A 65,777-nucleotide genomic window follows, 5' to 3' on the forward strand; every position below is an offset into this window, starting at 1 on the left:
CCGGTAGTTAAAGATGTTTAGAAAAAAAAAGTAAAAATGTATGTTCTATTTTAACTTAATTTTATCTTCAAAGTAAAATTAAGTTTTCAGTATAAAAAATATAATATGTTTACACTTTTTTTTCCTAAACATGTTCGATTACCGGTTACTGACTAAGATACTTTGAATTTTCATACAAATATACATATTTTCGTACATAAATATCGATATTAGTTTTACTGTCTCAGTATATACCGATAGAGATGGCCGTTCATAATCGCAGCCCGGCAGTGCGATTCTCAACGCTATCTAGAGGGTGAAGACAGCGTTGCTAGGTAACGTTAAAAGCGTTATTAGTATCTTAGTTACGCGCTAGCGACACTTTCTCTACCCCCTAAAGATCGTTCAGAATTGCATTGCAGGTGTGTACAGAAGCCGAAATAAATATGTGTTTTTTTAAATAAACATTCTTCTTCCAGGTCGGTCCCTCAATGCTGAGGATCGTGATCACCATGTACACTTCAAATCAGTCTGTTCCACTCCAGTCTGTCCTCAGCCCGATGTACTGACTCATCAAATTCTAGCCCCGTAGCCACCTTTGTTTGGTCAGTCCATCCATATGGCATTCTACCCCGGCTTCTAGTACCTTCAACTCGGCCAGACATTATTGCCTTTTCTAGATTGTCTGGCTCACGTCTAGCAATATGTCCAAAGAAAAACAGTGTGCTTCTCAAACACACCACTGATAGACGAGTTGTAATATGGAGCTCTTCCAGTATCGATGCATTCGTCCTTCTGGCTGTCCAAGGCACTCGCATCAGCTTTCTCCAACACCACATCTCGAATGCATCGATCCTCTTCCTCTCGTAGGCACGCATTATCCACGTTTCAGCCCCATATAGGAAAACGGAGAATACCAGGGCTTCCACCAACCGCTTTTTTGTGTTTATTAATATGCCTCGATCTCACCAAATCTTCTCCAAACGGTTCATTGCTTCTTTGGCCATTTGAATCCTGCGACCAATCTCAGGTCTGCAACTGCCGTTGTTGGAGATAAGCGAGCCGAGGTACACAAAGTCATCTAACAGTTCAAGGTCTTGCATCTGTCTTGTCCTTAGGAGACTGCCAGCTCTGTCTACAATCATTAAAACATATTATTACTTGAAAATGGCTAATGTCCCGTTTTGAAGGAAAAATAAATGGTCACACTGTCAATAAAATATACTTAATACCGATTCCTTTAAGTCTGCCACGACCAGACAGCATGCATCCAAATTATCTAAAACCATTAAATTCCACCAAAGGAAATTTACTAGACATGAGGTAATCTGTTATTTACTTTACAAACAAGACGATACAACACCGGCGTAAAGCGTAAAGTTATTAAATTAATAAACTTTGGCTTTTCACAATCTTTGGTCTGCAAAATATTTATATCACTCGTCACATGTCGAAGTCAGTGAGACGAAAGAATGACGCATTGAGAACGTTGTATAAATATGGAATTCGTTTAGTTACCGGCATCATTCATTGTTGAATAGCCGGGAAGATTAGTTATTATACTAACAAAACGACCTGTAGAGTGCTATCATTGCTAAGAAAGCATTCCGATTGTAACCAGTGCCAAATTAATTGTTGAGTTTAAATCGAAATATCCTTATCAAATCAAGATGGACAAAATGATAGTCGGGACCGCCACTCGTTACATTGCTGGAAGAAACGCGGTCCAAACTGTATATTGGAGGAAATCGATTGATGCACAAGGAAATGAAGGAAAGGGTTTCGTTAAATACAATAAAATTTGCCATTTCGGAAAAAAGGACGCTTCCAAACCCCCAAACAGTGAAACGTTTGAAAAAATCCGCAACCGCTATTCATAGTGTCAAAATAAACAATGTGATTAATTTAAGGACAAAATGTGATTTAGTCAATAATTTCAATAGCACTAACAACTTTAAAAATGTGCGATTTAGTACTTAGATTGTAGCTGGTTCAGTAGTGCTAGAAAATCTGAGATATTTTTTAATCTGTCGATAATATTTATTTAGTGAAATGTTATTTGAATTTGAGGAAGAAAATACGTTTTTGGATCGAAATATAAGAACTGAAAATTGAAACACAGTACTTGTCATTTATTTACCTACCTACTACACTTTGCAGGATTAGATATATTTTTTCATAATTTAAGTAAGTCGTTATTTAGTGTTTGTGAACCTCATTAAAACCAAAACCACTCAACATGAAATAAAATAAGGATTTGATTTTATTTAAGTCATAAGTTCAATATGAGGACTTCAGCCTTACGGGAAATTGAGTACATAAAAGGTTTTCTAGAGCGCGGTAAAAATTAGAGCATTAAATTATACGGCAAGGTTTCTTGAAAATGTACGAAAAAAAATCTTAATAACGAACTACTTTGAACGACGTCGCTAGTTCATATAAATCAACCAAGGATAAGGGGGTTGTGGAAGATTTCCGGTTTACTTATCGTCAACGGACCAATCGGCAAAACTATTTATTTATTTATTTATTTGACACTTTATATACATATACAATAAATATACATATAAGGGCGGGCATATTGCCTTAAGGCAATTTCTTCCTACCTACCCAAACCGTTCAGTTTGAGAAAATTATAAATACATGGACATATTGAATCTTACAATTTTATAAAAAAATTAAAAGCAAAGATTAACAAAAATAAATATATATATATTAAAAAAATAACACTTTACTATGAAGAGAGGAGAGGGGATGGGAAGGAAAGAAGAAGGATAAAGGAACAATTTAAATATTTAGATAGTGACATTTCACTCTTGACTTAAATGTAAATAATGAAGGGGCGTCTCTAACATTAGTGGGTAGATTATTCCACAATCGAGCGGCTACTACTGTGAAAGAGGAGGCAAAAAAATTAGAGCAATGACAGAAACTAACCGAGAAGAAGCGGAAGAGAACTTGAGACATCACACGCGGATTAATTTCAGAAAAACAATACTTTAAAAAACCATAGCGCGGGTAATACGATACATAAAAAAAAATTGGATTGGTATAATAGTCTATAAACAAATATTTTTTAAAAACACTGAATTTCCTCGTCACCTGTTTTAAAGTCTATAGATTGGTGTTTATCGTCTGCAATTCTCGAATATATGCGTGGATGCTTGGACTAGAAAGCGGTAACTATTTATATAGGTACTGATATAGATTCAATAATAAATATTTCTAGTCTGCAAAAACTTAGAACTAATATTGACTATTTCGACATACTAAATAGTATAATCGATGTGCCATCATTACTGGGATAGGTAAAATTGTATATTTCGACTCGTGGCTTGAGAAACAATGGAGTACTGCTCGTTGATCAGCATAGATTAAACTATGGTCGTAATTCTCCAATGACCCGTCTTTGTCGTATTGTTAACTCAATACAAGATCGGTACTTTTTTGGTTTAGTCCAGATCTTGTCTTGATGTCCCTTATGTGTTTGTCAATGCTTTTTTTTCGTTTTTTATGTTATTAAGTGTTCTTATTTTGTAATATATTTATCCTCGTGAATTTTATAAATGAACAATGTCTGTGAATGTCAATAATCAAATAGAATTTAATGTTTTCCGAAAACCAATTTACATGGATATCGTCATTGATAACTCATCCAACCACCCTACTTCCCAAAAATATTCGCATTCCATTTAATGTTGCTTCGTTTAATAAATGTTCCTCTTTCTAAACTTTACTTTGAAAATTAATTAAATTGAATTAAAAAAAAAACTACTTATAATTGATATACAATTGATTTAATACTCTTTTAAATAGAAAACAAAAGAAAAATTCATCAAACATTTTTTTATCCTGTCAACAGTAATTATAATATTCCTAATAATGATAGTAAATGGAGAAGAAATCTTTATTTAAATACTATAGCCACAAACCTATCCAATTTTTTACCAATATTATAAAACTAGCTTTTTATACAAATAACAATATTGGTCAATTGTGGTATTAAATAATTCGGTTGTTTGCCAATTAAAATGCAACTCTTATCTTTCAGTTTACGTTGGAAGAACATCAAGACATTTTGATATTCGTATTAAAGAACATAGGGGAGGGTAGGGCATGATGGGGCCTTTAAGGTAATACGTCAATAAAACGCGTTTCTTTTTTTAAATTTATTTTTATAAACTTTGATCTTTAATCTAACAAACGTGTTACAAAAAAACTAAAAATAAGATAAAAAAAACAAGTGAAATAAATCAATTCAAAATAGTCGTAATTATCCCGCCTTGCCCCACTGGTGGGGAAAGATGGGGTACTGCCTACTGCGGTTCGCAACTAGGACAGACAAGGATGGTGTCTTGGTTTTTTTCGTCTACTCCAGCGCATGAACAGTGTGCCCAGCTCTGGCACATTTGGCACGCTATCCAGCCTTTATTTGACTCAACGTATGACCCTCTACAAAACAGGCACTGTGTATCATCTTCATCATTTATGGAAGAAGAGTTACGTCTTGATCGTTTCGATGGCTACTTCATTTTCATTAAAAACTGTATGTTTAGGACCCAAAAGAACCTTCACCTTATCTATCCTGTTATTATTTTTCCTGGCCAACATAACTTTTCGCTCCAAAGAATTTTAAGGAATTGAATAAAATCTTGCAGCTAGTTGATATCCTTTTCTCCCTTCTAAAATGTCTTCTTTATCTCGATTCATGCATTCCTTTGACCGACTCCCCCTCTTGATCTTTCAAACGTAGTTTTGGACCATATTCTGCTTACATAAAGAAAATAAAAACTGTTACTACATTGTGTTCAAGCAATGAGGTAAGATGGGGTACCGATACCCTGACTTGCCCCTTTTACTATGCTTTTTAACAACGCTTATTGTTTACGAAATACAATTTCTCTGGAAATAATTGATGAACTTACTGTAAATTACAATACTTTGAGCTTGTAAAGCGACCATCAGCCAGTTAAAATAATAGTTAAAGCAAGAACGATAGAGGAAAAGCGTTGTGCACAGTTAGTGCTACAGACTGGCAGATGGAATAAATACTTATTTCTTGTCACGCGAAAGGGGACGTTAAGATTAATTTTGGAGAGTAGGTTAAAAGAGTCTACTTTATTATTTGATAATTTTTATAAATAGCATAATTCAGAAATAGTGCGTTTTTTTTCAAGGGAAAAAAAATAATTTTGTTTTGCTGATTGGCTGTAAGTGCAAAGCGTTTTATTGTTTTTATAATCTAGATATTTCAAAAAAAATCGTTGAACATTTTCAATCCTTTTTATGTTTATTATGTATTGTGGGATCCCCACAACGGATGCAAACTCCAAGTTACTGCGTACAAAAGTGTTGTATACTGTTTTCAATGTGCTTGGTTTTTCAAAAGGTTACATTTCCACAACTCTTCCATCTGTTGACTTTTGTGAAGTAAAAGATTCATCTGGATTAATTATTTTACCAACTAGGCAGCGCGCGAAAACACTTTACCTACTACCTACCTACCATACCTACCATTTAGTTTATTCGGAAATGTTTTGGATATGCCTAAATGTTTGTAGACAAGCTGGATTTTACTCCCTAGGGAGTAAATAAAATCTAAATGTATTGCAACAGAGAGGGTTTGAGGAGGGAATATGGAAGTCTAAGTATTTACAGGGATTATGACCAGTCTAACCCAAGACACAAAAAAAAGAGGAAGGATTATTTATTTATAACCCTAATTTCGACGCGAAAATTTTTTCTGCTAATTGTATTTTTTAAACAAACATTTGCGTTCTTATGATTTAACCAAATATTTAAATTTATGGACCATTTTCAACGAGTTGTAAATAACTCACTATTAGAAAATGGTACCTAATCAAGTTGGGGTAGAGTGGGGTTCGAACCTCGGACCTTTGATCCGTGAGTTAGCAACACTAGCCACGGGACCACAACCCGATCCTGATGTTGCACGGTTTTTATTTATTTATTTTTTTTATATGGGAGTTGCTTTATTATTTACCTTGCTTATAATATATAAGATTTATATTTCAAAGGTGGATTTTTCTGCAATTAAATTTCTTTCAATTTATCTAAACTGTTAGGATCAGGAGGGATATACTTATGTAGATCAATCGGGAACTTCTCAGCATTTGCTCATGTCGAGAGAAAACCACTTAAAACTCTTCAGGAGAAGCCGGCCTGTTGGCAGTAGTCAACAGGCCTTCCGTTCCACTAGAGGAGTGTTCGGCATTTTCTTCCCTACTTTGGTTTATTTTACCAATTGCCTGCACAATATTGACCATGTATGATACTACCTCTCGTGTGAGTTCTTAATTACCTATCACCGATGGGATATTGCGTAGATTCTCACCCAGGCTTCTGCATCGTGCCTCCAGCTGTTGCCTTTGAAAGCTGAAAAGGGCGCAATGCATCAACAGGTGAGGGCTCTCTACGGGGTGACACTTGTCTAAGATTATCTGTAATACCAAAACAGTGTATTTTTAATTCTGTTATCTACAGCTGCTATTGAAAATAGCTATTTGTGCAATCCATTAGTTAAAAACCGCATGCATCACCAAATGGGGGCATGTAGACAATAATAATCATGAAGACAAAAATAACTATTTTTGTCTTGACTTATCCCTTCCACAAGGACTCAAAATTGTATTATATAACTTCATAAACAGTATTTTGAGGATGAATTAGAAATGTAATCTCTCGTGGTTAATACGTCGCTCTGACGTAATCATCATCAGTGGCGCTACAGTCCGTTGTGGGACCTGGCTTCCTCCAGAATTTGTCCCTATTCATTCCTGCACCCCACGGCTCTTCTCCAGTTCGTCAGGCCAATCGCTCTAATGTCACTTTCCACATTATCCAGCCATCTTAATTTTGGTCTGCCTCTGTTTTGTCTGCCTCTGCTTCGTCTACCTTCCAGAGTGGTAAAATGAATCTTTTTTGGGGTACGGTTATCATTCATTCTGTGCACATGGCCCAACCATTGTTATCTTCTTTTTTTGATGAATTGTGCAATGTTGGGTTCGCCATACAGTGCCTCTTATTCATGATTCAGCCGTCTCCTCCACACTCTGTTTTGGTTGACAGCACCAAATATCTTCCTTAATATTTTTCCTTCGAATACTAATACCATACCGTAATACTTAGTTCTAAATAAATAAGGTAACTTTCAAGTGTAACAGTATGCTTTTTGAAATGTCTTTTAAATAATAAATGAATATCAAATATCTTCGTGTCTTGTCAATTGATCTGGTGTACTTCGAATAATCATTCACTGTGTGCTACTACATCGGCACATAACAAATATTTTAGTAAATTTATTGGAACATACTTATATTATATAATCTTAATGTAAATTTATCAGATGTAGAATTAAAGGTGACAGTGAAATTTCTTCTGAAAAGAACTATTTTTTAAACGGTTTTAATCGAAGTTATAAACGTTTTTGTTGTAAGATTATAGCGAAACATAATATGTTTATATTTATATGTTTAAAAGGAAGGCGTGAAGGGTATTTTTTTTAACCAATAAGTATGTTTGAAATGACCAATAAAATAACATTTTTAAAGTCAAAAATAGTTTGTAGCTTTTATAGTTGTTTAAAGTATTACGCATTGGATGCCAATTACTTAAAAACTTTTTTCATCAACAATAATATATTGTCTAAATATTTGTATTTTAGCATTTCAAGATATTATTTTATGAATAAAAAATTAAACCTATTCTATTTTTGAGGTTTTATCAAAATCTACCAAATACAATTTATTTCATTAAAGTCTATACATAATTAGCGAATATACGATTTATGAGAGCTTTCTTCATTCATTCGATACACTGCGCCGGGACGCCCGGGACCGGTGTAAAACCAGAACAATCCCGGCTGAACCCGGATGAATGATAAACACAACATAACTTTTTTTAGGTGAACGTGCATCTAAAAAACGTAGGTAATTATAAATTATAACATTATTGCATTATCTACTAGAACTCGTATTGTTTTTATATTTTGTAACTATTCGTATGGTATAACCATTCAGAATCAATTGATCTTGATTCGTTCAATTATAATCTTTGGTTTTAACAGATAATACATGTTATATTATATGTGTACCACATACCACGTCATATTGTTTGGTTTGGAAAAAAATGAACACACAAATACAAAAGTAGGCATGGTCGTATGTCGTATGGATATCAGATATCAGATAACAGATTCTGTTATCTGTAGTCTGTGGTCGTATGGTGTATAATCTCTGGTCGTATGTTGATATCTGTAGTCTGTGGTATGTTGTCAGTTGTCATTTGTGTTGTGAATTGTGTAGCGTTCGATTGTCCCTGTCCGCAGAGACCACAGGTGTTTATTCTGGTAAAACAAATAATAAATAACTGAATCATATGCTTATTTAATTCTTCGTTGAATATTGCATCGTTAACTATTTGTACGTCGGTCGGAAAACACTGATTGAATTTATAAAATCAATTTAGGTTAAATTTAAGTCCAGTGTTTAAGTTATAGTTGAGTGATCTTTATAGTCTTGTTTCAGATAATATTATATCCAATAATATCTGAAAAAATAAAGAATGAGCTTCAGTGGGAAAGTTGTATTGATAACAGGGGCAAGTTCGGGAATAGGCGCCGCCACCGCTATACATCTGTCAAAACTAGGAGCAAAACTTTCCTTGACGGGGCGAAATGAAAATAACCTCAAAAAAGTTAGTGAAGAATGTGAAAAATCCCATAACCAGAGACCATTTGTTATCACTGGAGATTTGTCAGTTGAAACAGACGTAGAATTGATTTTAGAAGCCACAATCCAACATTTTGGATCTTTAGATGTTTTGGTCAACAATGCTGGTATCATTGAAATTGGTAGCATTGAAAATACAAGCCTGCAACAATATGATCGTATAATGAACACAAACATGCGTTCTGTGTATCAACTTACAATGCTTGCTGTTCCTCATCTAATTAAAACAAAGGGGAATATTGTGAATGTGTCCAGCGTTAATGGAATAAGGTCATTCGCTAATGTATTAGCATACTGTGTGTCGAAATCAGCAGTGGATCAGTTCACTAAATGCACCGCTCTGGAATTAGCACCAAAGCAAGTTAGAGTAAATTCCGTTAACCCTGGTGTGATTGTGACCAATATTCACAAAAGAGGAGGAATGGACGATGAAGCTTATCAAAAGTTCTTGGAACGTTCCAAAGAAACTCATGCGTTGCAACGCCCCGGACGACCAGAAGAAGTTGCAGAATCAATAGCTTTCCTAGCAAGCGAAGCAGCCAGTAACATCACGGGAGTCACACTGTCAGTTGATGGTGGCAGACACGCTATGTGTCCACGATAAATGGCTATCATCTTGTTAACCATAATAATAAGTTAAGGAATGCTATCTTTGTTTAGTTTTTTATCATTTACTTTTTGTGCTGTTACATGTTCACTTAATTGCCATTCTTACTAGTTCTTTGCTCAATGTATTATTATTGTGTTTTTTTTAAATATTTTAATTGTAAACTTTTTAAAATCATTCTTATGTCGCTGAAATTCCACTCGTCGATGCGCTTTGTAGCTGCAAGACTTTTTGCGATGTTAGCTATCATATTATATAAATCATATTATGTAAATGTTATCAACTATCAAATGTCTAAATTTAGTAAATGAGGTCTAGAATTTCAACTGTCCATGCGCTCAGTAGCTGCTCGACTTGTTGTAATCTAACTTCTATTTTATAAATTTATTTTTACTTCGTTTTTTAAAATATCGCTTAAACCCTAAACTTCATTGTCAAATAAAATAAAAAAATTACTGTCCATGCGCTCTGTAGTTGCAAGACGTGCTGTAATCTAGCTCCTTTATATCATAATTGGAGACAAGGAGCTATAATCCCAACCGTCCATGTGCTCTGTAGCTGCAAGACGTGCTGGGATATTTATTTATTGTACAGTACCCTTGAGGTGATTAATCACAAAAATGGCGCTATATAAATTATCCAAACATAAATATATAAATACTTTGCTTAACAGTTCTCTAACTTAATTCATTCCAGAAAACTGTTTATAAACATATTTTTTGGTTTCATATTGATGTTTTCAGTTTCAAGCTGTTAATTGTTAAATATACCTTACTAATAATTAGTATAATCTGTTACCAGCAATCTGTATAATTCAAGTATTCTATACAATACCTAGGCAATGTATAGAATACCTGAGACGTCCAGGCAATGTATGAAATATTATGAATATTATTGTCCGTTACATACTTTGCTTAGGTAATGTATACATTTCCTGCTCTCGTCTTTTTCACACATTACTGGTTGTGCATTCGGTACTGTGTAGAATACCTAGACAAAGTATAAAATAAATCATATTTCATACATTACCTAAACATTTTAAGTATTCTATACATTGCCTAGGTATTGTATAGAATACCGGATTATACAGATTGCCAGTAACACATATATTTATGGCATCAATAATTTGTCCTGTAATACATCTTTATTTATGGTTTGTTGAAACATACTAAGTACCTATGTTTTTGTTTGACACCTTTAAATGAGAATGTCTGTAATTGGGGTTTTATATATTTTATTATGTAATATTTGATTTATAAATAACTTGTGTCTGCTGCCGTTCTAAATAAAATAGAAACAACCTTTAATTCAATCCTATTTTCATTACATAGCGGCCTATAGCAATGTGTAGGATTTATCTTGCTTTATCTATTTGTTTGAAACATTTGAAAACTGAAACTCTATTATAAGTTTAAATGTTTCATTTAAAGAGATGCTTTGGTTGCAGTGAATATCTTCTATTTTGTAAATATGATAAGAATGCCAATTCACTTATCAATTTATATTCCTGAATGTGTTTTAATTCTTATCAATGTTGCTAAGTAAGATTTTATAAATTATCAATATATAGCCATCAGTGTAAATATGGAATTGATTTTTTGCGTTTTCTTCTTTTCAATTGAAAACTATTATATCATACTCATTAAATGTTTTAATCTACCACTGTAAGCATTCAATAAATAAAATGAGAACCCAGTTTCTTTTCTGTGTTTTAATATATTTTTATTTTTGTTTTAAAAAAAAGGAATATTTGCGTTCTTCCCAAATACTTCATTTTAAGGTTCATTTTCAACGAGTTGTAATAGCTCGCTAAAAAAAAATGTTATCAAGTTGGGGTAGAGTGGGATTCGAACCACAAACCTTTGATTCGCAAGTCCGAGACACTGGCCACGAGACCCCAACCCGATTCATAGTAAATAATACCTAATACACAAATAAGTAATGGGTAAATTCATACTAACTCTACATCCTATCATTCACTTGCCTAAAATTAGGTTAAATTTATAGGTACCTACTTAACATTTCATTTCTTTCTAGAAATAATATTGTGGTTGTTTTTATTATAAAGACTCCTTTATAATTCCTTTGAGTTTGAAAAAAGGGAAAGTAACTAGTAGTAATATTTTTTTTTATAATATTGTAAACAAAAGGAGGATCTATCTTATTTAATAACACTCGCAGTTCTTAAAACACAGTTTATTACAACGAAAGAAAAGACGGGCAGAGCAACACAATAACGATGCGCACGCGGTAAGTTCTGGGGAAGGGGGAGAGAGAGAAGCCGAGAGGATTGCAGGGTAGAGCTTCAGTGCTGACCCTAGCGGCGGCGGACGTGTCTTAGTGTTGCTATCCTGAAGGGGTTGCCATCGTTATAATATAGTGAAGTGCAATTACTTGTCTTGGATTCTGTTATTGGATGTCACAAGTTGACATTCTGAAACTTATTTTAATACAAGATCTTCTAAAATTGGACCATGAAATTTATTCTAAAAACTTTAGGTTTTGAAAACTGTTAAGACCTCGTTTATTGATTCCTACAATATTTATTTATTTCGTATTTTTTTATTTATTTTTTAAATTTATTTTTACACCACAACAGGCCAGGATGCCCAATTACAATGGTGAATTACATCACAGAACTCCCAGGCTTGAGAAAAATCTAGTAAAAAATGTTGTGTTCTCACCGGAAATCGAACCCGGAACCTTCCGTGCGTGAGTCAAGCGTCTTGACCACTACACCACGGAAGCCGCCGTATTATATTATATACACAAAATTACACATTTATACAAAGTTGCTTTGACTGTCTAACTAGGGTTATTTACCCTGTTCTAAGACAGTCAAAAAAGTATATAAAAAAACTGTAATCAATACACAGAAAAAAAATAAAGGTAGTAGATATAGTAACAATATAATTAAAAACATAGCAGAATACATAAAAAAACATAGAAAAAATGTAGTAAAAGAAACATTAAAAAACATATTTAGAAATTCATTAAAATACATACCTAGTAATAATGAAATACAGGGTAAAAGATGTGTAAAAACAGAGCAAAAAGTCAAAAAAATATATATTTATAATTCATATAAGAATATGTGTTGGCTATCTAACAGCCACTATCAATCCCTCAGACTTTCTGCGATCAATTTCACTGAGGAAAGTAGTCGGTAACCTCTTTAGCTTGTGGCTCTTACATTTCCATGGTTTTGGCATTAGATTAAATAACTTTTGTTCTATTTAGGAGTATTGTCTCTGTGCTAAAGAAGTTCTAACCATTTATCGGGAAACCAGATCGCTATTTGAACTTCGAGTCTCATAATCATAAGAAACTGATGGGTGTGTATATTTGTTAGTGTGAGTGACCACCGCTGCCCTCAGTAAATATTGTTGTCTGATATCAAGCACTGCAAACTCCTTGAATAAAGAATCACTCTGATACCTATTAGGTTTTTTCAGAATGGTTCTTATCAATGACTTTTGTGCTTTTGCTGCTGGGTCCAACTCTGTTTTGGTACAGCTACTCCAAGAAATTACGCCATACGTAATGATAGAGTTTGCTAGTGCAAAGTAGAAGGATTTAAAGTCTTTGGGTCTTAGTATATTCCTTAGAGGTAGGAAGAAATATATCATGCATTTAATTTTATATGAAATTGTTTCAATATGCATATTCCACCTTAAAAACCTATCAATTTTAATACCTAGGTATTTTATGTTTGTAACTGATTCTAACTGTACACGACTACAATTGAATTCACCGTGGCATTGGTGCAGCCGTAAATCGTATTTGGTACTGGGTTGGCCAGCTAAAGTTATGCTAAAGCAAATATATTTAGTTTTTTTTTTAATTCAGGGTAAGTAAATTATTATTCAGCCATTTTTTAATCCCAGTCAAATCAGTTCTCGCTTTTTATGGAGATCTAACCAATTTGAGTCATTGTAAACAAAAGCTGTGTCATTAGCAAACGAAAACAACTTACCCAAAGGCTCTCTTACAGAGATCATCAATATATACCATGAACAGTAGTGGTCCCAATGTGCTACCCTGAGGAACTCCAAAATTAATATTGGCAGGGCAGCTTATATTGTCGTTCACCCTAACTCTTTGGACTCTGTTAGTCAAATAGCTTTCAAACCAATTGCGCAGGTTTCCTACTATACCCAAATTTCTTAGTCACTTTAAAATAATTTTGAAGGAAATCGTATCGAGATGTTTAGTAATTTTTTCGGTTAGGTTGGCTTTTGCGTTTTCCGTGCCCATGCCCTTTCTGAAACCATATTGATTATTAGAGAAAAAGTGATTGTTTTCGACGAAAGAGCTTAGACTAGCTTTGGAAATTTTTTCAATTATTTTAGCAATTTTGTTTGGTAAAAGATAGGTCTGTAGTTTTGTATTCGTTTTTTTCACCACTTTTATATAATATAAAGGTATCATAATTGACTTTGACTTTAGGTGTTAGGAAATAGCTACTCCACATTCAAAACTAAAATTAAAAATATACGTAAGTGGTTTTGCTACATCATGTCAACATGTGAGTAGCATTATTATAGATTAGATAGGTAAAAAAATCCTGTACTGTTGATTTGACCGCAAAACTTGAAACCAATTGAACTGTAATGATACACGAAGAGAGACTGTTTGATTTATCACAGGGACGGTCAAGCAGGCTAAGTGATTTAGGGTGGTATTTAGCTTTTTTTGTTTTTTTTGTATCCAACTATTTTTACTATTTGTTAATATAATATTTCAAGTATTATTTTTTTGAATTCTGATTCTGCTTTTACTTTTAGCATTGTTATCCTATGGTGAAAAAAATAGGGTTCAAGTCAACTGAATATAACTTCAAGATAAATATATTCGATAAAACCTTGCATGTAACAAAAACAAGGTACAAATAATTTGCAACTATAAAAAAATTGTAAAAAAATCCTTCGAAGACTTCGAAGTTTATAAACGTTTGTATTGATTGTAATTTATAAATACCTACCAACCTAATAAGCAAACAAGATATCGCCGCGATGCGGTGGCGGTTTGTAAGGAGATAAACATTATTTTTTAATATTTTATGAAGCAAACAGGTACCTACTTAAAAATACCGTTAAATAATATATTTTATGATTATCTACATAAATATATTCATAGAATTATATGAATATATTCTACTATCTACTGTGCAGTGGGCGCGCGCCAGTGATGTGTTTTAAAGTTGATCACAGATTATAAATACTAGATACCTATATAGGCAACTCATTACCTATTCGATCTTTCCACAAATATACTTATTTCATTCCGTGCTTATTTTTTGTGAATGCAGTTTGAAGTTCAGTTATTTTGTTGATTGTATTAACTTTTTTTTAATATTGGAAAATGAACTTCGTGAGCAAAGTAGTTCTTATCACCGGCGCTAGTTCAGGAATTGGCGCCGCAACAGCTGTTCATCTGTCAAAATTGGGTGCCTTGCTGTCACTGACAGGTCGAAATGTAGCTAACCTAAACAGAGTTGCCGATGAATGCGAAACATCGCAAAATAACAAACCATTCATCATAACAGGGGAATTGACCAACGAATGCGATGTACAGAATATCTTGGATTCTACAATAAAACACTACGGCAGACTCGATGTCCTGGTTAACAATGCTGGTGTTATAGAAATTGGAAGTATAGAAAACACAAGTTTGGCTCAATACGATAGGGTTATGAACGCCAATCTCCGATCTGTGTATCAGTTGACTATGTTAGCAGTTCCACACTTGATTGAATCTAAAGGAAATATTGTTAACGTTTCCAGCGTCAATGGAATAAGATCATTCTCTAATGTATTGTCTTACTGCGTTTCTAAAGCAGCTTTGGATCAATTTACCCGTTGTGTGGCTCTGGAACTCGCCCCTAAACAGGTTAGAGTCAATTCTGTAAATCCGGGTGTGATAGTCACTAATCTTCAAAAGGCTGGAGGAATGGATGATGAAACGTATCGAAAGTTTTTGGAACGCTCTAAGGAAACCCACGCTTTGCAAAGACCCGGAGAACCTGATGAAGTCGCTGCTGCTATCGCATTCCTTGCCAGCAATGCTTCTAGTAACATTACTGGAGTTACACTTCCTGTTGATGGCGGCCGTCATGCTATGTGTCCCCGATAATTTGAAATATTATGTTTTAATAAAACATCACAACAGAGATGGAGAACATTTAAGAGAAGGAAATTGGCTGGTTCAAGTGACCACTTTACGCGCTGTAACATTCATATCCTAGAGTAGGTACAAAGATTCACAACAATGTTGAATAGCAATAAATACTAAATATATTTTTCAACCTGTTTAAAAATTTATTTAATAAAAATGTAAATAGACTTTTACATAAAAATTTCAAATATATAACTTTTTCATTAATCTCAATATTATTTTGGACAGTTTCATTTCAGGGTTACAATGTTACTATTGGAGCACGCATAAGAATATTTTTATGTGTGCCCTAAAGATAAAAAAAAAAACAAAAAAAACGTATATGTGTAATGTGATTTACCGCATTGGTGGATACACCGTCCGCAGCGTATCTCAATCATTTTTGTTACGTGAAGGTAGGATGATCTGTCTTTCCAACTCAGCTTCAGATGGCCAGTCCAGGGACATAGTATTAAAAATAAAACCCCAATTATTTCGTAATAAGTTGTAGGTACCTAATTATTTTTTTCAAAAGTGAATTCAATTGTTTCTATTTATTTTTGGCATGTCTTATCAATACCCATAATATTATGCCATAGTTAAAGAGAACTTGACACAAATTTTAGTTTTAAATTAGGCAAATTGTACAAAATTTTTTGTGAAAAATGATTGACTAATTGTCAATAAAAATATTTTTTAATGCCTGGAAATGTAAGTTTAGCATATTTTTATCCAGTCCCACTGAATTCTCCACTACTTTATTGATATCTCAATTGAGATAAACGATTAATTTTTACAGTACATGGAAGTCTAGGCATTTACTATCTTGTAAATACAGTGCCAAATCTAGTAAATCATACAAATATATTATTCTCCTGTCCCTTGTAAACAAATGTCTGTTTTTTTGTGCCAACTGAACCAATGGTAGGTCCGGCTCTGTGTAAATGCCTATTATTCCATATTCCCTGATAATTACCCTGTCTTTGTGCTTGTTTACTAAGGTTTACATACACTCAAAAAATTATAGATAATTAGTTTTTATAATTTCATATTATGGTATTATTTATATAATATTTAGATATACATATTTTCGATATTAGTAAAATATCATTCAAAAATAGGTGCTCACTGATCATCAAAATTAAAATTTTAACTATACAGACATCTTGATATTGTATTTTAAGAGAGAAGTTATACAAATACATATTGGACAAGCCGGAGTGCAAATAGCGAATGCATGCTGGGAACTTTATTGTTTGGAACATGGAATTAGTCCAAATGGACGTATTCACTATGACCTTTGTTCTGATGATGACTCAGCTGGAGCTTTTTTCAGCATTTCAAATGCAGGAACATGCACTCCTCGAGTGGTCATGATAGATTTAGAACCAACTCCAATAGGTAATAAATATGACAATAAACATAAAACAATTTTGTTTTTAACCACTTGTATTTTTCTACCGACCGGTTTCTAAGTTACACAAACATCTTTATCAATATTTAGTAAACACCAAAAGTAAAATAGGGCAAGATTCATTAGTTAATTATACCTTTATAAAGAAGCTTGTGTAAAACAAAGTTATTTTTTATTTATTTTTTTATAATGAATAACCACAAAGTTGGTGCTTAAAATATAAATTTTATATTAGATAATAAATAAATTGCTCAAATATAAAAATAATAAGTTCTATTTTATATGCAATAGTATGTTTGTTCCCTCCAACTACTCTAAATATGGTGTGAGGATCTGGTGGAATAATCCAAAGTGGCCTTTTTAAGGAACTTCTCCGCATTTCCTTTAAGGGGAAACCACAGCAAACTCATCCGGGAGAAGCCAGATTATTGACAGACATGAACAGACTTTCCGTTCTACTAAAACAGTGTTTCGCATTTTGTGTTCTTTTTTGGTTTATTTCAACAATTACCTTTATTTACATGTTTATAGTAGAGGAATGAATACGATTTTTAAAAATATAAATTATTAAGGTGGACTGTAGAAAATATTAAATGTTTTTCTTCAACATTAAGGAGCATTTTTATCTGTAAATTTAATATAAAATTGACATGTTTGGGTAAATCAAAAAATGCTTTTTTTATTTTCATTTAGTATACATTTTGTTATGCCCCTGTCCCCCTTGTTTATTGTATGAATCCCCCTCCCCGTTTATAATAAGGGAAGAGGGATTCATACAATAAATGTGCTGTTAAAGGATTTTAAAGGGAAATAATTTTGTTGATAGTCTTATGAATTTAAAACAAAATTACTAGATCAAATTTAAAGGCAGTTTTCCAATTGATAATTGAGAATTTCTATAACTGTAATTATAATTTCACTTCATACCTATAAGAACTTTACTATTGAAACAACCTTTGCTGCCCTAGTTATTGTATGTTCAATAGACCATTTTGCAAATTGTAAAAGATATTTTATTTGTTTTTAAAGTAAAATCAGTTATTTGAGATTGGCACTCAAAAAATGCTGAAAATACTATCTAATAACGGAAAAAAGAATAACTCTTTAGCTACATAAACACATATCAATTTAGCATTCATAACTCAATAAAAAAAAGGTCTATTGAACATACAAGATCTAAGGCAGCACCTTGTAAATAATATAACTGAAGTTTGTAAATTGGTCTAAAAAACAAGGTGGATTTTATTTGAACTATCTTTTGATTTCACAATATTAAAGATGAAATTCGGACTGGGACATACAGACATCTTTTCCATCCTGATCAATTGATCACGGGTAAAGAAGATGCAGCCAGTAATTATGCTAGAGGATGTTATTCTATTGGAGGAGAAATGATTGATTTGGTACTTGATCGGATAAGAAAACAGGTGGATGATTGTTCGGCTTTACAAGGATTTATTATATTCAGGTAAAAATAAATACTTTAATCCTTAGGTAGGTAGGTACTCCATGTTGTCCATTGTTGTGCGCTTAGGTAAATTAAAAGAAGCATTATCATCAATTTTATGTTACAGTGATTCATAATATAATGGCTTACCTACTAAGTACATTAAAAAAAAAAATGTAGGTAATTTTGTATAAATTTCTACATTGTCCCTGCTATTTTTACCTATTACCGCATTTTAGGTTTTTATCTTGGTATTTTTTCAACACCCCTTTTTTCGAATGACGGCAAACAGTAATAAAGCTAGATAGCTAAATATGAACGCAACCCAGTATCCTAAAGCATGTTTTTGACTGACGTTTGTCAATTGAGGTTATAATCATAATCCTTGTCGGTTGTCGTTTGTTTTCTGTATTTGTTGAATTTTTATGCAACAATTGACTTTGTTCAGTTAAATTTCCTTACAATTTAAAACATGGTGTCTGAAACAGGTGATACTTCTGCATTTTCCATTTATAAAATGTCTGCGCACAACTCGACTAAGTCAGACAAGCTGAAATTGAAAAATAAAATTAGACGCCGTTTAGCTAAAGAACGTAAAAAGATTTCATTGTCTTCTGCAAAAATAGCAATGAAAAGTTCCGTAAACCTAACCAAAATTAAAAACCATAGTTCGAATAATGGTAAAAGTAAATCTGACATCCGTATTAATGGCAATAAAGAACATGGAAAGCAAGAAAAACCTTTGTCTAATATTATTTACGACAATGAGAGTTCGTCCAAAATAGACAAAATTCCATTGGCAAGTGGTAAAGTAACCAAACAAAAATTAAAATCACCCACTAAGAAAAGAAAACTGACTAATCAATCTAATCAAAAGGGAAATAAAGGTATTAAGAAAATGTCGATTGAGGAAATTCCACACCGAGCCGATAGTCCCTTTTCTGATGATTCAGATGTGCCTATTACGGATAGTACAGTTCAGGGCAAACATCTTTTCGATTGGCTAATATCTCCTTATGACAATAAGACATTTTTTAAAGAGACATGGGAGAAGAAGCCTTTACACATTAGACGAAAACAAGCTAATTATTATAAAGATATTATATCCACCCCCATCATTGATGTTATATTACGAACAGAAAACATATATTTTACTAAAAATATTGACATAACTTCATACGACAATGGAAAACGTGAAACACATAATCCAATAGGAAGAGCTCTGCCGCACGTAGTTTGGGACTTTTACTTGAATGGCTGTAGTGTCCGAATGTTGAACCCGCAAACTTTCATTCCTCGCCTTCATCTTCTTAATGCCACTCTCCAGGAGTACTTCAACTGCTTCGTCGGTGCTAACTCCTACCTCACTCCTCCAGGAAGTCAAGGATTTGCTCCACACTATGACGATATTGAAGCTTTTATTCTTCAAATTGAAGGCAAAAAATTATGGAAAATCTACGCTCCCCTGAGTCCGGAAGAAGCTTTACCGCGAGTGTCATCTAAAAACTTTGACCAATCTGAAATCGGCAAACCAATCATGGAAGTCACTCTGGAAGCTGGAGACCTATTATATTTTCCTAGAGGATTTATTCACCAAGGAATTACACTCAAAGAAGAACACTCGCTCCACGTAACACTTAGCTGTTATCAGAAACAAACATGGGGAGACTTGTTTGAAAAACTTTTACCCCAAACCCTAGAAGCTGCCATTAGAGATGACGTGGAATTCAGAAAAGGACTTCCCTTAGATATTGGTAATAATTTGGGGTTGGTTCACTCGGATTCAAAAACACCGAGAAGAGAAGAAATTATGGATCATTTAAAGACTCTATTTACTAAACTTGCCACCCATCTCACTTGTGATGATGCTGTCGACCAAATTGCCAAAAATTTCATGCACAATGCTCTTCCGCCTGTACTCTCTGAAGATGAAAATCAACTGACTGTTTTCGGAAATACAGATGTAATGGTAGAAGGTGGCATTGTGAAGGATCGTGTTGAAATCCAACTTGACACTAAAATTAAACTAATTAGAGCAAACATTATAAGAATGGTTTCGGAAGATGGAGTCATCCGCATTTACCATTATGTAGAAAACTCTAAAGAATACCAAGGCAATGAGCCTCAATATTTAGAAATTGAGGAAGATATCGCTCCGGGAATAGAAACTCTTATTACAGCTTACCCTGAATATGTTTCTGTGGAACATTTGGATTGCAAAAATGATACTGACAAAATTCAGATTGCCAGTGACCTTTGGGAAAAGGGTATAGTTATGACAGATGAACCTTTAGAATTCATAGATTAAATAAAACAGTCGATTTTTCAATATTATTTTTGTGTCCTAGTATTAAATTGACGCAGTTAAATTGATAAAGAAATAAAATTACTGTCAAATTTAAAAATTTTTATTGCTTTCCTTTGACGCATGTCAATAAGCTCATTTACATTTTTCAATTAGCAACTTTTGCCAATACAGAGAACTTGTGTTTAAAAGTTAGGTATAAATACTTTTTCATTAGAATATACCTAAATATATATTACAATATCTTAATCTTAATCTTGGTGAAAAATACAATATCTCTTGTAAAAACTTTTGGATAATGTTTTTTTATTTGTAGTATATTATCTAATAATGAATATTTCCTGAGTCTAGCTCAGTCTTTCTCAAAGTTGGTGATAACACCCTCCTGTGGGCGCTGAAGGCATTCAGGGGGGCGGTAGAAGGCTCGGAGAAATTTCTAGGGTGTTGAGGGACGATGGGCAATTGAAAAAAGGTTTTTAAAAGTAATATAAAAGATAGGACTTGGTCCTGGCCGGTATGACATTTTCTAATTGATTTCTAGCTATCGACTTCTACCAAGATAGGTTTGAGAACCTATCATCTAGCTCAGTTTTTTTCAACCTGTGAAGTCTTGCTATGGGGGGGGGTCATGGGCACAAGCAAGGCAAAAGTAAAGGGTGAAAAACTGGGATCCTAAGGGGGGTAGTGCTAGATTTTTTTAGATCTAGTGCTACTCCCCCCTCCAGGACTTTAATTTGAATGAACTTATGCATTGCTCGTGACTATGTAAGGGGTCCGCGTACTCAAAAAAGTTGAAAAACACTAATCTAGCTAAATACATTTTGGTACTACGTCTTAAAACTATGAAAGCCTTTTCCAAAACTCCATAAACCAGTGAATTTTATTGAGTTCTGCCTATTTTAATTCAGTACATTTTAATTTCATATTTACTTTGATTTAGATGGGTATTTTCAAACCAGGTGAATTATTTTTTAAATCTTTTAGAGCTTTTGGTGGAGGATCTGGTTCAGGTTTTACAACTCTATTGCTGGATAGATTATACCGGGATTATGGAAAAGTCAGTAAACTAGTCTTCTCAGTTTATCCATCGCCACGAATATCGCCCATTATTGTTGAACCTTATAATGCCATATTAGGATCGCACGGTTCTATAGAATATGAAGACATTTGCTTTCTAATGGATAATGAAGCGTGTTATAATATTTGCGCAAGAAGTTTGGATGTCCCCCGTCCTACTTACACTAATTTGAACAGAATGGTTGCGCAGGTAATAATATTTCAAACAAAGATGTATTCAATTTATTGAAAAAATTTGGTAAGTCTATTTTATTGTAATATGTATCATTTCAGGTCATATCTTGCGTAACAGCTTCATTGCGATTTGAAGGGGCACTCAATGTAGATCTTGCGGAATTCCAAACAAATTTAGTTCCCTATCCAAGAATCCACTTCCCACTGATTACATATGCTCCATTTGTTTCCGCCAGAAAGGCCTATCATGAGAACATTACAACTCGTCAATTAGTGAACACATGTTTTGAACCACATAGCCAAATGGTAAATTGTAATCCTAAAAATGGCAAATACATGTCCTGCTGTATGTTCTTCCGAGGAGATGTTAGCCCTTCAGATGTGAATGCTGCTATCACAAGAATAAAGTCATATCATTCAATATTGTTTACAGAGTGGTCGCCTACTGGTTTCAAGGTACTAAAAATTACAGCAATTGATCAGAATGTGCATCTCTATAGGGCTACCATAACCAATGCATTCGCTTTATTTTCAATCTAAAAAAATATGACTATGTATCATTCATTCGCTCCGAACTCAAGTGGCTTCACTTTTTTTTTTTCATTTTTATCAGCGCATAAACTTTCAATCTCTTTCTGACTTCTTTATAATATTATTCATAATCCATTCGCTCCAATCTTAATACAAATTTCATTTATCTTTCTGATCATGGTCTTGCGCTTCGTCCTTTTCTGGATCGAACACTTTCCATTCCTTGACATAGCACATCATTTTTCAGTAATTCCTTTTCTATTTGTTCATTCAAGGTGCCGGACTTTGGAATGAGCTATCTCTTAGTATAAAAAATATACTTTTTTTAACCACCTTTAAGAAATGCTTGAAACATTACTACAATATCCTTAACCCTAACCTCCCATGGATTTTTTTTTTATTTGTTTTTTTTCTGTTATAGTGATTAATTTGAATTTTCTTATTTGTTTCATATAATATCCACACTGATGATTAAACGTCAAACAAATACAAACACGTGCAACTAAATATGAAAATTTTCATTTGGACCACTATCCTGACCTTAAGCATTACCCAAAACACTTAATTAAGTTGAATTGACCAAACCGTACAAGTCTTTTTCTGGTTTTGAAGCAGTTTTATACACCATTTGACGTTTAATCATCAGTGTGGCCATTATATGAAGCAAATAAAAAAAATCAAATTAATCACTCTAGGGTTAGAGAAGATCCAGAATACCATCCCTGGTTCCTCTTCCTCTTTCCTTCCAAACTCACCTAATTCCACATTCCTCATCCTTTAATATGTACAACATAATGTGCTTTTATTTAAGTTTATTTGTGCAAGCCTTATCTCCCCATTAAAAAAGAGCTGTTATTTTTAATTAATGGGGTATCTTTTGATATATATTTTGTTTTTTAGTACAAAATTTTTGATCAACTCTTCTTTCAACTGATTGGTTTTTTGGTTGGCTGGAAGATATTTTTTTTAGCAATAAGTCTGTCAAAGTACTTATTCTTTGTACTTGAAGATTTAAATAAATAAATTATATATGTGCCACATTGAATGGATGCTTGTTCACATAACAGTCTATTTGGTGTGATAACTGCAAGATGTTAGTCCACTGTAAATATTCCGTTAACAACTTCCTTTATTTATCATACTGCTGTAAAATAAATATGTATTATATGTATGAAAATACCTAAGAAAGCTATAAAAAATAAGCTAACATAAATTAATACTTTTTTTCTATACTTCTTATAGCTTTTGTACATACTGTGTGCTTAAATATTTTTCTTGTTGATATTTGGAATGTGTTCCCTCACTTCCTGCTTAGATATAATCTTTTTTTTATCTTTCCTCTCTCTAGTGAAGGTTGGAAATCATCGCAGCATTCTGACTTCGATCTCTCGTGAGTGATCCCATTAGATCTGATAACCTCACTAAATTTCAAATGGTCAATGTATCAGTTACACCAATGAGGACACATTATTTTCATTGTTTAAATTGTATATAATACAAAAAAATTATAAATAAACCACCAACTTACCGACACATTTTATATATTTTTTTTTTAAAAGCACTATCCAAAGTCATTTCTTGACTCTGAATACTTTCCCTAGATCGGCATCAATTACCAACCAGCGACTACGGTTCCAGGCGGTGACTTGGCTCCTACCCAACGCTCAGTAGTGATGTTAGCAAATAGTACAGCTGTGAAGGTGGCTTGGGCCAGAATACGCCGGAAATTCGACCTCATGTACAGCAAGAGAGCCTTTGTTCATCACTTTGTTGGGGAAGGATTGGAAGAAGGGGAATTCCAAGAGGCAAGAGAGGACATTGCCACATTAGAGATGGACTACAAAGAAGTGGAATCATAAAAAACTCTTCGATTTTCATAATATTCTGTAAGATTCGTGAAACTTATAAGTAAACAATGCATTTTTTGCAAATTGATGCCTACTGCTCTGTTTTAATCTAGGCAAACCAAAAAATAACAGAAAAACATTTTTAAAAACATATTTTATTTATTACTCTACTTATACAATGAATATAAAAAATAAATTTGTACTTTTTAATGTTTAAATATACCTATATTATGAAATATCAAAAAATGTTTACTATTACTAAGTATTATGTTTCCATAATTAGTAGAAAAAACTATGTCATTTTAGTTAGCAAACATTTCTCCAAATGTACTCCACATCGTTTTTATGTTGCTCAACTCCAACTTTAAAGTATTCATGTCGTATACAGAACACTCAATGTTTGAGTAAGTATAAGCATTGTTCCGGATATTCAATTCACAGGAGTTCTTCCCATAACCAATTTTCCAGACACCTTTTACCATTTCATATTTGATTTGTTCCAATGAGGAGTTCTCAGTTACTGGGAGTACAGGTAGACCATTATCTGAAAAGACTTTACAAGCCTGTAATGTCACTTTACAGTTAGTTTTGTACAGAACCCCATTGCCGAGTAATGTAGCTCCTACAACACCGTGTATGAAACGGTCTATATCTTCAAACATGTCATCTATCAATATAATTCCTAATGGTTCCCTGATCTTCAAACACATTGTTTTATCTGAGTTCACTATGCACTCATCTTTGAAATCTTCACAAGAGGTTGCAGCAAATTTAAGATATGCTATAGCTTTGTCCATGATTTGTTTTGAAGTTAATTTATCGAAGCCAAGTTTCGTATTAAGTAAGCTGAAATAAAATAAAACCCACAAGTTTCTATATTAAAAAAAACATTTTTTTTTATATTCACAATGTTGTTTCACAAAGTTAACACCAAATTAACAAATACATAGCATATGAGATTTATTTTTGTTTTTTTGAAAAAAATTTTTTACAAACCTTATCCAATCATCCATTTTGCTCTCCATGAAGCTGGCGATTTTCAAAAAACAAAAGGCCTTTTTATGATTTTTATATGTGGCCCATGTTGCTTGCAATTTCATTATTTTGGTTATATCTGATTCCTGTACAGTGTTTTTATTTTTTCTGTTTTTGGCATCGCTGTAATCAAATAACATAATAAGAAAAAGAAAGCATACAAATATGTATAGTTGCCGGCGGTAGATACCGGACATCGTGCTTAAGAAAAAGACTGTGCGCCATAATCGGCTTTGTAGGGCGACAGTCTCTTTCTTAAGCCTGATGTCTGTTACTTACTGCAGGCTACTGTATGTATTCTTTTGATAAGGCAGATGTAAGCAAGATTTACAACTGCGGCAACTTATTACATACATAATTAAAAAACCATACAAATTATTTTTTATTAAAGACCTGGCACCAATATAATTATAATTTAAACCATGTTTGTTGAAAATTATTAATTTTTAATAAAAGTGATTTGAATAATCAAAAGTCTTATTTATTTAAAATTAACATTCATGCTTACAAATATCATAAAATCATTCTATCACTATTCTATTAGGCAACATTTTAACTAATTGGTTAAGTATGAAAGCTAAATAAAGGACTTAAATCATAGACGCGCCCTATGGAGCAAAATATTTTAAAAGGTAGTGACACGAAAACGTACCCATAGTTAAGTGTGATAATTTTTATCAGGGCTGCATTCAACGATCATGCATATGCTACCAAAAATTGTAGGGTATTCATTTTTGGTACATAAAAATGTTTGTAAATCAACATTAATTTCTGGTTAATCCAAATCAGATTCTTGCCTTAGAATTTCGACCCATTTATTTCTTTTCACTGAATTTTGGGGAATGTAAAAATAATATTAATGTTTGACGTTTACAAAAAATAATATTTTTATTTGAATGTTAATTGTTTTAAGCTTTGTTAATCACTCAATGTTTACCGATGAAAAGTTACACAATCCTTTTTACAATGTTTATCTAAAAGGTTTTTACACACTTTCATGACACAAGCAGGCATTTTGGTTTCAATTCTAAACACCACGCCTGGTTGGCAGTCGACGAACGACATCATTTTTGAGGGCTCAGGGCATGTCTATATGTATTAATATGTCAATGGTTTAAATATTAACCCTACAAGGTTTGTAAAAATAAAACATGGGTAGAACACAACTTTTAACAATCACGAGAATTTAAATCAAAATATCTTTTTAAATACTCTTTTTTCAAATAATTTACTTACATTGTTACGTTTAATACACGTTTTGATTGTTCTTCTTCAAAATCAAAATTGCAGTAATATCCTGAAATTATAAAATCAAAATTATACTTGGAATTACAACAAAATTATATCTTACTAAATGATCTGTATTTTACCTTCACTTCCTCCCAAAAATTGATTCTCAATTTTAAATGCAACATCACATTTTATAATCCCAAATGAATTCACCCAAACACTTCTGACATTGGAAGCTAATCCTACTTCATTAATAATGGCAATATTGTCACACCACAGGGAAAGGGCGTAAGGAGTATTATTGTTCATAAGTGACAACGCTTCTTTAGTCGTTCTGAAAGACTGCGTAGTCACAATAGGCATACCTTTCGGCAAATCATTCCAGAAATATGGAGACACATTGTCTAATAAGACGACAGGTTTAAAAAGTGTTTGTTTTTCATTTGAGTTGAAATCTTTATGCATTTTGAGATATTTAATTCCTTGCTGAGTCGCCTTTTCTAATATGTTATCCAACTTTGTCATTAATTCTTTTGTGTCATCATCTGGTTTAAATTCTTCGGGCAAATCCCATTTGAAGTTTTTCAGATTCTGGGACAGTTTTTGTATAAACCTTTCATATACGCATTCCTGAATCAAAATTTTATTCAAAGCCCATGGTAACTAAAAAAAAAACTAAATTACAGTTCCCGGCATTATATATCGTACATCGGCACTTAGAAAGAGTCTGTCGGCCATTTCATCAAACTTGATATTGATATTGATATTGTAGAGCGTCGTCTCTGTTGCACGATTCAGATTTGAATCAGAGCAGGGCTGTTAAACTTTTCGTACTTATAATTTATACTTTAAAATATACCTTCAGGATATGTTTTTTTATTTTATTGTTATATTATATTAAAAAAACATGAGCACATGTGCCTACTACCATTACGATTTTACACAAAATCAATTGTTTACCCTCAGAAACATAAATATATTGCTCAGTATGCTAGGATTTGTGTTGTGTTGTTGTGTATATGATTAAATAATAATTGGTATTTTCATACTATTAAATTAAAATATTGCAACTTGTTTCAGACTTTCTATTGTATAAAAATCCTTTTTTGGAATTAACTTTTAGGTCATTCATATTTCTGTACTTTAAAAAATACTAAGAAGATTAGTATTTTTTTAAAATTGTTATATTTAAAATTTAGACAGAAAAATGATAATACCTGTTTTAAAAATTCACCCACCAGTTTCAAAATAACTGTTTCATCATCAGGGGGAAAATAAATCAAAATGAAATATTTAGCTACATACAACAATTTTGCCATGTGTTCAGTTGATTATTAAAACAAGGTAAATCATTATTTCTTCAAATATTGATTTTCGAGGTCCAGTGGTCAGTGCATTAGTCTATCATGCAAGAGGTTTCGGGTTAATTCCCGACATGACATGAAATTTTTATTTAAAAAAAACGTAAATACACTAGAATATTTTACTATCCGGACTAGCACCTGAAGCGTAAGACTGATCATCTTACCTTCATGTAACAAAATGGTCAAGAAATGCTGCGGTTGGTGCACTAATTCAATGCCCTATGCACCATTAGGTGTGAAAAGAGAATGATGATGAAGATAAAGTATTGTTGAGTAAACAACTGCAAGACTAGTGAACCCAGTGAAACAGGAACCAAGCCAGCTATTTTTAAACCAATAAATATAATTTTACATGGCATGTCCAAATTCAACAAATACTTGAAGATGTGCATAGCAAAAGTCGGAATAATCATTGTAAGTACATGAGAAAATGTACACAAAGACAAAGTGATACTGTGTTCAATCCTCTCAGCCTACTTCGGGGAAACGGTATGATGGTTTGTTTGTTTGCTTTTTTTTATATACATTTTTGGTTCCTACTACTACTACTACCATCACGCCATTTCCCCGTAGGGGTAGGCAGAGAGAATGGACCGCCACACACGTCTATCCTGGCATACAATCCTAGCCTCTTCCACATTCATACATATTGTCATACATGCCCTTCGGTTCTGTCTGCTTTTGACATGACCAGACTTAAGATTTTGGTTTATCTGATCATGCCACGTCTTCCTTGGTCGTCCTCGTCTAACGTTGCCGTTCATTTTTTTTCCATTTTTGGTTCCTTATAAAATTTAAAAGTTAAGTTTAAAATCCATTTATTAAATATGAATTATATTTAAGTACATGCGACGCAAGACGTATTTGTATGGCCTCCCTGACCTGTTAAGGCCTTTATTTATATGAACTGGTATTAGATTAATAATCCACATTTTTTCATATTGTAAAGGTACAACCAAATATAGCCCTAAATGTATATCAGTAATTACCATTCCTCGGTGAGACCAGGCAGCATTTATCACAGTTTCAACTGCCGAATCAATATCTGAGGATTCATAAACAACCATTGTTGTTCCAACTGCTGTAAGAAAAATAAGTACAATTATTTTTACATTAAAAAAAAAAATCAGTTCATAATACTCCAATAATTAAAACTTACAATATGCCGAAATTCCATTTTGTACTTGAATTTGTTGTAAAACTTTATCAGTTAACTTTTTTGAGGCATAGACATAAAACATTGAAGATGGTATTCTGTAAAAAAAATTATACCGTATATTATTCATTATCATCATTCCATGTCCGCTCCATAGTTGGAGCATATAGTGTCCACAAAGATCCTCCAGGCATCTCTGTCAACTGCCTGCGCATACTCCCAAGTCAGGTTCGTGTCATGTAGTTCTAACATGAACTGCCGACAGTCTGCAGCGAATTTCCAGGGCAGCGAGAACCTGATGCATTGTAAAGTAGGCAAGCTTTTATTCGTCAACGATGTTTAAAAAACAAGTATTCAAAAAATTACAGATATTTCGACAGGCATGAACAACTTATTCAGCTCTTTTACTTCACGAAAATCAATAAATGGATGAATAGATGAAATATTAGATGATGTTCAAACATAGACAAATGAATAATGAATATTACAGCCCCGTCACACTATGCTCCTTGCGCTGCTCATCACTGTGCTCCTCGCGCTGCCGCCCTTTCGCCCGATGTTGCCCTCTGCCCACACACTGCTCTACTCGCGCAATTAATCGCGATGCTCCACACTTGTCATTTATCTTTGCCATATAATAGACGGTTAGACTCGTGGCAGCGTGCCCGCTATGCATTTTTAATATGGCTAGTTATATCAATGTCATACAAAGAAATATACAACATTAAAAAATGACGCGTGCGTCTTGTGTGAGCGCTCGATGGGTACTACGACCGCGGGATTATGTGGCCAGCCACTCGCGCTCATATTGCCAGTCCTTTGACTCGCGCTCAAAAAAACTGACAAAATAAGGAGCAGTGGGCATGATGAAAAGCTTGATGTGCGGCATGACGAGTAATGTTGCCGCACTCTGTCTCCGACTCCTTTCCTCGCTACTTTCCATGCCACTTGTCGAGTGTGTGGCAGGCCCATTTCACAGCGTGCAAAGTAATTACTCAAACCAGCTTCCTGGTCATAAACCTAGTAAATGGCTTGACTTCCATCTTCTCAAAATAGTTGTTCATATTTGCCAGATTTGTAAAATATTATAAAATTGTTCCACTGTTATTTATTATTTTTATTAAATACAAAAAATTGCAAACTGAATATAAAAGGTTTTGGTAAAAATTGTAAAATAAAAAGTGTGTTACCCTGATGAGTTGATGAGTTCTGCAAAAAGTGTTGCCAGAGAACACACATTGTTTTCCACAACCAACCTAACACATCTTCCGGAAGCAATACATTGGGCAACCCTTGCGAGTACCAGCAACGGAGACACATTTTTAAATATAATAGTGCAAGTGTCTAAAAAAGTGTTAAGAAAATATAAATCATGACAATAAAACAAAAATATAAGTGAAAAAAATTTAGATACATAATGAATGGAATATACTCGAACAACCAGCATGAACAAAAATATAATATCATAATTCGATTGCAGCGTATCTTGATCATTTTATTCATGAAGGTAAGATGACCACTTCATTTTTTATCTGACGCCAATCCACAATGAATAAACATGTTTTTTTTTGTGATTGTAAAAATGTAAAATGAACAAAAATAATAAGTAATATAATATTTTATGATATGTAGCATGTATGCTGGATGTATATCCATATATTGGATGGAACCAATGCTTCCCTAAAAAATTTACCACTAAAAAATCGGTATCTATTTTATTTTTATTCAATAAAATCAGCTATAAGTTAACTAATCTTTTAAATAACTACAAGAAATATTTTGTCATGGGTTTGTTGTTTTAATTATAGCGATCTGAGATGGATCGATGTTCATTCATGAATAACTTCCAAAAATTGCAGCAACCTCACACACAACCTTTCGACTGCGCAGTTATGCGCAAACTGGTATTAAATACACTGCGCTTTGTCTAATTCTGGATTACGGAGCTGCGTAAGTGCTATAGTTCCTCTAAGGCGGTCCCTCAGTACAGAATTTTACAAGTCCACACATGCTCAAATAGAGATCTTTAATATCTATAGAATCAATTCTAACAAACTGATCCAGGTTTATTTTATATGTATTGTAACGGTTTTATAACAAATTTTGCACTTAAATCGGTTGACAAGATGGCATTTTAATATTAAACTACGAAACATAATTATTTTATGCTGAAATTATGGCATAAAATTACTTTTTAGTTTATTTCAAAGCACTTAATTTGAATATCTGTGTCAGTAGTAGGCACAAATTTTACTTATGGATACCTAGTACCAAGTGACTGCTTCCCTAATCGAAAACTTCACCGCACACTCCTGGTAGTATGATATATATAAAGTTAATATTTATGTATAAATTAAAATATGTAAATAAGTGTATGAATATAGGTATATGTATGTGCATATGTCAGTGGTGAATGGTGATTTTATTTACAGGTAACTATAAAAAAATATCATATATTTGTACCTACATAGGAGGTACATAATATAATGTAAGTAATATATAAATTGATATTTTACTGTGGTTCTGTGTGATACAACAACTCTCATCCATGAAATCAACTCAAAAGATGTAACTTTGTGATATTTTATATAGATATATTATCCAATAATTTAATATATAATTCATTAAAAAATAAATAAAAAATACCACTATGAATTCAGTTGATATTAGGTATTCAATTGAAATGTCAACTGGCTGATTGTTCTGGTAATTAATAGTGCTAAAAACGGCCGCGTGGAGCGCTATATGTCCTTCAATATGACGCATGAAAGTAATTATGGTCTTATGTCAAAGGTACCATCTCAAAGAAAAATAGTCCTTAAGAAACAATGTTTGAAGTACTGTTTTCCAAATCAAGAATCTTCAAATAATTTGTGTAATCTGCAAGTTTAATCTAGGAGAAAAAACCCGCACTGGGGTTAATACATTCAAAATATAGTATACTTATATGTATGAAAAATAAGCTGGAATAATCGGCTAGTTTCTTGGCTCACCCCAGGCGCTGGGCGCGCTTTATTAAAATTTACATCTATATTAGGATAAAAATACAATTGGTGGAAATGATTTAAAATAAATGTTAATTTTTTTTTTTTTTTTCTGTAAATAAAGTTACAATAAAACATTATTACGGTTGGTCAAATATAATGGTAAGTTGCCCATAATCACTTCTAACTTCTATACACGGTTCGCGCCTGGCGTATGTATGTATTTGCATGTATGTTTATTAATGCATTTCAAGTGCCCAGACTCAAGTTCACAGGCATGGGTCGTTCCTGGTTATGTCACTATAAACATTAAAATAACTTTGGTAAAAAAATCTATTTTGCATTAATACACTCGTATTTTAGTGTTATCTTGGCTGCAAGTTTTTCACAATAAATTGTTATGGTTAGATGTTACAACTGAAAATCTCCAGTCATGGTCTCCTGATAGTTTTGCGGAGGTTTGAGGTTTGATCCTTGCTATTTCATAGCTTGATTCCCATTTCATAACGGCTATTTAAAAGCATTTTATTAGAAATAGCCCCAAATTTTAAATGTTTAAGTGTCATAAGTAGTATAGGAATGCAATTTTCTTTATATTATTGAAAAGCTTTATGGTAAAAAAAAAAAAACAACTAATCAGTAATTTATCATGAAATGGAATAATTTTAAATTATACAGCCTGATGATGGGTAATCAGAATACCTAAAACTAGGGTTTTTATATAGATATTTTAATTTAAATATACATATTTAAAATGTTATTCCACAAAGCAAATCGTATAAAACAGCGTACCTTTAATCTTTCTCTTTTCATCAAATAGAATATTTCCTAGATTAGAATAATACGTAAAATATTCTGCAATTTGCTTCACAGTTTTCTTAGTATCTTTAGTTGGGATTCCACGCATAAAAAATTCTATCTGAGCAAAAAGTTCCAATGAAGTTTCAATACTGGATGCAGTTTTCATTAAAGTATTTGTTCTCTCAAATGCGGATTTTGCAAACCATTCTTTCGAGCTCATTTCAATCCAACTGTCCCTCTCAAAGTCGAAGTAGTTTATTTTATTATTACGACTATCGGTAGCCTGAAGGTCTTTGAGAATTTTTTCTCCTTTGATCCATGACCCAAAGGAACATTCATGGTCCTTGAAAAAACTCTGGAAAAAAAAAAGTTAACCTTCATAAGATGCGTTCAAACATACCACTTTTTAAATTTCAATTGCAGATAAATAAACATTCATATTTTTTCACAATGTTGACACTGTGGGTAAGGATAGAGAAAACGTTTTACATACTTCAACATCTTTCTCACAACGTTCTATTTTACGAATGATTGTCACTTTTTCACAAATCAAAACACTTCTGCTTGAATTGTAAGCAGTCATGTTTACAATTCAAGGGTTAGGTTTAAACTTATCTGACATCACCCACTAGTTATGTTCATTATGCATTGAACATAAAGAACATTAAAAAAAAGAAAAACATTGTAAAAACCCCCGAAACAAGGATGTCATTCATCAAGTACAAAGAAAGTTGTAAATTTTAATAAGATGATAAGCCCGTACGCAATTTCTACCATATATGTGATACTTTGTCAATGTTGTCGGCGAAAACACCAATTAGGTACTTAGACACTTACATTGTGTCATAAACGTAAACCGATTCCGATGCCCCGCGACATTGTACTAAGTTCCCCATTTGGATTTTGTTACTTAGGTTCTTATAATGATGTTTAAAAGTTTTTGCTCTACTGTTGAAAATATTTTTGTTCGGTATGTCCGAGAAGTAGCTCGTTATAAAAGTAAATAAATTTTATTTATTTATTTAACTTTTTGTACATAATGTTATTTTTACATTGGCGAGCTTATTGCCAAATGGCAATTTCTTCTAATCAACCAATAAAATAATAGTTTTATTTTTATAATCCAAGTTACAGGACATATCCAATAGAAAATTAAGATTAAAAAGCTAAAGATATATGAAAATAGAAATAAAACTCATTTGTTTATAAATTACCTTAAATAAAAACTATTAGTCGATGGGAAAAAGGAAAAAAAAAGAAAAAGGAAAGAGGAAAGGAGAAGATATTAAGGAAGAGAAGAAGATGTTTATTCAGACGTGATTTAAACAGAGATACTGTAGTAACATCTTTGATGGTGGATGGGAGACAGTCGAACCGCATGGACACTATATGAGTTAGAGAAGAAAGAGGAATTGTGGATGGGTATTAAGAGAGTGTCTTGAGAATTAGAACGAAGAGGTAGAATTAGAACTGATAAGCGTTGAAATTTTTCACGGAGGTATATAGGAGCGTTAGGACTATGAAGTACATTGAACAGAAGTGAGAGGGAGTGATAGTATCTTCGCTAATATTTAAATCCGCTATTAATGTATGGAGAAAACCACAAACTAAAATGTCAACTAATGTTTCCTCATTATATCCGAGATCTCGCTATATCTGTTATCATTATAACCAAATTCGACTGTATATAACTTCACCTGCAATTAGGGTTACCATATGACAGATGTTTGCCGCATTTGACAGGCATTTTAAGGTCTAGACAGGCGTGCGGTCGGCATTGCTCTGAGACTGGCATGTTAAAATTTCGCGCAAGTTCTTAGCATATGAATAATCGCGCCCTGGCACGTTGCGGTCATCCCAGCTTCTCAAGTACCGGTAAAAGTTTTTGACAAAATAGAAGCTACACCCCCTCGCTCATGGCCTTCGACTCCTATCACTTTTTACCTAAGACAGGCATTTTAGGCACCCTGTATACGCATCCCTTCATTTTGAAATGGAAACCCTACCTGCAATGGGCTTATTTATTAACAGTAATATAATTTTAAAGCATTGTAATATACAGAAAATAAAAGTAAATTAATTAATCACAAACACGGGTACATCAACGCCATTCACTCAAAATTGAAAAATTTTACAAATATAATATGAAAAGATTTTAAAATTAGACCCCTATTAGGTATTTGATAAAGGTTAAAAAATAATTTGGGTTATAATCTAAAAAAATAGATAAAATAAATACAAAAAAAAATAAATAGAAATACCTACATTTTAAGAAAAAAAAATGTTTATGCAAATATTATATTTAAAATTATTATCATGTTTCTGACCCAATATAATATTTGTGATGATATACTCTTATGTCTGTGTGAACTAATAACTCGTCCCAACTCAACACAGAACTTTTAGTCCCATGGAGTTGGGACTTATGTCTAAAAAAAGGTGTAATAAACTACTCATAAGTAAATAAATAAATAAAAAATATCATTTTAATTGAAATGGCTCTATTGGTGAAGCGGGTAATAAATGTTACTGTAATTCACATTGTTGATAATAAATGAGCGAATCATGGGTACCTAAGTAAAAACCTACCGAAAAATTAGTTGTAAAATAACTCACCTTCGCCAAGGAGCCTTGCATTTTTAGGGGTGTGTCGAAATACAAAGCATCCATCACCAATTATTTCAACAGTGAATCAATAAATCAATGAGTTTGAAACTTTTACTTGTATAAAATTCAAGGAAAAATAGGTATTACTTATGAAACAATTCCTTGATTACAAGATATATACGTGTATTTGTATATGATGGTGTTAGAAGTTACCAATTTTCGATTTGAATCACTTTTGAGCAAGTATTGAAGAATAAGGTAGTAAGTAGTAACTTCAAACTTTTATCTATTTATATTGGTTATAATGTTTTATACTCGTTAGCCTTTAACCTCCGTCAAAAAATAAAGGCGCACAGCCAGCTGATAAGAAAGATAAATAATACTAATTTTATCGAGCTGAGTAGATAACTAATCAAGGACATGTAGAAGAAAAATAAATATATAGTATGTATTTTTTTACAAGATTTTCCATGTAAACAAACAAAATGCCTGACTATCACGTGATTGAATGGGGCCAAGTTTTTCAATCCGAATGCTTCCAATCCCTTCCAAAAAAACATTTAAATGGAATGAATAAAAGAAGCAATAATACTTACTTATTTATTTAAGTAAGTAGGTACACGTGCAATGCGTATTGTTAAAGAAAAATATACCAGACCAAAATAAAGATTTAATAAATCCTTATAGGTAAATTGAAAATGAAGTGATATTATTGTGATGTCAACCTCGTGGTGTAATGCTCAGCGCGTTTGCCTACCATGCAAGAGGCCTCGGGTTCAATTCCCGACATGGTTGACATGAAATATTTATTTGGAAGATGTTTTTATACTAAAATATTTCATAGTCCCTGAACTGGCACCTGAAGCGTGTAATCTTGATTGATCATCTTACCTTCATCGAGGTACGCTGTGATTGGCGTAGAAAGAGAATGATGATGATGATTATATGTTATGATGATAGTAATTGGTAATTTGTATGGGTGGATGAAAAATACAGTTCTCTGTGTAAAATAGAACCGGATTCCTGGACAAAACTTTTTGACTCTCAATTGAAAAACTAAAACTGACTGCGCAAAAGTCTACCTCGTGGTGTAGTTTTTGACGCGTTCGCCTCCCACGATTGAAGCCACTGCGAGGCATTACTTTTTTATAGAGAAGCTACATTTAATGTTCGTTAATTTGTCCCCACATAAGTAATATATAAATTGCTAGTGTGGAACAACATCGTCACTCTGCTTCTGTTTACTTATTTTTAGTGAAAACTTTAACCAATAAAATCTCACAAAATGTTATTTTTGACACGACTTTGTTATGTCAAATGATTGCACGACTGTTATTAAGAACAGTATGTAGCGTCCTAAAATGCAAAACCTATACAAAATAGTACCACGATGAGAAAAGGTACCTTAAGCTACACGAAAATATTTTTATTTCACTTTCTGCTTAATTATCATGGGTAATTTATAATTTAAACTCACTTAAGATAATATTATTTAAATATAAAAAAATACCGCCACCTATATTTGAGTTGATAAATATCAAACGCAGGTGTGTCCACAACGATCCACCACAGTGTCCATGTGGACGTACTAGCTTCTGAATTGGAACATAGTTATTTAACAGTGTTTTATTGTAATAATGAGGACATGTTTTAATATAAACACTACTGAAATGATCATATTTTTTCTCTACATTTTTTAGAACAAATATTTAAAAAATAAATTGAGCAGACATACTAGCTTTTTATATTTATCAACTCATTTGTTCTTAATACCACCCAAATATGCCACATTCTATATAAAGTCAGATCAAGTCAGTCAAAATCCCTTTTAGATTAACAATATCAGGAAATTGTTGACAGACTACAGGAAAATTCCGCTCATCTGAGTCTTAATGAATAATAAAAATACCCAGATTATGTCCAATAAGTGCTGTCCTGACCTTGATCACCGTCTCCACAAGAATGTGGATAGGATAAAAAAAGTTTACAGCTCTAGTACATAAATATTTGAGAATTCATATAACTGCGAGGATGAAAACGTGCACAAAGAGCTTGCAACCCAACGATGATTTTTCAGCTGTATTGGAACTTAGGGACCCAGGATTGATGGGGGAGGAGGCGATAGGGTTTCCTGGAGCATTTGGTGATGTCCACGTGTACCACTTGGAAGCGGATGTGGAAAATAAGAAGAAAAAATAATGAATAGGTAGATACTAGGTAGGTACCTACCTACCTACCTAAACAGAAAAATCTAAAAAACATCACTAGCAAAAATGGTCTTACAATGTCTTGGCAATATTTATAACAAATAAAAATCAACTATGGCATAACGCTTTTTTTTTAATAGGTAATTTTAAAAGTGGTCACGAAAATCATGTCATACTATATTTGCTACTTGATCGTGTTTCTCCCGCACAACTAGATAACGCCATCAACAACATAAGCCTATTCCACACGCATCGTCCAAATCCACACGTCAATACAAAAAAAATATGTATCTTAAATAAAATGTATACCCACCCTAATTTTGCGTTGCCGATGCCGCGTTGATTTGGCGATTCGTGTGGAAAAAGAGTTAAGTCCTGATCTAATCTGACAACACTTTCGCAAATACTTCTAGTCCAATTACGGGCCAATTTTTTCTTCAATTCAATTTTCAAATTTAATTTTCTGTATGAAAGACGGAATATGCACCCAATTTTTTCTTCCAAACATGTTCAATCATAGGTTAACGACAAAGATATTTTAAATGTTCATGCAAATATACTCATTTTCGTACAAGAATATCGGGTTTTCTTTATAGACAGTCGAAGATTACTCTGTTAACTTCCCGTTGTATTCGGGGCTCTGGGTTGCTATTACAAACGCTATTTTTATCGGTGCATATAGAGACGGTGTAAAGTAAAATCGATATTTATGTAAGAAAATGTCTATATTTGTATGAAAATTTTAAGTATCTTCGTCGATAACTTGTAATTTAATGTGTTTAGAAAAAAAATGTATGCATATTCTATTTTTCATACAGAAAACATAATTTTGCTTCGTAGATAAAATTTAAGATAAATGTCAACTTTCCACCCCTACGTTTCGTAAGTTCGTTCGTCATTAATCCATCTCACTCTAACGCGACCAACATCGTCTTTCGCTCTCGTTCCCTACGGTACCTACGAATGAATTCTCGAAACCAGTTAGTTAAAGAATAAGGCCACTGATCTAACTAATCTATCCTGACCTGCCTGACCAAGTTGTGTCGTACCACCTGAGTACGCATGTCTGTAGTCTGTGGTAATCTGTGGTACGCCGCGCCGGTACGCGTACGCACCACAAATTACTCTTGTACGCACTATACCAAGACCGATCTACACTGTACGCGCCGTACGCGGCAACCGTGTACCGTGAGCCAGTGTTGCCAACTAATCATGAGCAAATGTTGCTAAACGGAGGTTCAAAAGTCGCTAGATCTTAAGTCATTAGACCGTGGGGGATATTGGAGAAGGGAGAGGGGGGGTTGCTGATGGGAGAGGGGGCAAGGCTTTTTGGCGGCAGTTTGAACGATTAACTTCAAGTATAATTAATACTTTTAAGTAATTAAAATATATAAAATAAGTTTAGGTTTTCATTTAATAGAAATTACACAAATAAAAGTTAGTTATGTCATAAGTAAAGGAAATTGGATAAAAAAGTGTATATTCTCGGTGCTACTGATAAAAATATAGTAAGTAGTTAATGATTCTTACCTTAATATTAATGAATAAAATATTTCATTACTATAAAATACTAGCATCTCTATAGCCACTTGTATTATAACAAAAAGGTATAAATACATAACATATTTTAATACCAGTGTAAAATAAAACAAAATAATTTTTATTTTTATTAAAAGTAAGTAATGTCACTTAATATCAAAAAACAATTTTTACTTTATTCTTTGTGCCCTTGAATAAAATGTTATAAGGAATTACATGTCAAATTAATATCCAAAATATTTTAATTTCAATAAAATAAATTTGAAATATCTGTTTTCCTATTCCTTCCTGTATTTTCGGGAGTAAAATATTTCTTCATCACAAGTGTAGGGTTCATAGTTCATAGTCGATGAGACACACGTGTTAAATTAGTTCACCTAAAATAGACAAATGATCGACGATGCAATGTCATCATTTTTAATCGAATCCAATACATTCGTAAAATGCAGCTCTGAGTATTTCACATGAAATCGGAGAGAATCGTTCTACAGTACATTCACATCGTCCCTACCATGAAAAAATGAAACTATAAAGGAACGACGTCTATAAAGAAACCAGAGGACGCAGTCAACGTCAGTCAGCTCGTTCAGTCAGTCCAACAAGATCAGTGCAGTTTGCTAAGCTCCAACGTGTAGTTCAAGTGCAGTTACTTCAACCCATTATCGCCGCTACTCTCGTGCTACATAACTAAGTGCTGTATCTTATTCGCCATGTAATAAATACGCATTAAACAGCAACCTCGTGTCTTCTCTGTCAATCTCTAACTGGGGTAGGAATATGAATGTAAACTTACGTAATTTTACCAAAAGTCGCGGTAAAATACCGTAATTTACGGTATTTTACGGTAATTTTCGGTAAGAAACGAATTTGACACACTATTTTTTATTTTTCAAAGATATTACAAATACGAGTAGCTTTGTTTTAGGACACTTTACATGACTGCAAAAACCAGGTTTAGATCCATAGAGCGGTTGTCTATAAAACCTTCAGGGACGTAATTATAAATAAAAAACTGATTTTAAGCACCATTTTTTCAAAATCGCGGCATGAGCGGTGGTCGTTCAAGGTCACAAACTTAAGGTTTTACTAAGGACCCTATGTCCACCGATCCTGTTAAGTTTCAAAACGTAATAACCCTTTTTATAAAAAAAAGTGAAAAAAAGTACATACCGAATGACCTTGAACGTCCCATACTTCTAATAAATCTCGACAACCACCCTATGGATCTAAACCTGGTTTTTGCAGTCATGTAAAGTGTCTTAAAACAAAGCTACTCGTATTTGTAATATCTTTGAAAAATAAAAATTAGTACGTCAAATTCGTTTCTTAACGAAAATTACCGTAAAATACCGAAAAATATCGTATTTTACCAAAATCTGGTAAAATTCCCGTAAAATACCGCGGTAATTTTACCGACTTGCATCTCTAGGTAGGAACTCCAACCAAACCCTCAATTACTTTATTCCTACACAAGTGATTCCATTTTTACTATAACTTTTGACAGCTCGCTTAAAAGTTGCTAGAATTTATTTGTCGCTAAAAAAATAAAAAAGTCGTTTTCAATGTTAAAATGTCGCTTAATCTAGTGACAAAGTCGCTAAATTGGCAACACTGCCGTGGGCTGACTCACTGTCAGTGTACAGTGTATAATCTCTGGTCTGTCAATTTTGACATTGCGCCAAGATATCTGTAGTCTGTGATTGCGCCCTTGCCAGCCATTGCGCGTAATTTTCGTCAGATTTTTCATATTCGGCTGATTGTATTTTGTTGTTAGATAACTTATTATTAAAAAAAAGTTATTTTACGAATACATCTCATTCCATTATCTGTTATACGCCCATAGAATTAAGAATCTGCACTGTTAAAATGTTTGGAATATCCCGGTTTTGTATAAATAATATCGCTTCCAAATCCGCACACACAAATTTGACAAATGGATTTCGCTACAACAGGATTTTTACACAAAACAATCAAATATCGCGCAGAATTTTAGTACCTAACAATAATATAAAATGCGGAAATTACGTTAAGAAATATTTTACTCAATCATCTAACACAAGATTACATTATTTGAAGGTTAGTTTGCCAAAATTGTTTACTTATTCATTATTAAGTGAAAAGTCATTTTACTTAACTACTTTATAAACTTATTTTGCAACATTGAAATATTTGAAATTCAGTTCCATTTTCTTAGTGTTTCTTAGCTAGCAATTTAATGGGAAAACCATGATATATCCAGCAACGTTAAGTCTTTAACTCTTCATTCACTATTATCCCTCTCTTTATTTCTGTGCATCTTTTCAAAATTATACCATCGTCAAAAATTACTTGACATTGAAGCTAGTTTGAGAATTTTGGGATACATAATATATTATTATAGTGAACGATTCCCTGGCTCTCGTAACTTTTGCTTTGTCTAATAAAAAAGTACCCATTAGAAAAGGGAAGCTTGTACAAAATTAAAGTACATTAATAATAACCGTTGTCAGCCAATGTCATAGCTACGGTAACGAGTTACTTAGGAATATGAACTAAGAAAATATGTACTAATGTCTCTTTTTTAACACTTATGCTTGCAAATTTGAGATGCAACCAGTAAAGGTATTACATCTTGATGTAGGCCTTGTGGCCTGTTTTTTAAAAGGGATTAGCCTCTTGCGAAATTTATTCCCAGCTGGAGTCATCTACCTCGGGGTCTAGATGGCTCCATTCTCCTCACATGTACATACCAATGTCTTCTCCGTTGCCTCCCCATCTAACCACATTGTTAAAAATAATAGCATGTCTATTTATTACAATATGTCAGTGCTAATAATGTCAATAATATTTTTGTTTTACAAAATCATTCATTATTTGTTTTTTTTTTAGGTTTCCCAGTACTTTAAAAATGGAACTCAAATGATAGTCAGAAGTTTAGCAACGAACGAAGCAGCCAAAAATCAAACATCTAAGGCGGTTGGGTATTGGCTTCTTACATGTTCTGGAATGGTATTTGTTGCTGTTGTCTTAGGTACTATCACAGGATACTTTATTTTGCTTTACAGCATTTATTATGTTATGGATATAATCGTATGGAACACCAAAAATAAATAATTTTCTGTAAGGAAAAAACTTATTACAGCAAAATGGCCATTTTGGTGAAATCACACCACAATGTATGGCTTCTAATATAAAAAAAATAATTAATAAACTCGCATTCCACATGTTAAGTTTATATGGATTGTCTATAAGTTAACATATCGTTGTCGTGATGGTGAAAACGTTTTTTGAAAATGAATTTGTTGCGATATTTTTATCAGATAAACATATTCTTTAAAGTAGTGAAGAGAGCTAAGTAGATAACATTATTACAATACTGAATTTAGCTAAAGTGTGAAACGATTCCAGGTGATTCTAGTCGTACATAAAAACTGTGCAAAAAAATAATTTTTCTAACAATCGTCTATTCAATTCTGAACTATCCTAAATGCCAAAATACAAAATGCGCAGGAGAGCGATTTTTTCGATTTCAAGAATGGTGCATTCTTGAGTATTGTAAATTCCATGTTATTGTAAAATTGTTAAAAGCGAGAAAATCCGCTGAAGAATTCAAAGTATAATTGCCTTTCAGGAGCGTCCTAGGGGCTTGAGTGTTTGGCGTTTAGAATAATCGGAAATTATTGAATAATTTTAAAAGTATTGCATATTTAGCATTTAAGATTATACAGAAAAAAGGGAATTTCACAGAGAATCATATTCTGTAAAAAAAAGCATTTTTAAAAATTGGCATTGAGGCTAGTTCAGTATTGAATGGACGGTGAGTTGACTCTCTTCACCACCACAATTACAATATTGTTATTTTATAATTAGTAATCAAGTTATAAAAATGAAAGAATTTACTATTAAATTGATTAATGAGGAAGTTCAACCCTACGGAAAATCGATATAAAAAATGTATTATTACACGCTGTAAAAATTAGAGCATTAAATTGTACGGTAAAGTTTCTTGAAAATGTGTGAAAAAAAATAATGATTTTAATAAAACTGAACTACTTTGCATGACATCACTAGTTCTTCTGAATCAACCGAATCATAAGAGTTGTGATAGATTTCTGGTTTACAGTAAGTCAACTCACTGAGGAGAAATGGAAGAGAACTTGAGACGCCACACGTGAAGTAATTTCAAAAATACAAAACTTTAAAAATCATAGCGCTGATAATACAGTACATATATTTTTTTCTTCTTCAAATTGGCTCAGTTTAATAGTCTATTGACAACTAAAAAAAAATTTAAAACCACTGAACTTCCTCGTTAGAATAGATAGTTAAACTTTTTTATTTTAATTCCATACAATATATTGTGTACTACATGTTTGAGTTTTGGATACATAATGTTAATATGGATATATGGAATAGATTGACGACTGATTGATAGATTTGATAGATTGATGACTAGACCTGAGATTTGAAATTGAAATTTTCAGTCAAATCTTGGCTATTTTTAAAATCATTTATGGTTATATAAAATACCATTCTCATAATTATTAATATTTGATTAAGAACTTTTCTGTTTTTTATTTTTTATTAGGTGAAAAAAATACCTTTATTTTGAATTGATATTCTTATAGATGAAAATAAATTTCACCAGTAAGGTATTTAGTCAACCTTATTTGCCAAAACTAAAGGTGATTAACTCTCATTTTTGTTCAACAACATTTCAATTCAATCCCCTTTATTTTACCTTATTAAGCTTTTGATGTTTACAAAACAAATGTTGATGTAATTCATATGTATGTGTGTAATTATTTATTTAATAAATGTGATATTTTCTAATTTATCTTTTATTGTATTCATATTTTCATTAGCGAAATGAAGACCAATATGACCACATACACATGTTGCAACAATATGCAACTTTTTGACTGGATTTTTAATAACTTCTATCTCATTCTCATATTTCTAACAACAATATTACTTGTTGACTTACAAATGAGAGCTAATCATACTAACAGGCAACAGTCAGCTATCGCTAACTGCTACATGCTAGGAAATTTGGCCTTTCGGGCCTCATGTAATTGACCCTCTGCACCTCTGTTGATCGGCCCTTGGGGCCTCAGTTGATTAGAATCTCGGGCATCTCGAAATATCACCCCTTTGAGCCTCACAATTTATTTTCTGCTGTTCAGAGCAATCTAAATATAATAAAGAAGAATCTGTCACTCAAAATAATGCAACTGAAACCACAAAAATTTACGGATATAGTGTTTTTAAGGTTAAGTACCTATGTAAAATTATTTAAACATATTTTTTTTTTAATTCAATAAAAAAAAACACATTATAGTATTGATTGAAAAAATACAAAATATTTTTCATAAAATCGTAGGTAAATATTAATAATCCTCAATTATGGCACTTTAAAAAAAAAATCTGCAGTATATTTAGTATATTCTAGTACAATAAATATATTTTTATGTAATTTCATTTTTTCCATATATTTTTCATTTCCTCACTTAAGCGTTTTTTTCAGTTTTACACTTTTTTTGTTTCTCCCTAGAAAAACGTAAAACAGGGGTTTTACTGTAATATATTAAATATCTAAGCAAAAAGTTTGGTTAATAAGCGTTTAACATCGAATAGCAAAGAATCTGTAATTTGAAATAATAACAGTTTGGCTATCGCCGACTGCTACATGCTAAAAAATTCAGCACTTCGGGCCTCATTTAATCCGCCCTGTGGGCCTTAAAAAATCTGTTCTAATGACCTTATTGAATCCTCAGTTGATCAGCTCTTAAGGCCTTGGTTAATTAGGATCTCAGATGCTGTATATTAGTTATGCATAATACAAATTAAAATCAGTATTCATTAATTTTGGCATAAGTTATCCATAATAATAAAAGATACACCATGTTATTTAGGATAAAACCAAATTATTTTAGCAAAGTAAACATGTTTGTCCACCAGGCCTCTGATAAGAAAGAATATTGATAAGTATTCCTTTGAGTATTGCTGAACCTTTTTCGAACCCTATATCTCAAAGCGCTCACATTAAATGAATCAAGAAATTAATAGTTTGATTTATAAAATCATAACGGGGCTTTACTGACAGAATGTATTAAGTCATTAAAACAAGTTACGGGATTATCGCATTTAAAGCTTTTTTTATTCATTCAACACATTATTTCTCCCTCAATTCTCTTTTATTTTAAAGCTTTAAAAAATTCATCTTTACTCTAGGCATAGCATAAAATTTGAAATCAACATCTTGCATAGGTGGTTATAAAAAATATTTGAAATATATAATGACTGTTGACTTAATGCATTCTGTCAGTATAGCCTCGATATATTTCAAATATTTTTATATATACATGCAAGATGTTAATTTCAAATTTCATGATATGCCTAGAATAAATATATTCAATTGAGAGTCAAAAATATATTTTTTAGAAAAAACTTAATAAATATTTTATGATATGAATTTTATATTTGGAGCATTTACATTGTGGTTATTCATTATAATAAAATAAATAAAACAACTTTGTTTTTAACCACTGCTTTTTTTTTCCACCGACCATTTTCAAAGCAAACAAGCTTCTTCATCAAGGTTTACGTAACTAATGAATTCTTTCCTATTTTATTTTTACCATGTTTACTAAATATTACACGTGGAGCCAATAAATCAAGTCTTTTTTTCCCTAAAGGGGTGGTAATTTGATATGATTATTTTCGAAGCTAGACAGGAGTGGACTAAAAGAAATATTGTTTATTTGGTTATTAAATATTTTTCTCTTATTATGAATCGCTTTTTTAATTTCTAAAATTTCTAAGTTGTCTAATTTTAATATTTTATTTTCAATAGAAAATAATCATAACTTCAATAAAGACACTGGATTAAAAGTACTTCATGTTGATTTACAGTAGACCTATCAACAGCATCGTCACTAGAATTTCAGTAAGAATCACTTTTTCAGCAGTTAAAAATTTGATAAAACACTCTGTTTAACTAACGTTAACATAGCACTAGAACACGTCTCCATAAGTATGGAAGTGGAAGTCCACTTTTCAAAATACACTGGATGAATGCAACACCTTTGAACCTGCGCATGCGTTTAGAGGGTCAATGTTTTTTTTGTCTGCGTTCTACATGCATTTGTGAATTAGTTTTCAGCCTACCCTCGTGGATCCAATATAAATTATTCTGACCCCTAGGCATTGACTGAGTAGCTTCTTAGACTTTTGACTATAAAAAACGTATGGTGGCCATTTTGCATAGGTAAGCTACTGCAGTTGTAAGAAATTAAGCAAGAAACACATTAAATTAAAAAAATAAAATTATTTAGTACTTGATAAAAAATCAATATAGCCTTTTTGTAATGTCTTTATTCATAATTGTTAAAGGTGGAGTAACACGTTTGACTGAATCGGGGCTATCGATGGTGACTTGGAAGTTGCTTGGGGAAAGAATGCCGAGCAATCATGAAGAATGGGAAATAGAATTCCGCAAATACCAGCAATTTCCTGAATTCAAATAGTAATAATTTCATGCACTACCTTTTTAATTTGTTCAGTAAATACTCCAATAATACTCGAAAATAGAATTCCATTTAAGTAACAAATCTCTTAAAACCGTGGTTCTAGTTGTGAGGGTAAGCTAACACTCTTAGATTACACAGACAAGGTATAGTCTTAAGCTCAACTGAGTTGCATAATTTAAACCCACGTTGTGCCATCGGGTGTCCTGCAAGATATATGAAGATAAAAATCAGTAGCTTGATCTTGTAAACCAGTGTTTTTCAACCCGCGGGTTGGGGGGTTGGTTGTTGGCCATGCTTGGGGGGGGTAATTAAAAAGCATCATAATCATCATTCCCTTTCCGCACCTAATGGTGCATAGGGCACTGCATTGGTACACCAATCGCATCTACAAAACTAGCATCCTGGGGAGGGCGGGATAGTGCCAGATCTTTGAGATCTGAGTCTACCCCCCCCCCGTTGACCCCCTCTAACCCCGATTGGGGTTCTTCGGCTATTCAAACGAAGCGCCGGAAACCTCAACTGGGGTTGTTGATGTAGTACATTCCGTATAATTGTAGTTATCTTTATGATTTCTTCATTTCACTTTTTTTATCTTTATTATTTCTTCATTTCACTTTTTTTTACATTACTGTTTTTATTGAGAAATAAATGACAACAGAACATTAAACCCTGTAGGGGTTTGCGGCATATGAATTGAATTTTGCATTGTCCCAAAATGCATATTTTTATAATGATTGTGACCTGGAAAAAAACATTTTTGCCATATTGGCTTTTAGGTTGCAGATATGCGGAATATGAAGGCAGTCAGCGAGTTAACTATTGCCTTGCTGAAGTCCGATAAATTTACTCAATTTATAATAAGTATCACACGCAGAACTACTATTAGGGGATTTACTGTGAAAAACAGAAAATCAAACAGGTCACTAATTGCCAATAAGCCATTAAAAAAATATATGTCAAATTAAAAATATAAAAATTTCAATGCACTGTCTGTTAATTTCCGATAATAATTAATAATCTCGCATTTTTTCAGAAATGAAACATTATAATATTTTGCATAGTGGCATTATTGACTTTATATTCCACATAATATTATCATCTCTGAAGTTTTAAAATTAGACATTTCATTAATGAAAGTTTTACTCTTTTAGCAAGAATAGTGACATGACAGTATCCGAGTTTAAAAGAATATGGTGGATGGAATATGGACACAGAATGTGGGGAAGATGTATTGGCGGAGTTGTATTTATTCCGGCTGTATTTTTTTGGACTAGAGGCTATCTTAATAAAGGAATGAAAGTTAGAGTTGCAGCTTATTGTACATTGGTGGCAGCCCAGGTAACATTTTGACGTTTTTTCAAAATAATTAGTTAAATAATTGTGCTTTTTTTTATAAGACATTTGTGAATTTTTATAGGCTTAAAAGCATGAGTTTCGTTACAAATTTGAGCTGCTCTAAAGGTATAGATTACCTTAGTTATTTTAAGGGTTCGATTTGGTATATTTATATTTTAAGTTCAAAGTTCATTAATTCAATTACTCTTATTAAATGACCCTTTACTTATATTCTCTGTTGTGTCAATCAAAATTTCCGAGTGCACAATAAAATTTTAGAGAAATTAAGTGGCATCACGAATGCGCGCGGCGAAAGTGAGGCATAGTGGGGGAATTATTGGACACAGTCCGATATATTCAAATATGATTTTACGCTCCTTCTGGACTATTCTTAATTTTATGTCTAAAAGTAACTTCCTTGTTAGCTCAAGGGATAGTCCTATCAACCTTACATAAAATCAAAAATTGTCATACATAGTATGAATAAAAGTGGTTTTTCTTTCTTCTCTATTTCAGGGGAACAGATAAGTTTAGAATTCTATCATGTACACAAACTTCGAATTACATCTATTTTTTTGTTATTCATTTAGCTGCTGTTCTTGAAACATGTTTCTTATTTTAGAGTATCTTTTTCTCCCTTGAATTGCAGGGATTGATGGGGTGGTACATGGTCAAGTCTGGTTTAGAAGACAGATTTCAGGGCCCTTCTGACGTGCCCCGAGTATCCCAATACAGGCTAGCGGCACACCTCAGTCTGGCCTTTATCCTGTACACTGGCCTCTTGGCTGGAGCCCTGAAGGTATTCCGAGCTCCTCCAGTGAATGCCGTGTACAACTTCAATCTCTCTAAAGTCCGTTCGCTCAAAGGCATCACCATCCTATCGCATACTGCTAAAGCTCTGGTATTCCTAACAGCCGTGTCAGGTAATCATTGTCTATATACTTATGAATGATAGTATAGCTGGTAATATTTTGACCATATCAAACTTTCCATAAGACAAAATACATAAATATTACAACAATAAAGCATTTTATAATAAATTATACGATGCCTTAAAAATATAGTATGTATATCTATAATGGAAAGTTTTTTAACTGTAATAATAGTACAAGATGGGTTTACTATTTTGGTCAATTAAAATTTTGACAGTTCATATTTGGCAGTTGTGAAGTATAGATGTGTGAAATTTATTATGAAAAAATTCTCAATAGAAATAATGTACCATCAAAACTCAAAACCCACCTATTTATCGTTTAGTGAAAGATTTTGTAGAAAGAGGTTCTGTAATAGATAAACCTGTGTTTATACCCAGGCACAGGCCTGGGCCGTAATGTACGTGAAGATCACTAGAAAACATTGCTGCTGTCCTAGAAAGGGTTCAAAACAATCCATCAACCTCAATTCGACACCATGCTCAAGAAATTGGACTTAGGCAACAACTTTGTGGGAAATTATTCATAAAGATTTGCATTTGTATCCATTTAAAATTTAGTTGACATAAGAGCTTCTTCCGCAAGACCATTATACGACAAGACACAAGACCAGATAACCATAATTTTGCGTTATGTGGCCTGGAGGAAACATTTCCTCTTACTTTTTTGAAGGTGAATGTGGCGTTACGGTTACTGTTACTAGAGAACGTAATTGTAACATGATTGATAACTTTTTGACATCAAAATTGGATGCTTTGGGCTTGATTAACATGTAGTTCCAACAAGACAGCATTTGTTAGGCCAACAAAGGCAGATATTTAGCTAACATTGTTTTCCACACATAACTCCCGACATTTAATAAAATATTTATCAGCATTTAACTATTTTGTTTTCATTTTTCATAAAGTTACACAAAAATAAGATGTAAACCTCCCTGGCGAACACCTGTATTATGAAATACCTATTTTAATTATAATTGTAACGCAGCCATGTTACATTTTGACTGTCCATTTTACTCTTTTTTTTTATCTGTTTAATTGCTTATATTGATTCTAATATTTATAAAAATTAAAAATCAGTAATAATATAATTTTTAACTAACATTTTCTTAAAATTAAATAGTATTAGCCCCCTTTTTATGATGCCAATGTATGTAATGAGGTATGATTACCTATATTAGCTTTAGAATCACCTACAATACTAGCTTAGCTACCTCAGAACAGGTATTATTTTCATACCTAGTTTACAATTTGTAACAATTTTTCAAATTCTCAATTGGTTTGTTAATGTACTGTAAATTGCATTTAATTTTTATAAATGCTTTTCTATTCTGACATTGAAACTGAATCTTTAGGCATTTGGGTTTAGATCAAATCGTTGTAATTATTTTTAATTTATTTTAGGTGCTTTTGTAGCCGGATTAGACGCAGGTTTAGTTTACAATACTTTCCCCAAAATGGGTGACCAATGGATTCCAGATGACATACTAGCCATATCTCCAACATTGAAGAATTTCCTAGAGAATCCAACAACTGTTCAGTTTGACCACCGCATACTGGGCACATTAACCTTGACTACAATCAGTGTACTGTGGCTTTTAGCAAGAAAGAAAACACTGCCTCCTCAGGCCAAAATGGCTGTTAATGCACTGGGCTTGATGGCCTGGGTACAGGTAATTTTAATATTATATAAATTCTTAATATGAATATTAATGTATTGTTTGGTCTAAATTTTGAGTGCCAGTCAAAAAGTAATCATACTTATCTTAACTATAAAAATCTTTTATGTATATATTTAACTGAAATTCCTTTAAAAAATATTGTTTTTATGTAATGTTTATTTTTTTTTAGCGCAATTTTGAAAAAACAGCGTTTTAAAATGGCAAAATTATGTGATTTCCTTATTTTTCGTGCGTTTTACTAGATTGATTTCCTTATTTTTCGTGCGTTTTACTAGATTCTTTTAGCTAGTTTTTTGCCTGAAGTATCTGGATACATATTAACTTGCTGATGTAAGCATATGTATGTAAAGAAATAACAAATAATAATGTTTCCGGGATACAGGACTGTCAGATGTGATTTGTTAAGTCGGCATACAGGAGGCAATGATTGTAATCCAAAATAAAATTTCTTTCAAGATAATTTCAAATGAGGTTTTGCAAGAAACAGAACTCTCGATGCTCGTTATACAAGTTAAGAATAAATTTATAAAATAACATATGCAGTAGTGTGTTGTTCTCCAAATCAAAACCATTTTATTTTTTTTGATATCTGCTAATATTGGTGTCAAAAAACATGCATCTCTCGTTCTCTCTTCATTAAACTCACGACGCCACTTAAATACGTTTGTTCGGTTCATAGCACCTTTGCCATAAACAGTTTTGATCCGTGCAAAAATTTCAGTCGGAGTTTTTCCTTCCACGAGAAGGAACCTTTGCACTTGGCGAGCTTTCTTACTGACATCTTTCACAGAAACGAACACCATGAGGCAAGTTTTGGTACTAACGAGGGTCGCCGGTGCTCATTGTGTTCAGGAGACCCTCCCCACTACCAATCAGTGTTGCCAACTTTTGGAAAAATAAAGCTCACAGCACGAGAGCCACACAGTACTCTTACTTTCTGGATATGCCTCGTACATTACATTACACTTGATTCCTAAAAACGAAATTGCCGCAGAAAAATAAGAAATCAATTGCTCATTATTCTTTGTTGTAGAACCAGACTAGCGTAGAGACACTCATATTTTGTTAATAAATTTTCATTTGATATTTCTGATAAAAAGAACTAAGTTTATTTTTCTTTTAAAAATCATTTATTAAAATGTATTTATGTACAGTATTTTAAAACAATATGGCTGATTGAGCATTGCACCTACCGCTCAGTCATGCTGAAATAAATAAACATGTAAATTGTATCAACCATATTTTGAGTTCGTCCAAATTTTAGTAGACAAGAACTGGATTCAACTCCCTGGGGAGCTGTTTAATATGTTAATATAAACAGCTCCCTGGGGAGTTGAATCCAGTCTTTGTCTACAAAAATTTGGACAAACTCAGAATATTGTTGATAAATCCACCTGGTCCATGAAGAAGTAAAGAAATTGACAAACATTTTGAGGCGTTGCCTAGTATGTAGGTGAAGTAATTCAATTAGACGAATCTCACCCGCGTAAATAAAGGTTTCAGCTCTTTAACTTCACAAACATCAACAGATGCAAGAATTTAAGGAATATGTATGTTCAAATATGGGCAGAATGGTGAATGTTCTTTATCTCTGTTGTAATATGTTAATGTAAATTTTATATTTGAAGCACTAATTTTATGGTTATTCATTATAATAAAATAAAAAAAACAACTTTATTTTTAGCCATTGTATAATAAAACAACTTTGTTTTTAGCTAAAGACAAAGTTGTTTTGTTTATTTCAATAAACAGGCGTCGTGGTGCAGTTGGTTAGACGGCCGACTGTGAAACTGGCGTCGCGGGTTCGATTCCCACCAGTTGCAAGAAAAAAATCTGGGTCTGGGTGTTGTGACGAATCAGTCTCTACCTCCTTCTATATTCCCTTTTTCCCACCTGCTGACTAGCCTCTAAAATAAGAGGCTTAGCGGGTCATTCCTTTAAAAAAAAAATAAAAAATTCTAATCACAATTTACTTTCCTTCAGGTGGCGCTTGGAATAAGTACACTTCTTACCTATGTCCCAACGCATTTAGCAGCTACCCATCAGTCAGGATCCCTCATATTACTCAGCCTAGCAGTTTGGTTAACTCACGAGATCAAGTTATTGCGCTTGATTCCAAAATAAAAAGAAAACCTGTATCAGCTTTTAACCTCCTGACCTATCAGGGGCTTTCTAAAGCATTCATTTGTTAAATTCATCATCATCAACATTATTGACTAAAAAGATCTTTAGATAAGATGAAATGCTGCATATAAAATAACTGTTCTGAAATTAGTTTTAAACATAGAATTGTAACTATTGTGATTTGGGATATTTAATTTGGAATTTGTACCAATTACCGCGAATCTAAGAAGTTAGTTACAATACTATCCATTTTTTAATATACGATGATAGTTTGTTATCAAAATATATTCAAATCACTATTTGTAACACATAATGCAAAATAAATAACTTGTAATTTTAAATTGATACTTAGTAAAAATTATTAGATCGAAAAAGCGAGGAAAAGTTACTAAAATATATTATTAGTAACGCCTACAAGAATAAAATTGCTAAGTCTTTTGGGGGTTTAAATTATGTTTGTAGGTAATTTTATACCTATAATTTTTAGCTCTGATTACCGGTTTAGTTAATTATTATTGTTGTCTATTTCAATATAATTTTTGTAATAATAGGGAAATATCACATACTACGAATACCGATAAAAATGTGTGAAGTAGATTCAGAAAAATTAATAATATTTTCAAAATCAATATGGAGAATTGTTTTCATACGTAATTTTAAAAATAAAGTTGTTAAAAAATGTCTTTACAAAAATGCGACATGTTTGGGCTAGACAATTGTGATGTCAATATTTGTGGCAATGTTGTGTATTTAAATTTGAATGGTCACAAAGTTCAAAATTTAACTGAATCGTGGCATATTAGGGGCGTGGCCAATGCAATGAACCGTTTTCACGGGAAATTAAAAATTATACATTTTAAAACCATTTTTATGCTACTAACAAGTATACTTTTTTTTTTTACTTGACAGTATTTTATACACCCCTAGAGAGGGATTAATTAAATTTTTTAAATAAATTATATTTTCCTTTTAAACTTAGTCACTGGAGGCATTTCTTGAAATCAGTATTGTTTGTATATTACCATAGTTTAAGACTTTTCTATGTATAATTAAAAACATAATTTTATATACAATTCTGATAGGCAGTAAAAAATGAACCAACAGTGAATATATTGTAAATAAACTGTAATTCTTTATTAACAATATAATATTCAGATTTTAAAAATATAATTTTATTTAACTTACTGGAAGTGTGGCAAACAGAATTTCCCCAAAGAAATATTTAAGCGTTCACTATATTCAGATTTTTCACAAGAACTTTTTTTTTGACACCTAGAATAGTTTATGTATTACTAATCTCACAATGATATAAAGAAGATTTTTGTAATATCGTAATTACCTGTCTTAAATCCATATAAAAAGTTATTTTAAGTCTCTATACAGTTACTGTGGGGGATCGGAACCTGATCACTAACGACTAGCCACACTGGAAGCAATTCTTGGCTAGAAACACTGATTTGACAGATCTCCCTTTGCATTACCTGACCTTCCGCTCATGGCATTTTCTCTTTATCGATCTTACCAGACACAAGGCCCTTTTCTAGTGTTTGACTTGTAGATTCCTTTTGATATATGTATAGTGTTCTTGTGTATCAGAATAAATACTTTGTAAAATCACAGTTCATCTTAGCAATTCCGAGTCAATATTGAACAGTAACGAATGCACAACAAAACTTAAATACCGTTTTCCTAACAAAAACATTCTGCCAAAGGTGATAAAAAACTATAGTTGTTTTTTCTATGAAGTTCGCTACTGACAGATTATTTCTGAACTACAGCACGAGTGTCGGTAGCTAACAGAGAAACATGGAGACTTTGTGGACACCATATGCTAGGTTTATGATACGGCAGAGTGGTATTTAAATGTCACATTAAATATTTTTAAATAAATTTTACCTAATATCTGTTATGTACCTGCAGACATCTGTGGTTCATTTATTTTCTCTAATTATAAAAGGTTTAAATATCATTGGTAGACAGAGTTCATAAAGAATAAGTGTTAAGACCTCAGAGTAATAATGCGCCAAGCTATAGAGGAGCCCAAACGTAGAAAAACCATTCTATGACAATTGGGTATTAAGTTAGCTACAGTTCGCCAAACAATGGGCCATACTCAGGTCGAGAATTGCCAAATGGATTTGCCATTAGGATTGCCAATTTGCATTGTAAACACACTTATAAATATGTACCTGTATATTTATTATTGCAGGGTTGTTCCAATTTATTTTTCTATAATTCGCCAATATTTATTTTATAAAACTGAAAAGACACGTGTGTGTTTATTTTTTTTATTCACAATATACTTATGTTACATTTATTAAGACATAAATCCCAGCTCCATAGAACCAAAGTCCGGTGTTGAGTTTGTTTGTTTGTCCGTCACATCTCCGAAACAGCGAGTCGTAGCGGCCTGAAATTTGGACACGTCATTTAAGATGCCATTTCAAGGTTAACATTGCTATTTTTGAGTAAAGTTTTAATCAACCTCTACTCGATAAAGACTCAAACTTTATATGGATGCCTTATGCTGCCCCGACATATTGCCCGTAATCAACTGTCATTATCAATAGTAAAAGTATGTACTTTAATTTACAAATTTATCCCCTAAATTGAGAAAAAATAGTATCTGAAGTAAATATGTTGATATAAGAAAAGTTTTTAAGCAACATAATACACGTGTCGGGATAATAAATGTCAAAAATCAATGTAAATCATGGGAACATATTCGGAATCAATTACCTGTGAAAACTGACTCCTTTATTAACAACCTTTGACGCTCCTACTGCTGCAACCAAACATACTCCAATTCACCATAGTCAATTTTTATTTATTATAACGTAAATATCCAAGTTATTTACAAACAAAGCCAAGCACACCGACAAAAGCATCCGACAGAACCGTAATGTGTTTGTTGTTAAACAAAACAAAATGGTTGCTAACCAACAAACTAACATCGCTTGCGTTCTATGAAACAGTGATAGGGCTTCTCTCTAGGTTACGCATTATAACTCTGAGGTTAAGACGCATGAAAAAAGATAAATAAATTAGGGGTACCCAAAAGTAATGTTGTTTTTGTTGATGCACCATCTTTAAAATAGTCTCCTTCAGTCTGTCACGCAGTAAGGACGTGTTATAAATTTATCTTGTCTATACAAGCCGCTATCGGCTACCTGCTTGTGGCCTTAAGACAAAAAAATGGTTCCTTTATCCCTCTGAAGATGGTCTGAAGGTGTTTGGGTCCCACGCGCATTGACCGACCGCAATGTGGCTCAATGGCTCAGAATCAGCAGATTATTGCAAAAAAAAGAACAATTAAACCCATTTCTTTATGACGTGATGAGAAATGGGTTATCTATCCAAACGTAATAAAAAAAAACAATGGTTAAAACGCAGACAGAGGGCTGTTTCAACCTATAAACGGTCATTGCATTCTAAAACACTGTTATTGTGTGTATATATGGTGGGATTCTTAAGGAATAATTTACTTGGAACTATTGCCATAAGGACAGACAGTGTCGGCAGAGTTATACCGTCAACAGTTGGATAGATTGAATGAAGCATTGCACCAAAAGAGGCCAAGGAGACTATTTTAAAGATGGCACGTCAACAAAAAACACATTACTTATGGGTACCCCTAACAAAATAAAATTAAGAAAAGAAAATTAGAGTATTGGACATTTTGCGCGGGCGGAGGACTACGAAATAGTCCATATCAATATTACAAGGAAAGGTTGAAAAAACATGCAGATGACGTATCTCCTGGCTTAAAGAGAGTAATTTTGCTGTAGCTCCAAATCCCTTATTTAGGAGTGGCTGCGGATAAAATAAAAATTGCTATGATGGAGTGAAGCGGCACCATAAAAAGAATTAAAAAAGGACATTAAGTAAAACATAATGTCCTTTTTACCCAAAAGCTCAGTTAAAAGGAAACAGAATTATTTTGTTTCTTTCATTAAAAAAAAATCAAATAATTTGTATAATCGTTATTTATTTTTGGAGAATAATAAAAATATGTAAAAATAAAAATAAGCAATAAAATATTCCGTAAATCTGTATTAATATTACAATAATTAAGATCAATTATGTTCTTTTAACAAATTAATTATAACAATAATTTTTAAACATTAGGATGTAACTATGTATGTATTTTATATAAAAGTTAAACACGCACACGCTTTTGTTCATTAATAATATGCAAGACCACTTCAATGACAAAATCACCAGGTGCTTCAAGAATACACACCTAATATTATTATTTATCTAACAATCATTCTTACTTTAGTCTTACGATTAATTTTATGGATACATTGTATAATGAAATAATTAATCTCTTCAATAAACAGTTCTAGCGAAACAAAATTATCAATTGAAGTAAATAGAATCTAATTTTAAATGTTTTATATAATAGATAAACAGCATTCATTAATAATTTAGATAAATGCGTTTGCAATTTGGATATATTTTAGTTACAAGTAATAAATTAAATGATCATTAAAAACCAGGAAAAATTTGGGTTTACAGATTTAGATACTTTAATGAACCATAATTTTGTGTAAATTCATAATTAGAGTTCTCAAGAAATAGAACTATCAAAAACTGACTAAATAACAAAAAGAAGATTAATAAAAATGTTATGTATATATTATGCATATACTAAAATCGTGTAGTGAGTTTTTAATAACAAACGCTCTTCTCTTAAAAAGGATTGAGCGGTTTGTTGAATGAATAACTTTCTATTTCTTCACAAGTACATACATAATTCAATCTGAAAAATAATTGCTAGATATAAAAGAAACATTACTTTAGAAAATGTAATAAAATTTACATAGATATTCTACTTGAAGGAAGCTCCAATGGTTTGAAATAATATAAAATAATGGTGATAAGGAGTCAGGACGTATAACAATCGTAAATATGAAAAAAGGGTTGTTTAATTATTTGAATAAGAAATTTGCCACTACATATTTCATGTAAGATGTTTCCAAAACATATTACATACCTCTAATTCAATTTATATATTACATTTTATTTAGTTTAAATACAAATTTGCATTGAAAAAAGTAGGAACTGTAGACTATATAAATAAAATATTAAATAAAAAATATCTGACCCATATTTATATGAAAATTTAACAAGTTGTAAGAATAAATGTTGAACTTTTTATGTACTTTAAAATATGGCATTCTCAAATTAACCGTAAAATATTTATTTACTAGCGATATCAATATTGTTTAATGTCGAAGTTATTAGCAATTATAATAATGTATATTGTAATATGGTATTGTGAATGCACCTTAAATTACTGATTCTACAATAATAAAAATTAGCATCCAATAATTAGGTACTTAAATTTTATTGAACACATCTGATATTGATAAGTATGAATATTGTCAGGCTGATTAATTTCAACATAAATTCTTTTCTCCCTGGTCATAAAGTAGGGATTTCCAGAAAAGATTCTACGTGATTCTTCGTATCTTTAGCAGAAGCTCGTTGAATATTTCTCTTCAGCACAATATACCCGAAGTTGGCTTAATTTAACAAATCCCTCGGCGTAGGAACACATACTGAATAAAATAAACAAGTAGTATTTACATTTGCAGTAGTATTTTTACTCTAAGGGGTTTCTTCATAAGATAAATAATTTGTTTGTGTACATAACTTACAGTAGTTAAATAATTAGAAAGTTTTAAAAGCCTGCATTGAAATAAATTTAGAAACACTTTTTTAATTGAAATATTGTTTGCAACTTGCAATAGTTATTGGTAACAAATATTTTAAAAAATGAATACCACCGGGACCCGCCCAGTACATTGCTTTACGATATTGTCCAGTTTTACATGTGACCAAATGATGCAGTACCTACCTGATATGTGTCATTCACTAATTCAATATGGACTGTGGTTTCTTTATTTATTTTTAGTTTAATTTCCCAAAAATACGTAGTTATGCAGAGAACATCACAGAAACCCTAACTTGAGGCACAGTTTAAAAGACTATACAACGTAATCAGATTTTGTTTTGTTTTGTGGGTCCTCATGCTGTATACTAATTATGCATGTAGGAATGTTCTCTATTTTTGCTCAGTGCTAGCAAACTAAAATCAATTGTAGTTACTGAATAAACATTTAGAATTTTAAGAACATTTTAGAATAGAAATATTTAGTGATTTCCACTCGGTAAAGGTACACATTATCTTACAAAATAGAAAAAATAAGAAATCCTTTCTACACCTAAATTTAAAACCACCTTTTCATATCACTTTGCAAATTTTGAATAGATTTCCTAGAAATATTTCATAAAATAGATTAGTTACACTGATTTGAGGAAAAAAACGCTTAAAAGATAATTCAATAACACATTTATGTAAAATATGAATACGGCATAAACTGTGACTAAATAGCGCAAAACAAAAGTAAAAACAATGCACTTTAATATTGGTGCAAGATATGAAATCCCAAAATTCTAATGAGTAATATAAAAAGGTGGATCACCAATACAATATTGCAAATTCAAAATATTGTTTGCTAAATATGTACTATGTATAAACCTTGAATTAACACTATTTTTATAAATATTTAAAAATGTTTATTTACCCACAAAATACGGATGTTTTAAATCACATAGATTGATATTTAAAATTTAAATATTCACTAAAGTATCGCATCGTTTGAAACCAAACTATTCATTAATGGCATCAGTCTCATGAACATTGTATATACGCAGTCACTTGTGTAATTACTTGGTGGTCGGGCTTGAGGGGTGAAGTCAACACTAAGTTTACATCAGTCGGTAGCAGGCGGTGATGGCAGCAGCCACTAGCTGTCGGAGAGGTCCTCTGTGTTGACGATGACCTGAACCACGTACCCGGGCTGTATGTGAGCATCTTCTATCACGAGTTTGTCGCCGAGAAGTTTCCCTCCAAAGAACCACCTTTGCCTCGATGATTCAACATTCTCTTGTCTCTGAAATATTCAATATATTGTTTAGGTCCTAGTACAAGCGGTTAAGTTATGCATAAGTATAATTATAAGAATTTATTTCTGCGTGGGCGAATGAAGAATACAGTTTTGTGTGTGACATGGAACCAGAACCCTTGACAAAACTCGATGGCTACTCTCAGGTAAAAATCCTGGAAAGATAAATCGAGTGAAGATATATCCGCCTCGTAGTACAGTTGTTGGCCCATTTGCCTACTATGCTCGAAGTCCTGGGTTCGATTCCTAGCAGGGTGGATGTAAAATATGACAATAGTGCAATGTGTGTGTGTGCCATATATTTGTGCATTTATTTATTTATTATACGGCACAAGTGCCTTTTACAATATAACAATATAATGAGTTAGTTAGATTTACAAAAATTTAAAAACAATATGAAAACATGGGTATAAAAAGAAAAATAACAAGAAATATATATATGTATGTATGTCAGCATACAAAATATATAAAAAATATAAAATGAATAAACACCAGATAAGCATAAGTAGCCTTTGCAAATAATTAGTTAATCGTTACTATGGAACATCATAAAATATTTATAAAGAGATGATTTGAACTCACTGAGACTCAAGTTAAAAATGTCGATATGAGAGGTACATTCGTTTCCTAGTCTGTTGGTTTGAGAAGGGTGACAATAATAAAGACTATTTTGTCTAGTTTTACGTATTGGTATATTAATATTTATTAAATCCAGGAGTTCGCAATAATTGAATTTAGAATTAATGATTTTATATAAAAATATTAGATCAGTTATTTTCCTGCGATCCTCCAGAGTAGGTAAATTCAAAAAGTTTAACAAAGACATGTAGTTGATTTGTTCTATAGGAATATGCAGTTTTAAATTAATGAATCTTAAAAATTTTCATTGGACTCTTTCAGCATTATTGAAAAACTGTTCTTTGTAAAAAAAAACACTCACATCTCTCATTTAGCAAATGACGATTATAACCGTCTCAAAAGACGTTGATAGTGAAAAGACGGCTATAGTCTACATGAAACTGAAGTAATTATATCGTAAGAGGAGATACTCTGTCGCTATAAAAAAACAGTCGCCAGCAAAAGCGTCCCAGTATGTAAGTCAAAAAACTTTTACTTCAAACAATCAACTGTGGTCTAATTGGAAGTGAAAAGTTACAAAAAATAAAAAAGTCACGTGTCCATATGAGTGGATATGAGTAAAAATGTCCGCGAACTTGTTAAGATCTGGTAATTCAAGTTAAAGTTATCATAAATTTTATTCTCGAGTAAAATACTCGAGAATAAAATAGCCAAACTGTAATACTTCTCTCAAAGCCCCGTTCTATAATTCTTTTAATTCCATTTTGTTTCCTTGATACACTGTAGTAATTTAATATTCATTTAGAATAATGGCGATTCTTTGAAATGAGTTAGTCATCAATCGTTTTGTTTTAAGAATGCGTGAGAATGTTAACTCATAACATTGTGAAATTATCACAATACATATTATTATTTGTCGACTAGGTGTTTTCATTCGCTCGCTGTGTGTCATGAGATTCAACCAAACGCTTATACCTATTAAAAGGTTATGTACATTATTTTCTTGTAAAATATTAAATAGGCAAAAAACATACATTGCATGTTCAAATTAATATTGGTCCATATTGCTAACAAATCTTAACTTTAGAATCGGGTTGTGGTCCCGTGGCTAGTGTTGCGGACTCACGAGCCAGAGGTCTGAGATTCGAAGCCCACTCTACCTCAACTTGATTTCCATTTTCTAATAGTGAGTTATTTACAACTCGTTGAAAATGGCCAAAAAAAAAAGAAATATTTGGGTAAATTATAAGAACGCTAATAAGTATATCTTTATAATAAAATAAATAAAACAACTTTGTTTTTGACCACTAATTTTTATTTTCCACCGACCAGTTTCAAAGCAAACAAGCTTCTTCGTCAAGGTTTACGTAACTAATGTATTGATTCTTTTTTATTTTTATCATGTTCACTAAATACTACACGTGGCATCTTCAAATAAGCTATTTTTTTATTTGGCGGCCTCCGTGGTGTAGTGGTCAAGACGCTTGACTCACGCACGGAAGGTTCCGGGTTCGATTCCCGGTGAGAACACAAAAATTTAAAAATGTGATTTTTCTCAAGCCTGGTTGTTCTGTAATGTAATTCACCACTGTAATTGGGCCTCCTGGCCTGTTATGGTGCAAAAAAAAAAAAAACATTCTCATTGTAAAAACGTTCTCATCTTTTTGTTATTTCTGTATATGATTGTCTTCTTCGTTATCATATACGTTCAAAATGGAATTTGTCAGTAAATTTATTACATAAAAAAATCTGTGATAACTACGCCACGAGGCAGACAAAATAAGAAATAAGGACAATAACCTGCAACTTTTTCTTGCACTGAGCAACGGTGTCCCTAGAGTACACTGACAACTTGACGTCCTGACACGTGGTGGACAAGCGCAGCCTCAGGGCTACTGCCGCACCCCCCCCCACGGGCTCCGAGCAGTCAGCTGGCGAGTCTCGCCCGCCCCCACGCACCATGTTGATGGGCGGCGAGAGGCAGTATATCGGAACCTGGTGGCAATGAAAAATATTTATTAAATTAAACGTGAGAAGTATAAAAATTGGAAAATTGTTTTCAGGCGTTGCCTAGTAGGTGATTTGGTTCAGCCTGATGAATCTCACCCACGTGATAAAGGTTTCAGCTCTTTTACTTCACAAAAGTCAACAGATGGAAGAGTTGAGGAAATGTGGATGTTCAAACATGGGCAGAATGGTGAATGTTACACTGTGTAAAGTGGCCACTTAAACCAGCCAATGACAGGTCATAAGCCCTGTGAATGCCTAGACTTCCATATTCCCTTCTCAAAAATGTTTTCCCTCTCTGTTGAAATAAATTGAAATATGAACTCCCTAGGGAGGAAACCCAGCCAGTCTGCAAGCATTTGGACATAATCAAACATTGTGGAATTAAGGGTTTACTAAGAACAACTAAAGACATAATACATTTTTAAAAATCATTGTTACTCATAATCCACTTAAAAAAGCTTGGTTTGAGTACTTTGGAAGAGTGGAGGCCGTGTAGTGACTTGACTTACACTCTCGGTTAATGTGTTCAAGAACTGCCTGGATGAACATGTGTATTTGTTTTTTATTTTAGTTTCTCGAAAGGGCGAACCCTAGCTTTTAAATAAAAGAAAAATACAATTTAGTGCAAAATTAATAAATAAAATATGTAAGAAACGGTAAACACGCACAGTAAATCAAAATAAGTATAAATTTGCTATTTATCAAATCTTCTAAGAGCAACTTTTGTTTTTATGCCCCAATGTCTAGAATGTGTAGGATTAGTAAATTTGCCACACAACTTGGAATTCTTTGGGATAGATCTTCTGATTTTTGTAGACCTCTTCACTATTAACGTAGTGTGGGATGAAGATGGATTGGCATGGGTTAGCTCAAAGTCTAATATGTTGATTGTGTTTTACATATACTATGTAACATTATTTTATTGCAATTGTTTGACGTTGTTACATGGTTTTATCTCATTTTTGTTCAGTTTCTTGTACATATGTACGTAGTTATGCAGAAAGCAGCCAGCCATAGAGTGAATATTCAAATCTACTCAACAATTGGAATGTTTTTGAAATTGACAAAAAATGATAAACAATAAATACATTAGTTTTTTTTATATTACAAGCATGCATCTACTTACGTATTTGACCAGTTTTAATGATTTTTAAAGTACCGTAAGATTTTTCTAGTGCTGTGGGTGTATTCTGCAAATTAAAAAATGCCATTTTTGTGATCGAAACTATTTTCAGAAGGTGATTATTACAGTTTTTTGTATAAAAGCGGTCTGGCTGTTTTTAGCAGAACATAGAATTGACCTTACTGCACCCGAGATAACACCAATCTCACTTTTTCAAAATTGTGGACTGGCTGCTTTCTGCATAACTACGTTCATGTGTTTTTCATAGAACCGTTGTAACTGGCTTAAGCTGTACACATAATAAATAAATAAACAAAACTGCATCAGTTAGTAACAATTAACAAACAATAACAAACAGGAGGTTAAGAAAAATTGAAAATATATTTTTTTAAATTTTCATTATGATTTCACTAAGCTATTGTATGACTACCTGGTATCGCGAGCCCAGCTCATCGTAGCACTCTGTCAAATATCCATTGGGAACAGAGACGCTGGCTCCGTCGAGGATCGCCTGCGCAAGCTGAAAGTCTGACGCTTCCGCAGCAACTGCAGCGGCCCGCAAGGCATCCCAAATCTCCTTCCGGCCATCGAAGGCAGGAGCCGTGTCCCAAAACTCATCGCGCTTGCTCCTCAACTGCCCTTCCGTCAAGGGCACGTCTGACTTCCATCTAATTGTCTCGTGACACAAAGGATGATTTTTTCTGACACCACCTTTAAAATACACAGCGGTTTTAATTAGGGATGCAACAATAGGCACTTCTGCAGATACAAGACCGATATTTTTAGAAAAGTATTGGTAATACTAATACTGACAAATGAGGGTGTAGATTGTAAATAAGACACAAACAAAGTTGCTTACATAATTTAATTGACTAAAAAGCCAAAAAGAAAGAAAATGAATTTGTATTATTTGAATTTAACAAAAATTAACTTTCAGTGTTAATAATTAAAATTAATAAGCTAAATACGACAAATAAATATTGCTGTTTCCAATATGCATCCCTAGCTTTATGTTCATAATCCAATATTTTATATCATACCAACTATCGATCAAACTCCGTTTCATCAACAATATTTTGAATAAGTCCAAAGGCTTGTAGACAAGTACTGAATTTAACCCTCTAGAAAGTTTATCAATATTGATAGTAGACATTTCAGTGATAAATAAATAAGTTTGTGATTAAACAAACCAACCAATGACAGATTGTAAACTCTGTAATTGCCCAGACTTCCATCATATTCACACTCTACCGACATTTCGGATCGCATTGAGCGCCACTTGTCACTTTTGATGTAGTTATTATAATGCAATGCCATGTGAAGAGGTCATTATGGACTTAAGGATGCAGAACTAAGTTCGCACAGAGGCACTCCTTACATGTTGGTCCAAGATCCTTCAATCTTCTAACTAAGGAACTACAAAACATTAAATTGCTGGTACAGTTTAAAGTAGGTTTAAGGTCTTGGATTAGCATGGAAGGAACAGATGGACACATTCTTTAAAAAAATATATAAAAAAATGATTCAAATTAAAAATAAATGCATACTGCAAATAAATCATGTTTTCGTAATATCAGCATATATTAATTTGGGTTTTCTTTTCTTTTCATGGTCCTGATATACCATATACATATATAAGCTATAAACTTTTTAATAATTAAAAAAAGGAATGGCCCACGCTCAGACGCTTAAGTCTCTGTGGGCATTTTTTCCAATTCATATTATAGCTTAATTTTAAGATGTAATTTTCTAATGTGTATTTTTGTAATTATATTTCTATGTAAAAAATCTATGAATGTAAAAATAAATAAACAAAAAAAGGTTAAATATTTACAGCATTTACAAGATCATATACGTCAAATCACTTTGACCCGGACAGGAACTCGGTTATATTTAGTGTGCTTATTATTATTTATTTATTTATTTATTAACCCCCAAAGGGCTTTTACATATCAGAGGTTATAAACAATTTACATGTATAGGTTTGATAAAGTCATAGCAAATGTATCTATTATTTGGTTATCAGTGTGTTTGTTCCTGAGAGAGAAAATTCTCGGGAACAGAGAATTAATAGGCGAATTTGACTTGGATATAATAATATATCTAAAATAAATATGATGCCTCATTGGCATATTAGGCACATTGAAATAGATACATTTGATCAAATCAGGAACATCAAAAAGATTATTCGCCATATTTTCTCGCGGTAAATGCAGTTTAAAATTTATGATACGGAGATATTTATGGTGGATTTTTTTTTAATTTTGTTACAATGGGTAGCATAGAGAGGTGATC

At 32.6% G+C, this 65,777-nt stretch overlaps 7 protein-coding genes across 21 annotated transcripts in view; 5 read left to right on the forward strand and 2 right to left on the reverse strand.

The window, feature by feature from the left end:
- Positions 1 to 8,267: 8,267 nt before the first annotated feature.
- Positions 8,268 to 11,036, forward strand: LOC148279692 (uncharacterized). 4 transcript variants are annotated; one of them, XM_088229510.1, is made up of 2 exons: positions 8,268 to 8,428; positions 8,515 to 11,036. In XM_088229510.1, exon 2 carries the CDS (start codon positions 8,563 to 8,565, stop codon positions 9,331 to 9,333), a length of 771 nt encoding a protein of 256 aa, XP_088085636.1. In that variant the 5' UTR covers positions 8,268 to 8,428; positions 8,515 to 8,562; the 3' UTR covers positions 9,334 to 11,036. The 4 variants fall into 4 exon arrangements, with proteins under 4 accessions (XP_088085636.1, XP_088085635.1, XP_088085637.1 ...); XM_088229509.1 differs by having other exon boundaries at positions 8,526 to 11,036; XM_088229511.1 differs by having other exon boundaries at positions 8,271 to 8,347; positions 8,526 to 11,036.
- Positions 11,037 to 13,949: 2,913 nt separating this feature from the next.
- On the forward strand, positions 13,950 to 16,202 carry LOC148279693 (uncharacterized). Of its 2 annotated transcripts, XM_088229540.1 has the most exons (2): positions 13,950 to 13,969; positions 14,715 to 15,724. In XM_088229540.1, the coding sequence occupies exons 1-2, from the start codon at positions 13,950 to 13,952 to the stop codon at positions 15,469 to 15,471; spliced, it is 777 nt and encodes a 258-aa protein (XP_088085666.1). In that variant the 3' UTR covers positions 15,472 to 15,724. The 2 variants fall into 2 exon arrangements, with proteins under 2 accessions (XP_088085666.1, XP_088085664.1); XM_088229538.1 differs by lacking the exon at positions 13,950 to 13,969 and having other exon boundaries at positions 14,434 to 16,202.
- On the forward strand, positions 16,068 to 25,248 carry LOC148279694 (tubulin alpha chain-like). Its single transcript, XM_088229536.1, has 6 exons — positions 16,068 to 16,203; positions 16,677 to 16,893; positions 18,185 to 18,374; positions 21,643 to 21,925; positions 22,009 to 22,365; positions 24,042 to 25,248. The coding sequence occupies exons 1-6, from the start codon at positions 16,192 to 16,194 to the stop codon at positions 24,297 to 24,299; spliced, it is 1,317 nt and encodes a 438-aa protein (XP_088085662.1). The 5' UTR covers positions 16,068 to 16,191; the 3' UTR covers positions 24,300 to 25,248.
- On the forward strand, positions 18,681 to 20,758 carry NO66 (Bifunctional lysine-specific demethylase and histidyl-hydroxylase NO66). The gene has a single exon (XM_088229535.1). The coding sequence runs from the start codon at positions 18,826 to 18,828 to the stop codon at positions 20,659 to 20,661; it is 1,836 nt and encodes a 611-aa protein (XP_088085661.1). The 5' UTR covers positions 18,681 to 18,825; the 3' UTR covers positions 20,662 to 20,758.
- On the reverse strand, positions 24,425 to 38,885 carry LOC148279696 (uncharacterized). Of its 11 annotated transcripts, XM_088229524.1 has the most exons (11): positions 38,697 to 38,832; positions 37,985 to 38,134; positions 35,474 to 35,824; positions 32,849 to 33,212; positions 30,263 to 30,416; positions 29,076 to 29,170; positions 28,906 to 28,997; positions 26,693 to 27,215; positions 26,559 to 26,619; positions 25,284 to 25,445; positions 24,425 to 25,133 (listed from the first exon to the last, which is right to left on the reverse strand). In XM_088229524.1, the coding sequence occupies exons 3-11, from the start codon at positions 35,525 to 35,527 to the stop codon at positions 24,590 to 24,592; spliced, it is 2,049 nt and encodes a 682-aa protein (XP_088085650.1). In that variant the 5' UTR covers positions 35,528 to 35,824; positions 37,985 to 38,134; positions 38,697 to 38,832; the 3' UTR covers positions 24,425 to 24,589. The 11 variants fall into 11 exon arrangements, with proteins under 11 accessions (XP_088085650.1, XP_088085655.1, XP_088085654.1 ...); XM_088229529.1 differs by lacking the exon at positions 37,985 to 38,134 and having other exon boundaries at positions 38,721 to 38,879; XM_088229528.1 differs by lacking the exon at positions 37,985 to 38,134 and having other exon boundaries at positions 38,706 to 38,879.
- A 1,953-nt stretch (positions 38,886 to 40,838) lies between these two features.
- On the forward strand, positions 40,839 to 53,134 carry LOC148279697 (heme A synthase COX15). Its single transcript, XM_088229537.1, has 7 exons — positions 40,839 to 41,286; positions 42,079 to 42,220; positions 46,585 to 46,717; positions 47,873 to 48,059; positions 48,706 to 48,979; positions 50,392 to 50,660; positions 52,653 to 53,134. Exons 1-7 carry the CDS (start codon positions 41,077 to 41,079, stop codon positions 52,791 to 52,793), a joined length of 1,356 nt encoding a protein of 451 aa, XP_088085663.1. The 5' UTR covers positions 40,839 to 41,076; the 3' UTR covers positions 52,794 to 53,134.
- A 3,627-nt stretch (positions 53,135 to 56,761) lies between these two features.
- Positions 56,762 to 65,777, reverse strand: part of LOC148279698 (ubiquitin domain-containing protein 1) — a 10,290-nt gene continuing 1,274 nt past the window's right edge. Inside the window, exons 2-4 of the mRNA XM_088229541.1 lie at positions 63,913 to 64,193; positions 62,150 to 62,344; positions 56,762 to 59,758 (exon numbers count right to left, since the gene is read on the reverse strand). Of these exons, the coding sequence (XP_088085667.1) occupies positions 59,612 to 59,758; positions 62,150 to 62,344; positions 63,913 to 64,193 (623 nt within the window). The 3' untranslated portion in view covers positions 56,762 to 59,611. The remainder of the gene's footprint in view (positions 59,759 to 62,149; positions 62,345 to 63,912; positions 64,194 to 65,777) is intronic.

Source organism: Micrasema longulum, unplaced genomic scaffold (genome assembly GCF_059751315.1).
Source record: "Micrasema longulum isolate JH-2025_06_02 unplaced genomic scaffold, ASM5975131v1 h1tg000678l, whole genome shotgun sequence".
NCBI classification, from domain to species: domain Eukaryota; kingdom Metazoa; phylum Arthropoda; class Insecta; order Trichoptera; family Brachycentridae; genus Micrasema; species Micrasema longulum.

Bases quoted from the DNA above. Each gene is read 5' to 3' on its own strand.
- NO66 (XM_088229535.1), top strand. From the start codon at position 18,826: ATGGTGTCTGAAACAGGTGATACTTCTGCATTTTCCATTTATAAAATG.
- LOC148279692 (XM_088229510.1), top strand. From the start codon at position 8,563: ATGAGCTTCAGTGGGAAAGTTGTATTGATAACAGGGGCAAGTTCGGGA.
- LOC148279694 (XM_088229536.1), top strand. The intron at 18,375-21,642 runs GTAAAAATAAAT...TAAATCTTTTAG, and splicing joins CAAGGATTTATTATATTCAG to AGCTTTTGGTGGAGGATCTG. The intron at 21,926-22,008 runs GTAATAATATTT...GTATCATTTCAG, and splicing joins TGAACAGAATGGTTGCGCAG to GTCATATCTTGCGTAACAGC.
- LOC148279693 (XM_088229540.1), top strand. From the start codon at position 13,950: ATGATACACGAAGAGAGACT. The intron at 13,970-14,714 runs GTTTGATTTATC...GAACTTCGTGAG, and splicing joins ATGATACACGAAGAGAGACT to CAAAGTAGTTCTTATCACCG.
- LOC148279696 (XM_088229529.1), bottom strand. From the start codon at position 35,527: ATGGATGCTTTGTATTTCGACACACCCCTAAAAATGCAAGGCTCCTTG. The intron at 28,998-29,075 runs GTAAGTTTTAAT...TTTTTCTTACAG, and splicing joins AAATGGAATTTCGGCATATT to CAGTTGGAACAACAATGGTT. The intron at 25,446-26,558 runs GTAAGTAAATTA...ATTTGATTACAG, and splicing joins CGTGTATTAAACGTAACAAT to CGATGCCAAAAACAGAAAAA.
- LOC148279697 (XM_088229537.1), top strand. From the start codon at position 41,077: ATGTTTGGAATATCCCGGTTTTGTATAAATAATATCGCTTCCAAATCC. The intron at 41,287-42,078 runs GTTAGTTTGCCA...TTTTTTTTTTAG, and splicing joins CAAGATTACATTATTTGAAG to GTTTCCCAGTACTTTAAAAA. The intron at 48,980-50,391 runs GTAATCATTGTC...AATTTATTTTAG, and splicing joins ATTCCTAACAGCCGTGTCAG to GTGCTTTTGTAGCCGGATTA.